The 60,948-nt window shown below is 46.3% G+C and overlaps 4 protein-coding genes and 1 long non-coding RNA gene across 7 annotated transcripts; 3 read left to right on the top strand and 2 right to left on the bottom strand.

Moving 5' to 3' along the window:
- Positions 1-212: 212 nt before the first annotated feature.
- LOC309527358 (vomeronasal type-2 receptor 26-like) lies at positions 213-4,545 on the bottom strand. Its single transcript, XM_082214140.1, has 4 exons — positions 4,107-4,545; positions 2,560-2,787; positions 1,996-2,122; positions 213-1,214 (listed from the first exon to the last, which is right to left on the bottom strand). The coding sequence occupies exons 1-4, from the start codon at positions 4,533-4,535 to the stop codon at positions 304-306; spliced, it is 1,695 nt and encodes a 564-aa protein (XP_082070266.1). The 5' UTR covers positions 4,536-4,545; the 3' UTR covers positions 213-303.
- A 412-nt stretch (positions 4,546-4,957) lies between these two features.
- Positions 4,958-39,184, top strand: LOC309527312 (vomeronasal type-2 receptor 26-like). 2 transcript variants are annotated; one of them, XM_082214052.1, is made up of 5 exons: positions 4,958-5,111; positions 33,585-34,630; positions 36,542-36,769; positions 37,207-37,333; positions 38,250-39,184. In XM_082214052.1, the coding sequence occupies exons 2-5, from the start codon at positions 33,887-33,889 to the stop codon at positions 39,158-39,160; spliced, it is 2,010 nt and encodes a 669-aa protein (XP_082070178.1). In that variant the 5' UTR covers positions 4,958-5,111; positions 33,585-33,886; the 3' UTR covers positions 39,161-39,184. The 2 variants fall into 2 exon arrangements, with proteins under 2 accessions (XP_082070178.1, XP_082070177.1); XM_082214051.1 differs by lacking the exon at positions 4,958-5,111 and having other exon boundaries at positions 33,481-34,630.
- On the top strand, positions 10,821-25,215 carry LOC309527387 (uncharacterized protein). Of its 2 annotated transcripts, XR_014217203.1 has the most exons (3): positions 10,821-11,033; positions 21,829-24,104; positions 24,337-25,215. XR_014217203.1 is itself a non-coding variant. In XM_082214209.1 (2 exons), the coding sequence occupies exons 1-2, from the start codon at positions 10,901-10,903 to the stop codon at positions 23,145-23,147; spliced, it is 1,452 nt and encodes a 483-aa protein (XP_082070335.1). In that variant the 5' UTR covers positions 10,821-10,900; the 3' UTR covers positions 23,148-25,215. The 2 variants fall into 2 exon arrangements, 1 of the variants encoding a protein (XP_082070335.1); XM_082214209.1 differs by having other exon boundaries at positions 21,829-25,215.
- LOC309527452 lies at positions 23,157-26,592 on the bottom strand. Its single transcript, XR_014217232.1, has 2 exons — positions 24,545-26,592; positions 23,157-24,483 (listed from the first exon to the last, which is right to left on the bottom strand). It is a non-coding gene; the product is annotated as an uncharacterized lncRNA (long non-coding RNA).
- A 3,900-nt stretch (positions 39,185-43,084) lies between the features above and the next one.
- On the top strand, positions 43,085-57,570 carry LOC309527414 (uncharacterized protein). The gene is made up of 4 exons (XM_082214265.1): positions 43,085-43,174; positions 45,811-45,967; positions 54,305-54,516; positions 56,226-57,570. The coding sequence occupies exons 3-4, from the start codon at positions 54,393-54,395 to the stop codon at positions 57,500-57,502; spliced, it is 1,401 nt and encodes a 466-aa protein (XP_082070391.1). The 5' UTR covers positions 43,085-43,174; positions 45,811-45,967; positions 54,305-54,392; the 3' UTR covers positions 57,503-57,570.
- Positions 57,571-60,948: the final 3,378 nt, after the last annotated feature.

Genomic DNA, 60,948 nt, shown 5'->3' with positions numbered 1-60,948 from the left:
ATGAGGAAGTGAGAGAGCCGGGGGCTGGAGATTCACTTGGAAAAAAGAGAGGGGTGACAGTGGACATCCTTGTTCCGTTCCAAGAATAATTACAAAATTTTGGTAATGTGAATTCCCTGTGATCTATGTGATCTATAACTTCCAAAGTATTAACAAATTTTAAGCCAAATCCAAATTTCATAACTACTTCCATTAAGTTGGTTGGTTCTACATGATCAAATGAGGGTAACGATTTTTTAAATTGAAACATTATTTTTCAAGAACATCACTTCTCTACCTTCTTGAAAAATAGTATTTTAAGAATCAGAGGCTATCTTTAGTTTTTGCTGTCAGGTGCTCCTTTGTGTTCAGATCAGGTCTCAGCAACATAATGTAGCATTTGGGAATGAAAATGCAGCCCAGGAGCCCAGCACTGGAGGCCAAGATGGAGAAAACCTGAACGGCTACCATGAATTTCCCTTTGGTGCTCAGGTAGGTGGGAACAAAGGACACCCAAACACTGCAGAAGACCAGCATGCTGAAGGTGATCAGCTTGGCTTCATTGAAGGCCCCAGGCAACTTCCTGGCTAGGAAAGCCACCGTGAAGCAGATGGCAGCCAGGAAGCCCATGTAGCCAAGGGCACCATAGAACATGGCCACAGACCCTTCGTTGCATTGCAGGATGATCTCCCCAGGCTGGGAGTGCATGTCAGAGTCTGGGAATGGTGGCGAGATCCCCAGCCAGATCATGCAGATGACAACTTGGACACAGGAACAGGAAATGACAATGGAGTTGGCCAGACTCTTCCCCAGCCATCTCCTCACCTTGTTCCCTGGCTTGGTGGCCAGGAAGGCCAGAACCACAGTGATGGTTTTTGCCAACACAGAAGAAACAGCAACAGAGAAGATGATGCTGAAGGCTGTTTGTTGGAGAAGGCAAGTCCCTTTCCTTGGCCTCCCAATGAACAGGAAGGAGGACAAAAAGGAAAGCAGGAGGGAGACAAGGAGGATGTAGGAGAGGTCCCGGTTGTTGGCTTTGACTATGGGAGTTTCGTTGTATTTAATAAAGATTCCTAAAACAAAGCTTGTGGCTAAGGACCACAGTAGGGCAAGGGAAAGTAGGACAACCCCCAGAGATTCTTCATAGGCTAGGAAGGTGATATGCTTGAACACACATTGATCTCTGTTCATGTTTGGATGCTGATTTTCTGGGCATTTTTTGCAGTGGTCTGCATCTGCAAAAGAGAGAGAGAGAGAGAGAAAGTAATATCTAATAGACTGGATTCGGCCAAGCCCTGAGCAATATCCAGCCTCTTGGGACAGATTCAGTTGTTGACCAAGTCAGTCTGGGACAGCCACAGATCACTACAGGTATTTAATTAGGTTTTTCTAAACATTAGCTCTACCCCGAAGAAATTTGGGAGATTCCAGGGCTAGAGATCCCCAGCTTGGCCTCTGGCAGGTTGGGCTTCTTGTAGGCCCCTATACCAGGGCCAAAAGGAGGATCAGGGGTCTGTGCAGAAGTCTAATATCTACTCTAGGTCCATAACAATCTCCCTCCTTAAGGACCCCGGGAAAGTTAAGTCTAGTCAAAGACAACTATGGGGTGCAGCATTCATCTTGCTTCAGGCCAAGGGAGCTGGTGTTTGTCCACAGCTTTCTAGGTCATGTGCCCAGCATGACTAAACCACTTCTGGTGCAAAAGGAAACCATGACGGATGCCAGAGCTCAGAGAGAAACGGGACCTCAGCCCGTCGCGTAGTGGTTTAGACCTCCCTCCTTCACATTTGATCATATTTGTATATATATGATGTTGTTGATGATGATGATACATTTTAGAACAATATCGTAAACTAATCATAAAAAGAGATTGATGATGATGATGATTTGAACCACCCAGTTCTCTCCCATACATGAAGCATACCAGCCTTGTCCTGCCCAGAAATGGTTTTGAGAGATTCCTGACTGAACCCTTCTCTCTTCCCCAAGGCCAGCCTTTCCCTTGGAGTCACCCACCTTCCTGAGTGGAGACGGTCCCTTCTGCACAGGGAAGACATTCATAACAGCAAAGAGGCTTCCCTTCCTGAATCACCTTGACGGATCCAGGGCGACAGCTTTCCACACACCTGGAAGTAGGAAGGGTCTAGGCACAAAAACGAAGAACGTCAATGAGAATTGTTCTTTGAGGGATAGTATCTGCTGTAGCATCTAGACTATAGCTTGAAACTAAGCATTTCCCATCACTGTCCATTACATGAATTATTCATGATTAAATTCAGGAAAAAACATAGGACCTCCATTAAATAAAGTTCTGTATATGGGCCATGAGCTATTCACTACTAATAAAATTCATGTAACAACCGAAAAGCAAGGAACCCCCCTTTCCCCAGACACACAGTTTAACAGGAAGCCTCCTTTGGCACCCAGCTGAGCAGAGGAGCTGTAGGAACTATCTGGAACAACAGCCCAGTGCTGGAGTTGACAGGCAAGTGAGGGCAGCAGCACACTGAACAGGGAGCACTTATTAGAGCTCATAGAAAAGACAGCAAAATGACAGGCATCATTCCCACTCCCCGTCACCTGATTGAGCCACTTGGGCCACACAATGGCCTCCTGGTCGATGGAGCACTTCAGGTCTGGGGATCCCTGTCTGTCGATACTTCCAAACTTCACTCTGAGGACGGATTTATTGGGGAACACCACCCAGTTCACAATGTCCAAGTCGGCTGCCAGCTCCCCGTTCTCATCCAAATACACTCTGTCCATGGAAGAATTGTAGAACTGGGTGTTTCCTAGGAAAGGGTGGAGCTGGAACAGAAGCAAAGATGAGAGCATTTCGAATAAAGGGAAGCATAGGCCCCTGTTTTGCTGGCCCAGAAATGGAAGTCAGCGAGGTCCCAGCTAAGAGAGCAAGAAGAAGATACATTGAAAGAAGTTTGGAAAGCATTTATTGAATATATGGAAAATAACAGTATACAGCTGAAAACGGTGGCAGCATTAAGATAAATTCAACCACCTAAATAATGTTTGATGGATGTAAATAATGTTTGAATGGTTATAGCAAAATATACAGGGGTGTATAAGATGTAAAATGAACCATGGAAAGAGAAGAAGGGAAGTCATCAGATATTTTAGAGTTTCTAAAATGTTTATTTGGAATTGTTCGATTGAAAATTTAATAAAAATTATATAATAATATTAATAATATGGAAGCATACTGACAATCCACTTCCCCTTTGCTTAGAGCTGGTTGCAAACTCAAATAGTAATGGAGGGATCTTGTCACTTTTGGTTCATACTGTTTTCTCTCTCACACACACCCCAATCTTAAATTCCGTTCTTCACATTTCTGAAGCATTTTTTAAATAATACTAATAGAAACTCATCAGAATTCTTCAGCATTTCTGTGTGATTTTCTCCTAGTAAGCATGTTTTTGAAGGATCCTGCCCCCTTGGATTGTTTCAGAAAGAGTGTATTGCGTTCGTTTTTCCTTTCAAGGCAACCTGAATGAAATCTCCAATATGGGCTTCAGCAGGGAAAGGCAGGAGCTTGGTGGAGGGAGCAGAGAGCCAGAACAGAGTCAAGCGGGTGTGAAAGGAATAGAGATTAGAGACAGCCTGATCAATGTCTTCTCCCCTGCCCAAAATAATTCCAACTTGAGGGGAAAGGAGAATTGGGCACATGATGGGAGCAGTTGCTCGGGGAGCTGTGCAAGGAGGCAAGAATAAGAATAGCAAACAGAAATGAAAAATGTATATGTATTAAGGAAAGTTTTTTTTATATATAAATATTTTTATTGATTTTTAGCATACAAAATTATAAAACCTACCACACAGTTTATCACAAATACATTCTTCTTGGACTTCCATCAGCACCTCTGATAATCCTCCGTCTGAATCACTTCTTATGCCTTTCTTAACTTAATATTGTCTTTACATCTCTTAAGTATAGAGAAGTATTAAGGAAGGTTTAACATGGAAAATGGGTAATGTGTTTTGCAAACTTTGGGTTTTTTCCATTGTAGTTTTTTTCTAAAGGGCTCTGGGCTCTTGCTGAGATTAAGATTAACTAACTGGTTGCTGGTTGTCATGCTCAGTTGAGATGTCTGTGAAGGGAAAGAAAATACCTGCCATGGCTGTAGCCTTTGAAGTCCCATTCTCTCAGTTCCCCTCTGCTTAGATCTAGATGAATATGCAGCATTTAAGGCACGAGCCACGGCTTGCAGAGTGTTGTAGATCCTGTAGCTGTCTAGAGAGAGGATTCTTTCCAGATCATCTTGGGGAAGCCTCTCCAGTTTCCCTCTCTCTCTGCATCTTGTCCGGCCTTTCACTGAGAATGCATGCTTTAAATAAAAACAATTAAAAGCATCCTCCCAAAACTTCTTAATACCAAAGAAAAAGGGTAGAAAATCACCATATTTTGCCCCTTTACTTGTCTCAGTGAAGAAGGAAAATATACCATGGATGTGTTGGAAAGATATGTCATTATACATCAGCTCCAGGGCGACATCCCACAAAACTGTTGTGATGAAGATTTTCCCATCAATGGATTTCATCCCTATGTCAAAAAACTGTTGTATAATGAGTAGTCCATCTAAGAAATAAGCAATTTCCCCGTAGTAAACAAATACATGCACTTGCCTCCACTTGTGGAATGGAAGACGAGGAATGTATACTGCATTTGTATTCAGTCCTTGGATGCTTAGTGAGATGACAACACAGACACCGCTCTTGATGAGCACGGGTGTCAAGCTCTTCAGGAACCTCTCTCCATTGTCGGTGTCTGGTGCAAGGAGGCCAATCAACGTCCATCGGAAGTGCTGGAGCAGCTTGACAATCCCTCGGTACAGGGCTTCTTCTTTGGGGACCATCCGGTAGAAAAAAGGGAAATGCCTCTTATCATTCAGAACATGAGAGACAAAAGCATAAGTGACCTGGGAAGAGAACGGAAGATTTGGATCTTGTTTGATTTCAGTTCAAAGCCTAAATATTTCTAAGCCCAACATGAGATTGGGAAGGTCTTAGGAAGGAGGAAGGTCTATTGCAAGGACCCTTTGGTGGGAACAGTGATTTCCTTGAAGGTTGTGGCAGCCGTAAAGAAGGCAAATTTGATGCTAGGGATCAACAGGAGGGTAGTTGAAAATAAAACAGCCGATATCATAATGCTATTATACCTCTCTCCATTCCTACCTGTGGGATTTTATAGATGCCCAACATGTTTGAAATCTGGATGGAGTTTTGAGAGTCGGACCCTTCGAGAACAGCCAGTAAGTTAGTCTGTTTACCACAGCTGTAGTTTGGAAAGTTCAGCTGCCCAACGGACAGCATGTCTAGCAAAGCATCATAGGTCACCCTTCCATCAAAAAAGTTCTCATGGATGCTGTAGCCCAGGGTGATGTTGGGTAACAGCTTTTGATTCTGGTTGATCGCTTGAATAGCATACAAGAAGGAAAGGAGCTGCCAGTACTTTGTGGGTCCTTTCCTGTGGGGAGAAATTATATACATGCCAGCACTGTCCAAGTAATATTTCTGTTCTACTGCTAATATTCAGCTCTACTTCTCTTTCAAATCAGAACCAGTGAAGGCAGTGAAGGTCCTGTGTGAGTGTCTGGAGGCGGATGGAGGTTGGATGGCGGCTAACAGATTGAGGCTGAATCCTGACAAGACAGAAGTACTGTTTTGGGGGGACAGGAGGCAGGCAGGTGTGGAGGACTCCCTGGTCCTGAATGGGGTACCTGTGTCCCTGAAGGACCAGATGTGCAGCCTGGGAGTCATTTTGGACTCACAGCTGTCCATGGAGGCGCAGGTCAATTCTGTGTCCAGGGCAGCTGCTTACCAGCTCCCTCTGGTACGCAGGCTGAGACCCTACCTGCCCGCAGACTGTCTCGCCAGAGTGGTGCATGCTTTAGTTATCTCTCGCTTGCATTACTGCAATGCGCTCTATGTGGGGCTACCTTTAAAGGTGACCCGGAATCTACAAGTAATCCAGAATGAGGCAGCCAGACTGGTGATTGGGAGCAGCCGCCGAGACCAAATAACACCAGTCTTGAAAGATCTACATTGGCTCCCAGTACGTTTCCAAGCACAATTCATAGTGTTGGTGCTGACGTTTAAAGCCCTAAACGGCCTTGGTCCAGTATACCTGAAAGAGCGTCTCCACCCCCATCGTTCTGCCCGGACACTGAGGTCCACCGCCGAGGGCCTTCTGGCAGTTCCCTCACTTCAAGATGCCAAGTTACAGGGAACAAGGCAGAGGGCCTTCTCGGTAGTGGCACCCGCCCTTTGGAACACCCTCCCACCAGATGTAAAAGAGAAGAACAACTTCCAGACTTTTAGAAACAGGCAGCCCTGTTTAGGGAAGCTTTTAATGATTAACAGACCACTGTATTTTAATATTTTGTTGGAAGCTGCCCAGAGTGGCTGGGAAAAGCCAGCCAGATGGGTGGGTATAAAATTATTATTATTATTATTATTATTATTATTATTATTATTATTATTATTATTATGGATCTTCAACAGTGATTAAAAGATCCAGAAAGCACTATCATAATTCCGCTTTGAGAAAGTAGATATTTCCCCCTTGTATATTAAACCTAAGGCAAAAAGACACCCTTCTCCTACCATCATTTTCCAGAAAAATCCTGCAGAATCAGCCCAGAGGCTCATCTGTTGTTCCAGCATCCTCAAGGCGGCCAACCAGATGCACATGCAAAACTGAGAAGCACAAGAAGTCTTCCCCTACTTGAGATTCTCAGTTACTGGTACCCAGAGGCATAGTGCCTGTGACAGTGAATGGAGAACATAGCCATTGTGACTGGTAGCCGCTGAGAGCCTCATCACCCCCAAATTTATCTGCCATTGGGATCTTCTTATGTTCTTAAAGGCAGGTACCAGACAATGAGAAAGGCCCCAGAAAGTAACTGGAGATGAGTTGGATATAATGGAAATGGTAGCAAGTGGAACACCAGGAACTCCATCCCCACAAAAGGTCTTACCAATAAAAGCTGGTGGAAGGACATTGGCTAAAGATATGAGGAAGAAACATAGTGTTTGTGGCAGAGAGGACCCCACTGATGAGGTGGTCTCCTGGCCTGAAATAATTAGGTGAATCTATCTCATCCCTTTCCAAAGACAAGAGGCATTTTGTCTTCAGTTTCCCACAGTCCCCATAAGGCAGTAGAAGCAGTAGAATGAGGACCATCTTTTTCCTCCCAATAACAAGCACCTCCTTTATGTCTACTCCATTACAAAGAATTAGAAGTCTTTTGTTGTGGTGCTTGCAAGATGCAGTAACTTTCTTCTTACTAACAGAGCCCTGAAGAAGGGTCATATCTGAAGTGGAGAGAAGTCAAGCCAACCTCATTCTGGTGCAGTTATCATCTGTCCTAAATCTCAGCCCACAAAAGTTTTGGGTGGCTCAGGAGGCATATATCTGCCAGACCTTTCTGCGTCAGATCCATAACATCACGTTTAGTGGACTCAAATGTGATCTTTGGAAGCAAAAAAAACCACACACACTATCATTTTGATAATTATATGGAGAAGTAGGACCACCTCTGCAAGTTCCTAGACACTTTATGCAGCTCCACCTACAGCTGCTGGGCTGAAGAAAAACATGTTTATGAAAACTCCAAGATCTGCCTCCAAACTGTGAGATGCAAATGCCAAAGACTGGTGAAAAATACCAAGATTAAGAGTTAGAAGTTACCTGAACTATCATACGTTATCTCTGGCAGAATCCTGTTGGTTTTCTGGTTCTTTAAACAAATTTTCCCCCACTGATGCCAGCTCAGGATAGGGCAACTCTGATGAATTTGAGGGGTGGAAAAGGAAACCGAAATTGCAAGTAAAGACAGAGGCGATTCAGCAGACGTTGTTTTGTTGGTTTATTATTATTATATGTTTTGTGGTTTTATCCTGTATTTTTGTGCTGTGAACTGCCCTGAGATCCTTGGGTGAAGGACAAATGTAATAAACACCCACCCACCCAACCCCCACCCCCTGGGTTTCCCAAAAAACTTTCTGTCAGAGAAGTTCCCTTACTGACAAGGGTAGATCAAACAGGCACAGAGGTGAAGGGAAGAGCTGGCCTCCTCCTCAGAGAGGAGGGAGAAGTATGGTTACCAGATTTTTTTCAATGAATCCGGGGACACTTTTTTTTTAAAAAAAAAAAGCTGAGTAGCAACAGGGAGTCAGTAGTGGGGATGTTGAGGCAAAATACCCTGGGCCCAAGCACACATGCATATTGTACAAAGGTGCAAAGCCCTCCTTTCGCACCCTGCAAAACATAAATGCGCAGAGTTTTTTTTAAAAAAAAAACTGGGCAAAATTGCTGAATGTTAAACGATGTTGATTCAGAAATTAAGAGGTTGTTAGCTGTAATGAATATGCAAGCAAGAAAAGAAAGGTCAAAATTTAAATAGAAATTAGGGGAAGGATTTGCTGAAGAGAATTGATTAGAGATTGGAATGCAGAAAGGGGAGGTATGAGGAGGTCGGGAAAGTAAGTTCTATGAATATAAGGAAATGAAGCTATACTTGTGATTGTATGTTTTTTGCATGTATTTTTTGTCTTTTTCTTTGTTTTTTGTTGGGTTTTTTATGTCATAAAATTTGTTGAAAATTCTAATAAATATCTTTTAAAAAAATACACACAAGGCTTGGTCAGCAAGACTCTGGGAAGAAATGCCAATAATAATCTGCCACACCCTGGCCCAGGTCCCTTTTATTAAGAAAAGAACTCTTAACACAGCTAGTGTAAGACTTCCGGGTTAGCGCCATCGGTGAAATGGAGGAGTTCCTCCGATTGGAGGAACTGCCTCCGTGGAAACTGGGTCTACCCGCCACGGCGAAGGTGGGGACCCGCTAGAAATCCCAGGTGGAAGAAGCCTGGGAACGTGGGGTTTGGCAGAGCACCAGGAGCGCCTCCCCTACTCATGGGGAACCCCATTTTGGGGCTCCGGAGTGAAGTAGGGTGATCGGCGCGGTGCTGCGAACTGATTGGCTACTTTCACGGAGGGAAGCCGCATAGCCATTGCCGGAGAGCGCTGACTTTTTCCTGTCAACAATTGGACTCTAAACAAGTACCCGTGAGTAGAAACAGAAAATTGGATTAAGAAATATCTTAATTTGGCACCGAAGCGGGAAAGTTCAAAACAGGAAGTCCGCCTTCCGCTTTCTGTAAATAGACTGAAGCAAAAATCTTGTAAGCTAATAGCCTGGAAAGACGCTTTATAAAGGTCGAAAATTCCTTCATTTATAACCTTGGAAGCAGGAAAAAAGGGGGGGAAATTAAACTGTTCAAGCCTGCTGGAGAGGGAGTAAAGGAAAATAAGTTTCCACCGTCTCAAACCTGGGAACGGGGTGTCAGAGGCAGAAATTATCGGAGACGTCCATTGACTGTCAATGGAACATTTTGACAGATAGCAAGAAAAAAGAGAAACAAATTGATTCCAATGTTGCCTGTTGCATTCTAAAGAAACAAAATATTTGAAAATTGAAAGTAACTTTCTTTTGTTGGACATGATTTAAAAGGATGGACACAAATAGAAATTGTATCCTCTAGAGGGAGCTTGTCAAATTGTTGCTGCAGTTCACTTGGGGATTTCACAGCTACGAGATTAACATCGTGGGACCAGACTGTGACCTTGAATAAAAATGTGTTTGGAAGAAGTCCTGGTGCTTACTTTTTATACCCTGCCCATCTGGCTGGGTTTCCCCATCCACTCTTTGTGGCTTCCAACAATATTAAAATACAATAATCTATTAAACATTAAAAGCTTCTCTAAACAGGGCTGCCTTCAGATGTCTTCTAAAAGTCTGGTAGTTGTTTTTCTCTTTGATATCTGGTGGGAGAGCATTCCACAGGGCCGGAGCCACTACCGAGAAGGCCATCTGCCTGGTTCCCTGTAACTTGGCTTCTCGCAGGGAGGGAACTGCCAGAAGGCCCTCGACACTCGATCTCAGTGTCTGGGCAGAACGATGGGGGTGGAGACGCTCCTTCAGGTATACTGGGCCGAGGCCGTTTAGGGCATTAAAGGTCAGCACCAACACTTTGAATTGTGTTCGGAAACGTACTGGGAGCCAGTGTAGGTCTTTCAAGACCGGTGTTATGTGGTCTCGGTGGTCTAACTTCCAAATCTAACTTCCAAAGCCTTTCCCAGTCTGTCATTAATTTATTATATCCCACACCCTTCGCCCATTTTTTCATAACGCATTTGACCTGGGCCTCTTTAGTGTCCCATTCCAAAAGCAGATCGTTCATTTTTGACAGCAGTTTTCTACTACTTTCTACTATTTCTCTCTGAAATCTTGACACTTGATAACTAAATCCTTTCTTTTTATGATTTCTAAAGTTTCATTTAGTTGTAAATATTGTAACCAGTCTGTTACATTTTCTCTTACATCTTCAAAGTCCTTTAATTTTAATTGGTTGTCAGTTTCTGTTAACAGCTTTTTATATGTCGCTCAATTTATCCTCATATTTACTTTTTTCAAAGATATTGCTTCTAATAGGGAAAGCCACCATGCTATTTTCTTTTCAAATAAATAGTTTAATGGGATCTATTCTCAGGAGAGCCAGTGTGGTGTAGTGGTTAAGAGCGGTAGACTCGTCATGTGGTGAACCGGGTTCGCGTCTCCGCTCCTCCACATGCAGCTGCTAGGTGACCTTGGGCCAGTCACACTTCTTTGAAGTCTCTCAGCCCCACTCACCTCACAGAGTGTTTGTTGTGGGGGAGGAAGGGAAAGGAGAATGTTAGCCGCTTTGAGACTCCTTTATGTAGTGATAAAGTGGGATATCAAATCCAAATGCTTCATCTTCTTCTCTTCTTCTTCCCTGCAGGGCCTTTGAGGCTCCCTTTGCTTCTTCCTCTCTCCCAGGACCCTGCAGCTTGTTTTGGCTCCTTGACTCTTCAGGAAGGATGAAAGAGATGGATCCTGCAAAGCTAGCAGGGATGGAAGGGGGAAGATGGACGGTTGACCTGGTCAGGTTGTCTCCTGCATCCCTCCTCACAACCTCTGAGCGTTCCTCTCTAGGGCTCTCAGAGAGATCTGGTGAGTTCCAGGGGAGGGGAGATGGGGACATGGAGGGATGGAGCCAGAGAGGTATTGGGGCTTGCTCAGCCTGGGGGTGGGGGGAGGCAGACAGGCAGGCGGAGATTGAGAAGGTGAGCACCTTTCTGGGCTCCACCACCTGCCTGCCTGCGCCTTTGTCATCTGCAGGGAATTTGAGCTAGGAATACATCACAGCTCCCCGGCCACCACAATGTATTGGCAGCTCAAAATGTCTAATACCAGTGCCGTGATCTGAATGCCCTACCAATGTCAAAAAACTTACTGCTCCATCACACAGCAGTAGAAGCCACGACTCTTTAAAGTAACGTGATGCTGCTTTGCAGTTTGAATGCAGATGGGGCCTATGCTGTGTGTCGCCCTTTTCTTTTTGGAATAATTTTTTATTTCCTTTTAAAAACAAGGAACATATGAATAATAAATGATACAAACATGTAGACCGGGTCTTCTCATGTCATTTGTATATCTCAAAACTAGCAGAATAAATTTGCAGGAATGTCTATAACATATGGTTCATCATTAATGCTCAGTGTATGAGTTCTAGGTTCATGAATTGGTTTAAACTGGAAAACAAAAACAGGAAACAGGAGAGAACAGAGAGCATTTAGCACCACATAGCTGGTTGTCTATTCAGGAGCTCTGCCAATCACCCATTCCCACCACCCTTCTGAGTAATACCCCTCCCCACCTTCTCACTATATAGAAGGATCTGGCAACTTCTGTTTCAGTGTATCTGAAGAAGTGTGCATGCACACGAAAGCTCATACCAAGAACTAACTTAGTTGGTCTTTAAGGTGCTACTGGAAGGATATTTTTTATTTTGACTATGGCAGACCAACACGGCTACCTATCTGTAACTTTCTCTAAATTGTGAAGAATTTCTCTGGCAGTAAGACATCTGCCTCAATACATTGTGTCACTTCAAATCTGTATAACACTATTCTCATTCTTCTCTTCCACTGTGTCGAATTTCCTCTATGCATCCTAAAAATTTCTTTCTATTTTTCAATCTGCCTTTAAAAATTGTTTCTGAGAGGATAATTAAGAGTACACTGGCAAAGAGGTCAAAATGTTAATGTCAGTTTCTGAGGTAAAACATGTCACTTTACAACTCTGCACCTGTCTTTCTGGATTATTCGTGGTTTTCTGGATTTTGTGGGACCCAAACCCATTTTCTGTGGTATTTATATGTGTGGAGGTTGCCCTGGGTTGTTTGACCCTTGAGAAACATAGCTTTTTTCTCCTAGAAAAGACTCCACAAGATTCTCTGTTTAGAGTTTATACAGAACACATTACATTACTTGATATACTAAAACACGTTTACATGTGCTTATATCTAATAGATCTATATATCTATTCTTTACTGATTTAGATTATTTCTACATTTTTTTATTTATTTGTTTATAATTTTTTTATTGATTTTACAAAAAAAATTTAAACAATACAAACAAATAAAAAGACAAACAAACATGTATAGTTTCATAACCTTTTTTTTCATATCCCTTACTTCTCAGACTTCCCCATACCTCCCCTTTGTGCATCCCAATGTCCAAAATTATTTCAGCAACTTCTATCTAGATTTTATCAAACATACGTCTTACTAATTTTTCCTTCAACTCAGTCTTATGTCGCTGTAATCTCTTTTTCCTTCTCAAAACCTCGACATTTTAACATTCATCTATTTTATAATAGTTCTTAAGATAGATTTTAAATTTCTTCCAGTCTTCTTCCGCCGTCTCTTTCCCCTGGTCACGGATTCTGCCAGTCAACTCAGCTAATGTCATATAGTCCATCACTTTCATCTGCCATTCTTCCAGAGTGGGTAGATCTTGAGTCTTCCAATACTTTGCGATGAGTATTCTTGCTGCTGTCGTAGCATACATAAAGAAAGTTCTATCTTTCTTTAACACCAATTGGCCGACAATGCCCAAGAGAAAGGCCTCTGGTTTCTTAGTGAAGGTACATTTAAGTACCTTTTTCATTTCATTATATATCATCTCCCAAAAGGCCTTAATCTTCGGGCATGTCCACCAAAGGTGGTAAAAAGTACCTTCAGTCTCTTTACATTTCCAACACTTATTATCAGGCAAATGATAAATTTTTGCTAGCTTGACTGGGGTCGTGTACCACCTATAAATCATTTTTATAATATTTTCCTTTAAGGCATTACATGCCGTGAATTTTATCCCGGTGTTCCACAACCATTCCCAGTCAGCAAACATAGGAGTGGAGTTTGGAACTAACAGGGTTAAAACTCACTGGTGTCCTGTATCTGGTTCTGGGAGGAGCTGGGAGGAGCTACATGCAGAGAAGTGCGTCACAGGATGTTGTTCTGACGCTCTTCAGATCTGTCTCTGCAACGGACAGAGAAGCAGCCCAACTTAGAGGCTGCTGGGCGAGTGCTTTGGAAAAGTACAAAAATGCCAGAATGTTCTGATGGTGTCTGATGGAAATTTATTGCTCTGTAAATAAAGCTACTAGAGATTAGAACGGACTGTCTCTGGACCTGATTTATCCCTATTCTCACACGGAAGCAGGACCGCTGCCGCTACTCTGCTATCTTGCCAGGTCATTTTTTCCCAGCAGAGTTCTCACAGGGAAGAGTGACTGGACGGCAATTTATCTTCACTCTAAGAGGTTATGGATGATCCGCGTCTCCTGATAAGTGTGAGAAGGGAGGAAGGCTGCCAGCTTTGAGTTGCTGTGATCTCCTGCCAGGAAGGGCAGTGAGGAATGCTGGTGATCGGAGCCAAGAGCCAAGAGAGACGGCCGCTTCGGAGGAGGTCCAGCTTGATGGCAAATGTGTGAGTACGCTTGAAAGCCCCTGGGGGAGGAGATGGCTGCTGCTCAGGCACAGCAGGGCCATGAAAGCTTCAACATCCCCTTCGAAAGGCTGCATGGGGCCAATTGGGAGGCCTGGAGTAAGAGCATGCACTACTGGCTGGCAGAGAGGAAGCTGTGGGACTGCACCCAGGCCGATCCAGTCCATGCCCAGTCCAGTGAGAGGTCTGCAGAAGCTTCTGAAGCAGACGTGGCTGCTCTGGAGAGAGAGCAAAGGGTGCTAGCCATTTTAAGGGTCAGCGTTGATACTTGGCTGTTGCCAAAGCTCCAAGGGATGAAGCCCTGGGTCGCGTGGCAGGCACTGAAGATGGCATGTCAAGCCTCAGTGGGAGCCACACCAGAGGGGGCTGAGAGTTGCCCAGAGAAAGCCCAAAGTTCAGAGGGGGCTGGAGCTGTTTTGGGAAGCTGTGTCCATGCTTCACCACATCTGTGTGATGGACTGTGTGCTGGAGAGAGGCTGAGAGCTGGGAAGAGGAACGCAGTTGCAGGCTGTTCCTTAGGCAGCAGAGCACCCAAGAGTGGGGGTGCAAGCCGATCCAAGAGCTCTGCGAAAGCCAAAGTCTCCAAGAGTTGTTTGTGCTTTGTGGCGTCGTCCAACAGCGCTGGGAAGCATCTGCTAGAAGCCCAGGCTGCCAAGGACACCAGCTGGCGTGGAATGTCAACAAAGCAGGTTCCCAGGGCCGGTGCTCAGCAGAGGCGTGAGAAAGCTGCAGGCCAGGAGGAAGACAAGGTGCCTTATCACCTCACAGCTGCATTCGTCTCCCTGGGAAGCAGTGAAAGCCCCAGTCGGGGGAAGGCTGTGGCCATGGCAACCAGGAAGGACACTGACAGTGGGGGTGCAACCAACGCCATGGCATCTTTGGAAAACAGCCAGAGAGACACCTTTTCTCTGATCATCGATTCAGGAGCTTCGCATTGCCTCGTTAACTCCAGAGAGCTCCTGAGGAACTGCAAGACAGTTAAAACTGCACGCTCTGTTATTTTAGCAGATGGGTCAAAAAGACCACTGACTGAATCTGGGTCTTTGTTTTGCTCTTTTCTAGGTTGTGAAGTGCCAGCTTATTATGTCCCAGAACTCGCCCATTCTCTTTTGAGTGTGTCAGCATTATTGGCTATTGGAATTGATGTCTTATTCTCTAACAATTTGTGCTCTTTTTACAGGGATGGGAAGAAGATCTACAGTGTTGAGAGGAAAGACAGGCTCTTTCTGGTGGAGCTGCCCATTGAAAATGGGGCTGGTGGGAAAATGGGGCTGGTGGAAAATGTGGCTAGTGGGGAGTCCATTGATGATGCCCAAGTGCAGTGTGCTAATGTCCCACCACACAATGATTGTATCCATCTGTGGCACAGGAAATTTGGGCACGCAGCGTGGTCGTATGTGCGTAAAGCTGCAGAGAACACAATTGGGTGTAGGTTCAAGGCATGTGACAAATTCCTGGATTGTCAAGCCTGTAAGCAATCAAAGGTCACAACATGCACATACCCCAGGTCAGAGAGAAGGACCAGCAAACCCTTTGAACTGGTCCATGCAGATTTGTCAGGGCCCATGCCAACACCTTCTTTAGCTGGGTCCAAATGGATTCTGATTCTGATTGATGATTTTTCGAGACACACCTGGCTGTTTACGCTTAGATGCAAATCAGAAGCAGCTGCACTGATCAGAGATTGGATCACAGCGGTAGAGCTGCGTTTCTCTACCAGGGTGATTTCCTTTCAATCTGATCGCGGGGGGGAATTCACAGGTTCTGCGCTGCAATCGTTTTTCAGGCAGAAAGGTATCAGTCATCGTTTGACTGCCCCCTACTCTCCGCAACAGAACGGGTTGGCGGAGAGGAAGTTTCGCTCTTTACAGGAATCAGCGCATGCTATGTTGGCAGACTCGGGATTGCCACAGCGCTTTTGGGCTGAAAGTTATAAGACAGCATGCTTTGTGCAGAACAGGGTGTTCAATTCAAGTGTAGGAGACACACCGTACTTTCTGCTTCATGGAAAGAAACCGAAGGTGGACTTTCTGCACGTTTTTGGTTCGCAGGCTTGGGTTCTGGTTCCAAAGGCCATGCGCAGAAAGGGTGAGCCAAGGTCTAGGAAGATGATCTTTGTAGGCTATGAGCCGGGTTCAAAGGCGTGGCGTTTCGCATACCCTGCTGGCGACCAGTCTAAGCTGCTTATTAGCGGCAGTGCTGAGTTTTGCGAGCAGAGTGGGTGGAAACGTCTTCACGGAAACCCAGATGTTCTGTCAGACTCAGGTGATGAGGAGGAGGAGGACGAGGCTGAACCTGTTGCTGAGGCGCACGGTCAACAGCCACAGAGTCCAGAGCAGGGATCTCCAAGGCAGAGGCCTCAAACCTCTCCAAAAGGGAGTCCCAAGACCCCTCCACAGGTCTCTGTAAAGTCTGAGCCGAGGAGTGAACCATCCTCGCCAGCAGAACCAGCTGTACGCCCAAAACGGCGCAGCAGGTCAGAGGGGGAGGTTTCTGACACAGGAGATGGTAGGGCTGATCCAGGTGAATCAGGCACAGGTCCAGAATTCACGCTGAGGAGGTCAGCTAGGTCAACCAAGGGTAAGCCTCCTGAAAGGTATGAAGCCACTAGTGTTTGGGTTGGTGTGGCTAGGTGTGAGCCTGAATCCTTTGAGGATGTTCAGAAGTTGCCTCAGGAAGAAGCTAGCAAATGGCGTGAGGCGATGCAGAAGGAGATGAACTCAATGAAGTCTCTTGGTGTGTTCTCACTAACTCAGCTGCCGGCTAACCAGCGAGCTGTTAGTTGTAGGTGGATTTACCGCTTGAAACCCACAGAAACGGGAGAACCACAGTACAAAGCGAGATTAGTGGCACGTGGATTCACACAGAAAAAGGGTGTCCACTTCACAGAGGTTTATTCGCCGACCTCAAGAGCGGAGACTTTGAGAATGTTTTTGGCGATAGCAGCACAGAGAGGTTGGAAGGTGAACCATTTTGATGTAGATGTTGCCTACCTGAATTCAGATCTCCAGGAGGAGTTGTACATGCTTCCTCCTCCAGGGTTTGAAGTCAGTGAGCAAGGAGTCGTGTGGCGGTTGCACAAATCCATCTATGGATTACGCCAATCTGCCAGGAATTGGAATATGTGCCTACATGAAGCCTTAGAGGAGCTAGGTTTTAAGAGGTCTGTTGCAGACAGTTGCCTGTACCTGAAGAGGTCAGGAGAGACACAGGAAGTGATTCTTGTCTTTGTTGATGATATCTTAATGATGGCACAGACTAGTGAGCAGGTGAAGAAGTTTGCTAGGGAGCTTGGAAAGCGGTTCAAGCTGAAGCAGCTTGGGGATGTCAAATCCTACTTAGGTGTTCAAATAGCGAAGACTGAGGATGGTAGTTTTTTGCTTTGCCAGAAGGGTAAGATTGAACAGTTGCTTGAGAAGTTCAGGATGTCTGATTGTGCAGGTGCCAGGTCACCCATGGAAGCTGGATACGTAAAGGAATTTCAGCAAGTAGAACGCGCTGCGTTCGAAAATACTGAAGTGTTTCAGTCAGCCCTAGGGAGTTTGTTGTACTTGTCTCAGTGGAGCAGACCAGACATTGCGTTTGCTGTCAATCTGCTCAGCAGAGAGGCATCAAGCCCCAGTGTGCAAGCCTGGAATGGCATCAAGAGAGTTCTGAGGTATTTGCAGGAAACCAAAGACTTTTGTCTTAGGTTGCCAGCTCAAGGAGAAGTGAAGCTGACTTGCTTTGTGGATTCGGATTGGGCTAACTCTGAAGACCGCAAATCAGTGTCAGGCCTAGTGGTGAAGTTTGGAGACTCTGTAGTTGGGTGGAGGTCCCGGAAGCAAAGTCTCATAGCGCTTTCATCTACTGAAGCCGAGTTCAGTGCACTATCAGATGCTTGCAGAGAGCTGGAGTTCTATGTGTGTTTGGTCAAGGAAATCTGTGGAGAGAATTGTCTACCCGTTGTGGTGCATGAAGACAATCAACCTTGCCTCAAATTGGCTGAGACGGGGCAATTCAAGGCGAGGACCAAACATTTGGACATACGTTTCCGGAATGTATGTCAGAGCGTTCATGAGGGGCTAGTTGCTCTGAAATACTGTCCCTCAACAAAGAACCTCGCTGATGGTTTCACAAAACCATTAACCTTCCAGAAGCACGAGGAGTTCTGTGAGGGTCTGTGTATGGGGAAAGCATTGTTGACTGTTGTCTCCAGATGCAGGACAAGAGGGGGTGTGGAGTTTGGAACTAACAGGGTTAAAACTCACTGGTGTCCTGTATCTGGTTCTGGGAGGAGCTGGGAGGAGCTACATGCAGAGAAGTGCGTCACAGGATGTTGTTCTGACGCTCTTCAGATCTGTCTCTGCAACGGACAGAGAAGCAGCCCAACTTAGAGGCTGCTGGGCGAGTGCTTTGGAAAAGTACAAAAATGCCAGAATGTTCTGATGGTGTCTGATGGAAATTTATTGCTCTGTAAATAAAGCTACTAGAGATTAGAACGGACTGTCTCTGGACCTGATTTATCCCTATTCTCACACGGAAGCAGGACCGCTGCCGCTACTCTGCTATCTTGCCAGGTCATTTTTTCCCAGCAGAGTTCTCACAGGGAAGAGTGACTGGACGGCAAATTATCTTCACTCTAAGATGTTATGACCAATGTCCTGAGCCCACTTAATCACAGCTGATTTAACTGTTTCATCTTGTGTATTCCATTTCAGCAGCAAATTATACATTCTTGACAAGTTCTTAGTATTGGGTTCTAACAGTTCAGTTTCTAATTTTGATTTCTCCACCTGGAAGCCAATTTTCCTGTCTTGTTTATACACCTCCATTATTTGATAATAATGGAGCCAGTCTCGTACTTTAGGTTTCAATTTCTCATGACTCTGTAACTTCAACTTATCTCCATCTTGTTCCAAAATTTCCCAATATTTCGGCCATTTGGCCTCCATATTGAGTTTTTTCAGCACTTTAGCCTCCAGAGGTGACAACCATCTAGGGGTTTTGTTTTCCAACAGATCTTTATATCTTATCCAAACATTGTATAAAGCTTTTCTGACAATGTGATTTTTAAAGGCCCTATGCACCTTAATTTTGTCATACCATAGCTATGCATGCCAACCAAATACATTATTAAAACCTTCCAAGTCCAAAATGTCTGTATTCTCGAGGAGCAACCACTCTTTCAGCCAGCAGAACGCTGCTGCTTCGTAGTAGAGCTTTAAGTCCGGCAGGGCAAATCCCCCTCTTTCTTTTGCATCCGTCAAAATTTTAAATTTTATTCTGGGTTTTTTGCCCTGCCAGACGAATTTCGAAATATCCTTCTGCCACCTCTTGAAACAATCCATCTTGTCAAGGATTTGCAATGTTTGAAACAAAAATAACATTCTAGGCAATACATTCATCTTAATAACTGCAATTCGACCTAACATTGACAATTTCAAATTTGACCATATTTCTATATCTTTTTTGATTTCTGACCAGCACTTTTCATAGTTGTCTTTATACAAGTTCAAATTCTTAGATGTCAAATGAACCCCTAAGTATTTCACCTTCTTCACCACTGTCAAACCTGTTTCATTCTGGAACTTCTCCCTCTCCATAACTGTTAAATTTTTTCCCAAAACCTTAGTCTTTTGTTTATTCAATTTAAATCCGGCTACTTGACCAAATTCTTGAATTAACTCCAACACTCTTTTTGTACTAGTGTCTGGCTCTTGTAAAGTAAGTACTAAGTCATCTGCAAAAGCCCTTAACTTGTAATGTTTGGCTCCGACCTGTACACCTTTAACCTGCTGGTCATCTCTAATCATATTAAGCAACACCTCCAGAACAGAAATAAAAAGTAATGGGGAAATTGGGCACCCCTGTCGTGTCCCTTTTTCTATCTTAAAGTCTTCAGTTATCACGTTATTTACAATCAACTTAGCTTTTTGCTCAGAGTATATCGCACCTATACCATTCTCAAATCCCTGACCTACCCCCATCCCATGAAGATTCTTTTTCATAAAACTCCAAGAAATGTTGTCAAAGGCTTTCTCCGCGTCTACAAAAATCAAAACTGCACCTCCAGTAGTTCCAAAATGTCTATTATGTTCCTCACATTATCTGATAAATGCCTTTTTGGGAGAAAGCCTGCTTGGTCCTTATGAATCTTTTCCATCAAAACTCTTTTCAGTCTTTTTGCCAAAATGTCTGCAAAAATTTTATAATCCACATTAAGTAATGATATTGGGCGGTAGTTCTTAAGTTGAGTCTTTTCAGTCTCTGTCTTTGGTATGAGTGTAATATACGCCTCTTTCCACGACTATTTCTACATTTATCCCATTTGTTATTCTAGATAATAAGCTACACTCAAAAAACCAAAATAATTCAATATCAAATAATACTGCTACATGAGGCATGAAGAGTGAATTACAAGTGCATATATATATATATATATATATATATATATATATATATATATATATGACTTTACAGACTTTTTCTGAGGCACATAGCAGCATAAAACAGGCAGCAGGTGCTCTCACAGAAAACCTCTCTCTCACTCGACAGTTGAGAACAGACCTAACAAAAAACGGCCTTCTGGAGTGACAGTCACTTTTTCATAGCAACTTGGAGGCAACATTCACACACACAGTTGCTAGGGAAGTTGAGGTAATTTCTGTCAGGTTTGGGTTTCTGTTTTAGCCTCTGCCCATTTTTTAAAGAGAAGACCAATGTTAGAGTTGGAGTGGATTTCATGATTGTGGCAACAAAAATCTGTCCTAGAAAAGAGCCAGACTTTCTGAACCTCTGCTTCTCAAAAATACGTCTGTGAACAGAACAGAACAGAACTTTATTAGCAAAGCCAACAGGCCACAGCTATACAAGAATTAGAAATAAAATAAAATAAACATAAAAAGGGAATAAAAACAAACAAAAGGAGGTCCGTCAGGTGAACACGTCTGTCACTCAGATGGTGGCCCTTAATTTCACAGCTCTCTCGATGAACCTTGCGACCTTCTCAGTTGTCTGACTGTCCGTATCAGATAAGAGAAAGAACAGTATAATGTCTTGTGGACGGCTGGGGTTGGGGAGGATGAGTGGAGTAATGATCTCATTCCTTAGGTCTCTATAAAGGGGGCAGGATAAAAGGACATGGGACACTGTTTCCATGTTGCCATCTCTGCATGGGCAGAGTCGTTTTTCGAATGGAGTCTTTTGATAACGACCTTCGAGTACGGCAGAGGGAAGGACATCCCATCTAGCCAATGTAAAGGCGCGTCTATATGTTGGGATGGTTAATTTAGACAAATATGAAGCTGGAAAATCAAAGTGAGCGGGGGGAAAGTAAGTATACCATGGACATATTTTCTTTAGGATGGTCAGGTTGTTTTGCCGTTCAATATCTTTCAGGCGCTGGCCTATTAGGCTCTTTGCTCTACTGAGGCCCATTGGTAGTAAGGATTGCGAATGCAGACCGCATGTAAGGAGTTTTTGATGCACAGTTTTGAACCACATGCTTTTATAAGGGTCTTGCATTACTAGAGGCAGTAGGCCGGGTGGATTTAAGTTAAGGCGAAGCCAGTAGTTGAATGTTCTTTGCCAGCTCTGAGTTTCTACAGATGGAAGGCAGGCCTCGAGTCGTAAAACTGCGTTTGGGACACAGGAGGGGACACCGAATATCTGCCTTAGAAATTTGGACTGAGCAATTTCAAGACTTGAGCAGTGGTTCCCCGTCCATATTTGTGCCCCATACAGTAACTGCGCCAGAGGTTTTGCCCGAAAGACCTCAAGGGCAGCTGGGATATATCTGCCCCCCTTCATGTAAAAGAAGCGTCTGTGAATGCTGGTTGACAAAGGCCATGACCTCTGTAGAAAGACCTCACATCTTCTGTTCTTCCTCTTTCACAAATGTTCATTAGCATTGTTCCATGATTGGGGGCTCCGTTTCTTCCTGAGGATCTAATTAGTTACTGTCTTTGTTGTAGGTGGTGATGAATTGGAAATGAAGAATGGGGGAGACCATGACAAAATCCGCACAGTGGAGAAGCCATATCAAAATTGGGAGTATGGAGAGAGCTCCAGTCAGAGTTCCCGTTCCCATCAAAGAACTCACAGTGGGAAGAAAGGCTATCAGTGCTCAGAATGTGGGAAGAGCTTCAGTGGGAAGGGCAGTCTCACTTCGCATCAAAGACTTCATACAGGAGAGAAACCTTACCAGTGCTTGGAATGTGGAAAGAGCTTCAGTCACAGCACCCATCTCACTTCCCACAAAAGAATTCATACTGGAGAGAAACCCTATCAGTGCTTGGAATGTGGAAAGAGCTTCAGTCAAAGCTCAAATCTTACTTCCCATCACAGAATTCATACCGGGGAGAAACCCTATCAGTGCTTGGAATGTGGAAAGAGCTTCAGTCACTGCACCAGTCTCACTTCCCACCAAAGAATTCATACAGGAGAGAAACCCTATCAGTGCTTTGAATGTGGAAAGAGCTTCAGTCAGAGCACCCTTCTCATGTCCCATCAAATAATTCATACAGGGGAGAAACCCTATCAGTGCTTGGAATGTGGGAAGAGCTTCAGTCAGAGTGGGGTTCTCACTTCCCACAAAAGAATTCATACTGGAGAGAAACCCTATCAGTGTGTGGAATGTGGGAAGAGCTTCAGTCGGAAGGACATTCTCGCTTCCCATCAAAGAATTCATACAGGGGAGAAACCCTATCACTGCTTGGACTGTGGAAAGCACTTCAGTCACAGACATCATCTCGCTTCCCATCAAAGAATTCATACAGGGGTGAAACCCTACCAGTGCTTGGAATGTGAATATAGCTTCAGTCAGAGAACCCATCTCATTTCCCATCAAATAATTTGTACAGGTGTGAAACCCTATCAGTGCTTAGAATGTGGAAAGAACTTCAGTCAGAGCAGCAGTCTCTCTTCCCATCAAATAATTCATACAGGGGTGAAACCCTATCAGTGCTTGGAATGTGGAAAGAGCTTCAATCACAGGCAGAGTCTCACCTCCCATCAAATAATTCATACAGGGAAGAAACCCTATCAGTGCTTGGAATGTGGAAAGAACTTCAGTCACAGCCACAATCTCACTTCCCATCAAAGAATCCATACAGGGGAGAAACCCTATCAGTGCTTTGAATGTGGAAAGAGTTTTCGTCTGAGTGGGGATCTCACTTCCCATCAAAGAATTCATACAGGGGAGAAACCCTACCAGTGCTTGGAATGTGGGAAGAGCTTCAGTCACAGAAGCAGTCTCGCTTCCCATCAAAGAACTCATACAGTGGTACCTTAGGTTAAGAACTTAATTAGTTCTGGAGGTCGATTCTTAACCTGAAACTTTTTTTTTCTTTTAAAAATTTTATTAGTTTTTACAATATCAACGACAAACAAAAACATAAAACAAACAAAACATAACAAACATAAATCATAACCTTATTGAAAATAACAGTTATTTACTTTGGAAAACGACTTCCTCGTTTCCCCTTAGTTGAATTTCATTGCATATCCCTATAACGGTTTTCCAAATCCCAACTTTAATACCCTTTAAATTAAACATTAACATCTTTAAATCTTCTCCTTCTTGTATTAAACATATTATTTTATCAGTTAACATAAATACACTCCTAAGCCCATTAAGTATCTGGACGCTATTTTCAGTTATTTTAGCTTAACAAATTTAGATAAATAAATCTTTCTTGGTCAATTCCAACCTGAAACTCTTCTTAACCTGAAGCACCACTTTAGCTAATGGTGCCTCCCACTGCTGCCACACTGCTCCCTCGCAATTTCTGTTCTCACCCTGAAGCAAAGTTCTTAACCGGAGGTACTATTTCTGGGTTAGTGGAGTCTGTAACCTGAAGCGTCTGTAACCTGAGGTACCACTGTACAGGGCATGAAGCGTATTAGAAATTTGTAAACAGCTTCTCTTCCAAGAGGCGTCTAGCTTCCCTTGAAGAAATTCATGTGATTGAGCAGGTGGTTGCTGAAGAACTCCAGGCATGCCTGGAGGATGGGGACCATTTGGATCCATTCCAATCGGGAATCAGGCCTCATATTGGGACTGAAACTGCCTTGGTTGTGCTGGTCCATGATCTCCGGCACTCTAGGGACAAAGGTGAAAGGTGCTTCCTGTTTCTGCTGGAGCTCTCAGTGGCCTTTGATACCATCGACCACGTCATCCTTCTGCACCGTCTAGCGGAGCTGGGAGCTGAGGGTTATACAGTGGTTCCACTCCTTCCTCCTGTGCCGTGTTCAGAAAGTGGGGGGGGATCAGTGTTCAGACCCCTGGGCTCTCACTTGTGGGGTGCCTCAGGGTTCCCTCCTCTCCCCCATGCTTTTCAACATCTATATGAAGCCGGAGGGAGAGATCATCAGGGGGTTTGGGCTGGGTGTTCATCATGATACCCTGCTCTAACTCTCTTTTAAATCGGAACCAGTGAAATCAGTGAAGGTCCTGTGTGAGTGTCTGGAGGCGGTTGGAGGATGGATGGCAGGTGACTGATTGAGGTTGAATCCTGACAAGACAGAAGTGCTGTTCTTGGGTGACAGGGGGCGGGCTGGTGTTGAGGACTCGCTTGGGCTACTGCAACACATTCTATGTGGGGCTACCTTTGAAGGTGACCTGGAAACTATAATCCAGAATGCGGCAACTAGACTGGTGACTGGGAGTACCTGCCGAGACCACATAACACCGGTCCTGAAAGACCTACATTGGCTCCCAGTACGTTTCTGGACAGAATTCAAAGTGTTGGTGCTCACCTTTAAAGCCCTTAACAGCCTCGACCCAGTATACCAGAAGGAGTGTCTCCACCCCCATCCTTCTGTCTGCACTCTGAGGTCCAACTCCCAGGGTCTTATGCTGGCTCCCTCACTGCAGGAAGTGAAGATACAGGGCCTTCTCGGTAGTGGCATCCGCCCTGTGGAATGCCCTCCCACCAGATGTCAAAGAAATAAACAACTGTCTGACTTTGAGAAGACATCTCAAGGGAGCCCTGTTTAGAGAAGCTTTTAATATCTGATGAATTATTGTATTTTAATATTTTGCTGGAAGTCACCCAGAATGGTTGGAGAAACCCAGCTAGACGGACGGGGTATAAATAAATTATTCTTATTGTTTTTACAACTTTCCCATGCAATATGGGAATCCACATCCATCTGAAGTTCAGGAGCAGTTGGACAATCCCCAGATTCTGGGCATCTACATTTGGGGCCATCTGGTAGAAAAGGGGGAACTGGGTTTTTTCATGAAGAGTCGGAACAGTGTATCCATAACTTGCCCAGGACGCAAAGGAAGAGGTGAGTGCCTTGCTGTGGTTCCAGGACAAATCTCAGACAGTTGACCAACTACAGTCCCACACACACGCACACAAAGAACAAGACAAAATGCTGACCGTGTAGAATGGGAGGAGGTCTTCCAGGAATGCCTCCAGAATCTCAATATTTTGTGGGACTGAATCACATCCCAGAATATTAGACTAGGGACTCTGCTACATTACTCAAAAAACTATGTTTTGAATGCATTGTAAACAAGTAACATGGTTTTTAAAAGCAGTGGTGGGGTGGCATAGGGCATTTGACACCAGTGTTGAGTGCTCCTGCTTCCAGGTTCCATCCCACCCTCACCTTTGGGAGAGTCCAAAAAGGAAAGAATGAAAAGCCCATGGCAGAGGCACAACTCCGTCTTAACACCAAACCAGCCATACCTGTGGGATTTTGTAGATGCTTGTAGACACAGGTGACATATGTCTAGAAATATCAGCTTCGGCATCTTCAAGAACAGCCAACAGGTTATTCCTCTTCCTGGCTCCCGGTGGAGTACAATGTCAGATTTCAGATGCTGGTTTTGACCTTTAAAGACCTTCATGGCCTAGGACCCTCGTACCTATAGGACCGCCTCTCCCGGTATGGCCCATGGAGGACCGTAAAGTCTATAAATAGCAACACCCTAAAGGTCCCGGGCCCAAAGGAAGTTACATTAGCCTCAACCAGAGCCAGGGCTTTTTAAACACTGGCTCTGGCCTGGTGAGACCAGGGCCCTGCAGGATCCGATTTCTTTCCACAGGGCCTGTAAGACAGAGTTGTTCTGCCTGGCCTTTGGCTTGGAGTCAATTTGATTCCCTCCCTCTCTTTCTTTTTTCCTTTCTTCTCCTGAAATGAGGCTGCATTTTAACGTTTTAATGTTGTATTTTTATTTATTTATTTATTAATAGATATTTATTGAAGATTTTCCATTTTAGTAAATTAAAAAGCCAAAAAGAAAAAGAAAAATTAAAAACATATACAGTTTACAATCCTTATTTGTCAGTAACATATTTCCCTGACTTCCCCAAACCTCCCCTTCTTATGTTCCAATTCAAATTGTTAGCTCAACAAGTTCTTATCCCCAATTTTTTAACCTTTTTATGTTTAATTCATTATAAAAAACCGATTTTACCTTATAAACATCAAAATTTATACATCAGTACTCATTCTTAAATCCTTTTTCTAAAGTCGACCCAAATTCCCTTGCACGAATTCCCCATTTTTCATACAAATAACAAAACAGAATAAAAATAAAAAGACGAATTATAATTATACACCCTTTGGATCCCCAAACCCCACCCCATCCCCTTTCCCGGTTTCAATCCCCAACAAGTGTCCATCAGTCTTAATCTACTATCAGCCTGGGGATCTCACGTCCGAGGCTCTTAATTGTCTCTCAGTTCCTCTCTGCCAGTTTTTTTTGATAGTCCTTAATGTTAAACACAAGGACGCGGGTGGCGCTGTGGGCTAAAGCCTCAGCGCCTAGGGCTTGCCGATCGAAAGGTCGGCGGTTCGAATCCCCGCGGCGGGGTGCGCTCCCGCTGCTCGGTCCCAGCGCCTGCCAACCTAGCAGTTCGAAAGCACCCCCGGGGGCAAGTAGATAAATAGGTACCGCTTACCAGCGGGAAGGTAAACGGCGTTCCGTGTGCGGCTCTGGCTCGCCAGAGCAGCGTTGTCACGCTGGCCACGTGACCCGGAAGTGTCTCCGGACAGCGCTGGCCCCCAGCCAATAGATGTGAGATGGGCGCACAAACCCCAGAGTCTGGCAAGACTGGCCCGTTCGGGCAGGGGTACCTTTACCTTTACCTAATGTTAAACACCAGATCTCAGAGATGCTCTAGCCCGATGAGGACAATGTTTCTTCCAGCCAGACCTCCATGTTTAAAAGTGGAGCCCAAATCTTGTTTCTTACTCCTTTCAAATCCAAATGTCCCCAAAGCTCCCACTTTCACCTTAATCAAATTTGTAATCCTTGGGTCTTCAGATCTCCACATAGAGAGATCTCTCCATTCTTCAATCACCAATTCAGACCAGATTTTCATCATCCAGTTCTTATTTTCCTTTATAACCATCATGTCAGGCCTCTGGCTCTCCTTTGCCATCTGCAACATTATATCTCCTCCTTCCTTTGCCTCAAAAACAACATGTGTCTCTTTCTCCACACTCTCAAAGTTCCCAAATTTCTCCTCTTGTCCAGCTGCTTGGGCTTCCTGGATCAAATCCTTATCAAATTCAATGAACTTATTTACTGTTAAGTCCAGAGTTGCAACGTTGGTGGCTAAAACATCAATTTGGCCTTGTAACTTTCCCAAGAGAAAGAAAACTCTGTCCAATTTAGCTTGAGTTTGGCCTCCTTCAGCCATTCTTGTAATGTCCCAAAACCCCCTCTAGAGGGATTTTGGTTACTTAGTATTCATTCCAGTTCAAATCCAACAATCAAGTTAATTTGTGTCAGTTCTTCCTTGTTTTCAACAAAGTATAGCCCAATTGTAACAAATATAACCAGCAGAGACAATAGAAAACAAAGTTCGCTTTTTCCGTCTTGACAGCTAATTTGACAGGTGTCAAACTCTTCAATATCTCTCCAACAGGCTCTCTCACGGATCACTCCCGGGTCACGGGGGGTGGCACCTCAGCTCCGAAAATTAGCACTTATCCTCCAGTAAAATTGCTTAAACTGCCAAATCGTGCAATTAATATCTTTTAGCCAATAAAAGGGAAAAAATCCTCTCAACTTTAGTTAGCTAGTCCTTGCTTTAGATTATTTACAAGACGGGGAGACGGACTTCCTGTTTGCATCTTCCCCGATCGTGCCTAATTAAAAAAAAAAAAAAATCTTTAGAAATCCAATTTCCGTAGTACTCACAGGTTGCTGCTTTAAAGTCCAATTGTTCACAAGAAGAAGTCAGCGCTCTCCGGCCATGGCATGCGGCTTCACTCCGCAGGAGAAGCAGTAGACTCTCAGCACCGCGCCACTCACCCCGTCCCCCGTTCCGAAGCCTTTAAAAAGGCTCCTTCACGGGTCAGGGGGCGCAAATTGTGCCCGCCGAGTCACCAGGTTCACAGGCTACCTCACCTGTGATTTTTAAGGGTCCCCGCGTCACCGCAGCGGCAAGACCCGAATCCTGCGGAGCCAATTCCCTCCGGAGCTCGGAGGGAGTCCGCCATTAGCCGTTGGCACTAACCCTTAATGTTGTATATTAATCTTGTTTTTAAGTTGTATTCATTCAACTGGTTTTTATTATTGCTTCTTAGCTGCCCTGAGCCCAGCCTGGGCTGGGGAGGGCAGGGTATAAATAAGTATTGTTATTATTATTGTTGTTGTTGTTGTTGTTGTTATTATTATTATTATTATTATTATCATAGCACACCACCTAATCAAGTAAATCAGGATGAATGCTGAATCAGCAGGGTCTCTGGAGAAGCCTTGAATCAGGTGGAGAGCATTTTTTTTTAACTGACTGATTCATTGACTGAATCAGAAGCAGAATGTCATCTCACGTTTCTCTCAACAATGGGGTCCATTCTAGTGGACTCAAAGGAGAACTTTGGACAAATCCTTTGAGTTTTCATGAGAAGTAAAGGAAAGGGGAAGTGGGAAGAGTGATGTTGTGTCAGGCGTGAAGAGTTCTCCTCTCCCTTTGGTAACATCACAGATAAGAATTAACAAGCAGTTGATCTATTTATAGTCCTTTTATTACAGCATCATGTTGCAAGCTGAAATACACAGCTATCTGCAAGGAGGGCAGTTGGCTGCTCTAAATCCTCCTTCCGACTTCCGTAGCATTTTAGGTGCCAATGGGAAGTTCCTCCCTCCCTCTGACTTCTTTGCTCTCTGATATGTTCAGACCTCCGAGTCTGTGGTGAGGGGGGTTCCCCACACTCTCAAGTGACATCTCAACTAGCTGCCCCCTCCTTTTGGGTTCCCTTGTCATTGTCTCATACCTGGGCAACTCCTCCCTCAGTTGTTCAGCTTCTGTCTCTCTCTCTGCTTCTGAGCGCGCTGTGGACTGTCAGACTTGCATTCGACTGAGCTTCTCTTTTGGTTGAGTCTGTGATTAACAACCTGAGCCTTTGATGAGGTTCCAAGCACGTTCCCCCATTGTGCAAAATATCCAGCACGCTGGGAAGGAGCCGAGATAGTATGAGATACATTGCTAAGAGCGTTTTATTTCTAACTATGCAGACAGAAAAGAAATATACATGCTCACTCTGTGAAAGCCAAGAGCAACTGAACAACAATGGAACAGGAAACCAGCAAACATTACATCCGTCTCCTGTCTTCCGTGAGACTTCCAACAGTATGGAATCTCTGGAATGCATTCCCCAGTCCTCATCCTTAGACTATTCCCTGACATGTTGTGATCATTTGGGTTGCCCTTTTTAAATTTTGATGCCGTCAATCACGGTATCCTCCTGAACTGACTTAGTGAGATGGGTGTCAGAGGCACCATATTACAGTGGTTCTGTTCATATCTTCAATGTCATGTCCAGAAAGTAGCGCTCGGTGACTGCTCTTCACCCCCACCCCAGCATTTGTGCTATGGAGTTCTGCAAGGTACTATTCTCTCCCCAGCACTATTTAAGATCTATACGCTATATAAAATCTATATGAAGTCATGGGGTGCGGTCCTGAGGAGTTTTGGAGGAAGGGGCCACCAGTATGCCGATAACACACAGCTCTAGGGACATGGGTGGCAGTGTGATCTACTGAGCTTCTTGGGCTTGCTGGTTGGAAGGTTGGCGGTTTGAATCCATGTGACAGTGGCAAGCTCCCATTGGTCAATCCCAGCTCCTGCCAACCTAGCAGTTTGATGTTGTGGTTTTTTAAAAAAAAAATTGATTAAAATAAATATACAACATACAACAAAAAGCAATACAAGATTCACATGCCAAAATTATGCGGAATCTCCTGACTTCCCCCCATCTCTTCCATGGGTACTAGTGTTTATATTTACATCTGCATATCTAAACTGTCCAAATTTTGTCTTTCCCAATTCTCCATACTTTCCATTAACAAATGTGGTTAAAATCCTGCTAATGTTTTTATACTTTCCATTTACAAATGTGGTTAAAATCCTGCTAATGTTTTTAACCTGCTTACAATTGTCTTGCTTTCTGAGCTTCCCAGTTAATTTTGCCATTTCAGCATAGTCCATCAACTTGGTTTGCCATTCTTCGCTGCTCAGGGTTGTTTCCTCCTTCCACCTCTGGGCTAGTAGCATCCGTGCGGCTGTTGCATCCATGTGGCTGTGATTCCCCCTTCTAAAGGACTAAGTGCATAATTTGGGGGTACTCTTCGATTCACCTTTGTCACTAGAGACCCACATGTCCTCTATGGATGTTTGTGAACAGGAATAGCCTGACCACTGGAGCATTGGAAAACATGGAGCTGGACTACTGCAATGCACTCTCTCTGGGGCTGCCCTTGGGTCTGGTGCAGAATCTCTAGTTGGTGCCAAATGATGTGGCCAGATTGTCCTTGTGAGATTTTGGTCAAGAACATCTGACACCACACCCCCCCATTTGGAGGAACTATCCACTTAAACCTATTTTCTGCTTCCTACAACTTCCATTCCTGATCCGAAAGAGGACCTCTTCTCTTATTCCATGACTACTAAGCTTACCCAGAAGGCACATTGTTGGAAGCTTTTTTGGAAGTCCAAGTGTTGTTTGTCTGTTTCTTTATTAAATTTCTACACCGCCCTTCACCCGATGATTTCAGGGTGGCTCACAGCATAAAAATACAGGATAAGACCAAAAAGTATAGAATAAAAACAAGAACAAAAACAAAACAAAAAAACCTACCAAAAAATCTGCTAAATGGCCTCTGTCTTTACGTGAAATTTGAGTTCCCTTGTTCACCTCTCAAATTCATCAGAATTGGGGGGGGGGATTCTGCCACGGTTCATGTAGAATAGTTCAGATAACTTCTAACTCTTAATCTTGATATTTTCCACCAGTCTTTGGCATTTGCATCTCACAGTTTGCAGGCAGATCTTGGAGTTTTTGCAAACATGTTTTTCTTCAGCCCTGCAGTTGCAGGTGGAGCTGCATAAAGTGTCTAGGAACTTGCAGAGGTGGTACGTCTTCTACATATAATTATCAAAATGATAGTGTGCGTTGTTTTTTTGCTTCCAAAGATCACATTTGAGTCCACTAAGCGTGATGTTATGGATCTGAGGCAGAAAGGTCTGGCAGATATATGCCTCCTGAGCCACCCAAAACTTGGGTGGGCTGAGATTTAGGACAGATGATAACTGCACCAGAATGAGGTTGGCTTGACTTCTCTCCGCTTCAGATGTGATCCCTCTGCAGGGCTCCGTTAGTGAGAAGAAAGTTACTGCATCTTGCAAGCACCACAACAAAAGACTTCTAATTCTTTGTAAGGGAGGTGGTTGTTCCTGGGAGGAAGAAGATGGTCCTCATTCTACTGCTTCTACTGCCTTATGGGGACAGTGGGAAACTAAAGACAAAATGCCTCTTGTCTTTGGAAAGGGATGAGATAGATTCACCTAATTATTTCAGGCCAGGAGACCACCTCATCAGTGGGGTCATCTCTGCCACAAACACTGTGTTTCATCCTCATATCTTTAGCCAATGTCCTTCCACCAGCTTTTATTGGTAAGACCTTTTGTGGGGATGGAGTTCCTGGTGTTCTACTTGCTACCATTTCCATGAGATCCAACTCATCTCCAGTTACTTTCTGGGGCCTTTCTCATGATCTGGTACCTGCCTTTAAGAACATAAGGAGATCCCAATGGCAGATAAATTGGGGGGTGATGAGGCTCTCAGCGGCTACCAGTCACAATGGCTATGTTCTCCATTCACTGTCACAGGCACTATGCCTCTGGGTACCAGTAACTGAGAATCTCAAGTAGGGGAAGAGCTCTTGTGCTTCTCAGTTTTGCATGTGCATCTGGTTGGCCGCCTTGAGGATGCTGGAACAACAGATGAGCCTCGGGGCTGATTCTGCAGGAATTTTCCTGGAAAATGATGGTAGGAGAAGGGTGTCTTTTTGCCTTAGGTTTAATATACAAGGGGGAAATATCTACTTTCTCAAAGCGGAATTATGATAGTGCTTTCTGGATCTTTTAATCACTGTCTTAGAATAATAATAATAATAATAATAATAATAATAATAATAATAATAATATTTTTATACCCCACCCATCTGGCTGGCTTTTCCCAGCCACTCTGGGCAGCTTCCAACAAAATATTAAAATACAGTGGTCTGTTAATCATTAAAAGCTTCCCTAAACAGGGCTGCCTTCAGATGTCTTCTAAAAATCTGGTAGTTGTTCTTCTCTTTGACATCTGGTGGGAGGGTGTTCCACAGGGCAGGTGCCACTACCAAGAAGGCCCTCTGCCTGGTTCCCTGTAACTTCACTTTTCGCAGCGAGGGAACAGCCAGAAGGCCCACAGTGCTGGATCTCAGTGTCTGGGCAGAACGATGGGGGTGGAGACGCTCTTTCAGGTATACTGGACCAAGGCCGTTTAGGGCTTTAAACGTCAGCACCAACACTTTGAATTGAGCTTGGAAACGTACTGGGAGCCAATGTAGGTCTTTCAAGACTGGTGTTATGTGGTCTCGGCGGCCGCTCCCAGTCACCAGTCTAGCTGCCGCATTCTGGATTAGTTGTAGTTTCCGGGTCACCTTCAAAGGTAGCCCCACATAGAGCACATTGCAAATGAGAGATAACTAGAGCATGCACCACTCTGGCAAGACAGTCTGCTGGCAGGTAGGGTCTCAGCCTCCGTACCAGAGGGAGCTGGTAAACAGGTGCCCTGGACACAGAATTGACCTGCGCCTCCATGGACAGCTGTGAGTCCAAAATGACTCCCAGGCTGCGCACCTGGTCCTTCAGGGACACAGTTGCCCCGTTCAGGACCAGGGAGTCCTCCACACCTGCCTGCCTCATGTCCCCGCAAAACAGTACTTCTGTCTTGTCAGGATTCAGCCTCAATCTGTTAGCCACCATCCATCCTCCATCCGCCTCCAGACACTCACACAGGACCTTCACTGGTTCTGATTTGAAAGAGAGGTAGAGCTGAATATTAGCGGTAGAACAGAAATATTACTTGGACAGTGCTGGCATGTATATAATTTCTCCCCCCAGGAAAGGACCCACAAAGTACTGGCAGCTCCTCTCCTTCTTGTATGCCATTCAAGTGATCAACCAGAATCAAAAGCTGTTACCCAACATCACCCTGGGCTACAGCATCCATGAGAACTTTTTTGATGGAAGGGTGACCTATGATGCTTTGCTAGACACGCTGTCCATTGGGCAGCTGGACTTTCCAAACTACAGCTGTGGTAAACAGACTAACTTACTGGCTGTTCTCGAAGGGTCCGACTCTCAAAACTCCATCCAGATTTCAAACGTGTTGGGCATCTATAAAATCCCACAGGTAGGAATGGAGAGAGGTATAATAGCATTATGATACCGGCAGTCTTATTTTCAACTACCCTCCTGTTGATCCCTAGCATCAAATTTGCCTTCTTTATGGCTGCCACAAACTTCAAGGAAATCACTGTTCCCACCAAAGGGTCCTTGCAATAGACCTTCCTCCTTCCTAAGACCTTCCCAATCTCATGTTGGCCTTAGAAATATTTAGGTTTTGATCTGAAATCAAACAAGATCCAAATCTTCCTTCTCTTCCCAGGTCACTTATGCTTTTGTCTCTCATGTTCTGAATGATAAGAGGCATTTCCCTTTTTTCTACCGGATGGTCCCCAAAGAAGAAGCCCTGTACCCAGGGATTGTCAAGCTGCTCCAGCACTTCCGATGGACGTTGATTGGCCTCCTTGCACCAGACACCGACAATGGAGAGAGGTTCCTGAAGAGCTTGACACCCGTGCTCATCAAGAGCGGTGTCTGTGTTGTCATCTCACTAAGCATCCAAGGACTGAATACAAATGCAGTATACATTCCTCATCTTCCATTCCTCAAGTGGAGGCAAGTGCATGTATTTGTTTACTACGGTGAAATGACTTTTTTCTTAGATGGACTACTCATTGTACAATATATTTTTGACAAAGTGATGAAATCCATTGTTGGGAAAATTTTCATCACAACAGTTTTGTGGGATGTCGCCCTGGAGCTGATGTATAATTACATATCTTTCCAACACATCCATGGTATATTTTCCTTCTTCACTGAGACAAGTAAAGGGGCAAAATACGGTGATTTTCCACCCTTTTTCTCTGGTATTAAGAAGTTTTGGGAGGATGCTTTTAATTGTTTTTATTTAAAGCATGCATTCTCAGTGAATGGCCGGACAAGATGCAGAGAGAGAGGGAAACTGGAGAGGCTTCCCCAAGATGATCTGGAAAGAATCCTCTCTCTAGACAGCTACAGGATCTACAACACTCTGCAAGCCGTGGCTCGTGCCTTAAATGCTGCATATTCATCTAGATCTAAGCAGAGGGGAACTGAGAGAATGGGACTTCAAAGGCTACAGCCATGGCAGGTATTTTCTTTCCCTTCATAGACATCACATCTGAGCATGACAATCGACTGTAGTGTTCCAGATATTGAATATTGTGCAGTTTGAAATGATTGGAAGCATAAGAACTGGAAGCATTCATTTCCAGGCGCATAGAAATATTATTCACTCTTTACTCACAGAACTCATTCTAACAGAATGAGAACATCATTCTCTCCAACACAGGCTCGGGATCTCTCTCTCTATCTCTTTTACCTTCAGGAGAGCTTCCTTTACATATTGCCTCTATTGAGTTTTGGAGCCAAAGACAAAAAGGCAACTCCCTTCAAAAAGGAGATATTGCAATCCAATACCTTCATCACATGATCTATGGTTACAACAGTCACATGTTAGCTAGCAAAGAACAGCAACCAGTTAGTTAATCTTAATCTCAGCAAGAGCCCAGAGCCCTTTAGAAAAAAAAACACTATGGAAAAAACCCAAAGTTTGCAAAACACATTACCCATTTTCCATTTTAAACTTTCCTTGATACATGTACTTTTTTCAATTCTGTTTACTATTCTTATTCTTGTCTCATTGCACAGCTCCCCACGCAATTGCTCTCATCATGTGCCCAATTCTCCTTTCCCCGCAAGTTGGAATTATTTTTGGCAGGGGAGATGATATTGATCAGGCTGTCTCTAATCTCTATTCCTTTCACACCCGCTTGACTCTCTTCTGGCTCTCTGCTCCCTCCACCAAGCTCCTGCCTTTCCCTGCTGAAGCCCATATTAGAGATTTCATTCAGGTTGCCTTGAAAGGAAAAACGAACCTAATTCACTCTTTCTGAAAGAATCCAAGGGGGCAGCATCCTTCAAAAACATGCCTACTAGGAGGAAATCACACAGAAATGCTAAAGAATTATGATGAGGTTTTTTTATTATTTAAAAAATCCTTCAGAAATGTGGAGAACTGAATTTAAGATTGGGGTTTGTGTGAGAGAGAAAACAGTATGAAGCAAAAGTGACAAGATCCCTCCATGACTATTTGAGTCTGCAACCAGCCCTAAGCAAAGGGGAAGTGGATTGTCAGTATGTATCAAGGGAATTGGGGTTGCTTGTGTGTAAACCTCCAGCTGTTGCAACTGCTTGGGGGTGGTTGCGTCTTTCCCTGGCTGAGCAGCCCTTTTGCGCGGCTGCCTCAGTCGCTGGTAGAATCTGTCAGTGGGTGTTTCCTAAATTTCCTCCAGCATAAGAATTCCTTAACGGACAACCTCCTCCTCGCCTCTCTGCGCGGAAGCCTTCACTGGAAGAGTCTCGGAGCCTCCCCTCCGAAGTGCTCTCTGCCTCTCCCTTCTTCCTGGTGTCACCTGGACTTCTTTCCCCAGAGGACGTTCTCTCTCTTCCCTTACTAGTCCCCTCTCCGGCAGAATCTGGGAGCCTCGCCTCTCCACTCTGCTCCGATGTCAGTTCCCTGACAGTATGCTTCCATTATTATTATTATATAATTTTTATTAAATTTTCAATTGAACAATTCCAAATAAACATTTTACAAACTCTAAAATATCCGATAACTTCCCTTCTTCTCTTTCCATGGTTCATTTTACATCTTATACACCCCTGTATATTTTGCTATAACCATTCAAATCAGTTTTCTACTTTTACATCCATCAAACATTATTTACGTGGTTGAATTTATCTTAATGCTGCCACCGTTTTCAGTTGTATACAGTTATTTTCCCTATACTCAATAAATGCTTTCCACTCTTCTTTCAGTGTATCTTCTTCTTGCTCTCTTATTCTGTATGTTAAACCTGGAAGTTCTGCATATTCTGTCCACTTAAGTTGCCAATCCTCTTTAGCTGGGACCTCGCTGACTTTCCATTTCTGGGCTAGCAAAACAGGGGCCTATTGCTTCCCTTTATTCTAAATGCTCTCATCTTTGCTTCTGTTCCAGCTCCACCCTTTCCTAGGAAACACCCAGTTCTACAATTCTTCCATGGACAGAGTGTATTTGGATGAGAACGGGGAGCTGGCAGCCGACTTGGACATTGTGAACTGGGTGGTGTTCCCCAATAAATCCGTCCTCAGAGTGAAGTTTGGGAGTATCGACAGACAGGGATCCCCAGACCTGAAGTGCTCCATCGACCAGGAGGCCATTGTGTGGCCCAAGTGGCTCAATCAGGTGACGGGGAGTGGGAATGATGTCTGTCATTTTGCTGTCTTTTCTATGAGCTCTAATAAGTGCTCCCTGTTCTTTGGGCTGCTGCCCTCACTTGCCTGTCAACTCCAGCACTGGGCTGTTGTTCCAGATAGTTCCTACAGCTCCTCTGCTCAGCTGGGTGCCAAAGGAGGCTTCCTGCTAAAGTGTGTGTATGGGGAAAGGGGGGTTCCTTGCTTTTCAGTTGTTACATGAATTTTATCGGTAGTGAATAGCTCATGGCCCATATACAGAACTTTATTTAATGGAGGTCCTTTGTTTTTTTCTGAATTTAATCATGAATAATTCATGTAATGGACAGTGATGGGAAATGCTTAATTTCAAGCTATAGTCTAGATGCTACAGCAGATACTATCCCTCAAAGAACAATTCTCATTGACACTCTTTGTCTTTGTGCCTAGACCATTCCTACTTCCAGGTGTGTGGAAAGCTGTCGCCCTGGATCCGTCAAGGTGATTCAGGAAGGGAAGCCTCTTTGCTGTTATGAATGTCTTCCCTGTGCAGAAGGGACCATCTCCACTCAGGAAGGTGGGTGACTCCAAGGGAAAGGCTGGCCTTGGGGAAGAGAGAAGGGTTCAGTCAGGAATCTCTCAAAACCATTTTTGGGCAGGATCAGGCTGGTATGCTTCATGTGTGGGAATGAACTGGGTGGTTCAAATTCTCATCATCATCAATCTCTTTTTATGATTATAGTTTACGATATTGTTCTAAAATGTATCATAATCATCAACATCATATATATATAAATATGATCAAATGTGAAGGAGGGAGGTCTAAACCACAAAGCCTCTTGGTCTTGCTGATCGGAAGGGCAGCAGTTCGAAACCACACGACGGGCTGAGGTCCCGTTTCTCTCTGAGCTTCTTCCATCCTAGCAGTTCAATAGCACACCAGTGCAAGTAGATGGATAGGTGTCACTGCAGTGGGAAGGTAAATGGTGTTTCCGTGCGCTCTGGCATTCGTCATAGTGAAGCTTTGCACCAGAAGCGGTTTAGTCATGCTGGCCACATGACCCAGAAAGCTGTCTGTGGACAAACACCAGGTCCCTTGGCCTGAAGCAAGATGAATGCTGCACCCCATAGTTGTCTTTGACTAGACTTAACTGTCCCGGGGTCCTTAAGGAGAGAGATTGTTATGGACCTAGGGTAGATATTAGACTTCTGCACAGACCCCCGATCCTCCTTTTGGCCCTGGTATAGGGGGCTCCAAGCAGCCCAACCTGCCAGAGGCCAAGCAGGAGATCTCCAGCCCTGGAATCTGTTCCAAATTTCTTGGGGTTAGAGCTAATGTTTAGAAAAACCTAATTAAATACCTGTTGTGATCTGTGGCTGTCCCAGACTGACTCCCCAGAGGCTAGGTACTGCTCAGGGCTTGGCTGAATCCAGAGTAGTAGACATTTCTCTCTCTCTCTCTCTCTCTCTCTCTCTCTCTCTCTCTTTTGCAGATGCAGACCATTGCAAAAAATGCCCAGAAAATCAGCATCCAAACATGAACCGAGATCAATGTGTGTTCAAGCATATCACTTTCCTAGCCTATGAAGAATCTCTGGGGGTTGTCCTACTTTCCCTTGCCCTACTGGGGTCCTTAGCCACAAGCTTTGACTTAGGAATCTTTATTAAATACAATGAAACTCCCATAGTCAAAGCCAACAACCGGGACCTCTCCTACATCCTCCTGGTCTCCCTCCTGCTTTCCTTTTTGTCCTCCTTCCTGTTCATTGGGAGGCCAAGGAAAGGGACCTGCCTTCTCCAACAAACAGCCTTCAGCATCATCTTCTCTGTTGCTGTTTCTTCTGTGTTGGCAAAAACCATCACTGTGGTTCTGGCCTTCCTGGCCACCAAGCCAGGGAACTCAGTGAGGAGATGGCTGGGGAAGAGTCTGGCCAACTCCATTGTCATTTCCTGTTCCTGTGTCCAAGTTGTCATCTGCATGATCTGGCTGGGGATCTCTCCACCATTCCCAGACTCTGACATGCACTCCCAGCCTGGGGAGATCATCCTGCAATGCAATGAAGGGTCTGTGGCTATGTTTTATTGTGCCCTTGGCTACATAGGTTTCCTGGCAGCCATCTGCTTCACGGTGGCTTTCCTGGCCAGGAATCTGCCTGGGGCCTTCAATGAAGCCAAGCTGATCACCTTCAGCATGCTGGTCTTCTGCAGTGTTTGGGTGTCCTTTGTGCCCACCTACCTGAGCACAAAGGGGAAATACATGCTAGCCGTTCAGGTTTTCTCCATATTGGCCTACAGTGCTGGGCTCCTGGGCTGCATCTTCATCCCCAAATGCTACATTGTTTTGTTGAGACCTGATCTGAACACAAAGGAGCACCTGACAGCAAAAGCTAAAGATAGCATCTGATTCTAAAAATATTATTTTTCAAGAAGGTAGGGAAGGGAGATTCTTGAAAAATAATATTTCAATTAAAAAAATCATTACCCTCATTTTATCATGTAGAACCAACCAACTTAATGGAAATAGTTATGAAATTTGGCTGAAAATTTGTTAATACTTTGGAAGATATAGTTCACATAAATCACAGGGAATTCACATTACCAAATTTTTGTAATTATTCTTGGAACGGAACAAGGATGTCCACTGTCACTCCTGTTATTTTTCCAAGTGAATCTCCAGCCCTGGGCTCTCTCACTTCCTCATTCATCATCACCTCCTCTACGGGTGATGCTAAGTACCCTCTGTCTTTGAGTTCTTTGCTCTCCTACTTTTAAGGCTCGCTGGGTTCTGGGACATGGTGGGTCTAGAATGGTCTCTAATGACGTGTCAGCCAGATGTTGCTCTGACTCTCCCATGATTTCCCAACTTTCCCCCTCATCTTCCTCTGAGCTGTGACTTCCCTCAAACCCCTCTTGTAAATCTATACTGTGTTCCTCTTCCTCCTCCCTGGGAGGGTCAGGATGGAGAGGTGGTCTCCCCTCCATGGCCATTGGTCATCTTGGTTAGCCTCCACCCCATGCCTGTCAACTCATCATTATCTTCCTTAATTTATGGTGCCCAGAACTGGACACAGTATTCCAGGTGTGGTCTGACCAAGGCAGAATAGAGTGGGACTATTACTTCCCTTGATCTGGACACTATACTTCTGTTGAAGCAGACCAGGATTTCAACATTATTTTTATTAGTTAAAATTTGTTATCTTTCCCCCCTAATTGTATAAAAATCAATGCTGTATTTTAAAATGTTGTGAGCCATGCAGGGACCTTACAGTGAGGGCTGGTAATCAATATTATTATTTAATATGTTAAAATGTTGCTGCATCACACTGTTGACTCATGTTAAGTTTCTGGTGTAATAAGCCACTTGTCCTATATTTAGCCTCTGCTTATTCTCTACAGCCTCAGCAAGGTGTTGTTAACATTTTGCTCCTTCAGACCATATACACAGGGACCTAGGGAACTTTGTGTTCAGGACCCTTGTGTGTCTGGGACCCATAGATGGCTGTGGGGACATGCAACAGACCACGCTTATAGAGAGCATGAAACCCACAAAAATGTTTAGCTCCATTGGGCCCTTAACTTTAGAAAAGGGGGAAGTTTCAGGGAACATGTGGAAGATTGGGGAAAATAAAAACCCATTTCTCCTGATCAGAATTGATGAGTTGATGACCACTGTAAGCAGATGAAAACATTAGCAGGATTGCAATTGCTATGGAGTGATGTAAAATATGGACTATTGAACAGTATGCAGTTGAAAACCACTGGAGGGGAAGGTGAGAAGTCCAAAGATTTGGAGAGATCTTTAAATATAGATATGTATGGTTGTATTGTTATAATCTTATACTTGTAAAATCAAATAAAAACTATTAAAAGAAAAGAATTGATGAGTTGGTTGTGTTGAGTGCTCACAGCCCATCCCAAGCAAAACATTCAGGTTCATTGGGCCCTTAAACCAAAATGGGAGCTGAAGGGGCCACATAGGTCAGGGGGTTCAAGCAACCCACCCTGAAAACAATATTTGGTTCATCCCTCTCTTAAACCAAAATAGGCTTTCAGGGGCCACCTGGAAGGTTGGGGCGCTCTAACACATCCCTTGGGATTGCAGGGGGGTGAGATGGTTGTGTACAACCTGCCACCCTCAAAAATATGTTTGTGGTGACATTTAAAACTAGCCCGTTTGGGGTGTCCTAAAAGCGCGAGGGAAAGAAGGAAGAGCACAGCCACTTTTCATTTGTGATGTAGGCTTTTTGCTCTATCCCTCTCACCGTCTGCAGCTGTTTAGGGAATTGACAAGACAGGGGATATTTTAGGCACCAAAGTTTTCAGACTCAGTGCGAGAAATTATGAATCTCTGGAGAAATCCCTGGGAAAAATAAGAATATTTATGAGGCGGGGAAGCATCGCCCTGGCAACCTTCTGGAGTCTCTCTGTGGCTTGAGGAGCAGATGCAGAGCTGGAGAAAACATGTTTGCAAGAACACAGAGAAGCAGCTGCCCTGTTTTGACATGGGCTAGCATAGGGTGGAAAGGTCAGCTTGGATTTTAAATATATTCTTTTATATTGCAGTCATCCACACCCAACATAACTTTATTTCTGCAATACAACACAACTTAAGTGCAGTCATACCTTATGTTATGTCCGCTTCATGTTACATTCTTTCAGGTTACGTCCTGTGGCGACATAGAAGTACCAGAGAGGGTTACTTCTGGGTTTCGCCGCTTGTTCATGCGCAGACACGATGCTGCGGGTTGCGCTCTTTTCATGTTGCGAATGGGCCTCCGGAACGGATCCTGTTTGCAACCAGAGGTACCACTGTACAGGCAACTCTCCATTTGCACGGGGGTTGCGTTCTGGGTCATTGCACAGCAGCAGTCGTGCAAAAGCCCATGTCGCCCCCCCTCTTCTGGGGCCAAAAACGATGTGTGGGTTGCACACGCACGTCAATCTATCGCTCGCACAATGGTTCCCACCTGTATAAGAAAAAATACTTCCTAAGGTAAGTTAATACCTGCTTATCTCCCATACAGCCGTAACAAAAAATGCATCTCTAACAGCAACAGCTTGGAAGGAAAAGGGGTGCGGTAATCAATGACGAAGTATTTAAAGTACATCTTTTAAAAAACAGTGTGCAAGTAATCATCTTTTCTCTCTACACGGATGTCCCTATGATGAGATCTCTACCTGAACAATCTTCCACATTTTCTACGCTAACATCCTTCTGAAGGTTTCTTCCTCTCTTGTAGGATTTCTGTTTATCACTGAAGCTTTTTTCCATCCTTCCTGGGCTTAGTTTGTTCAGGGAATCGTAGAGTTGGAAAGGCCAGGAGAGCAATCTAGTCCAAACCCCTGCAATGGGAGAATCTTAACTCATTCATGACAGGTGGCTGTCCAACACTCCAAGGAAGGAGAGTCCACAATCTTCTGAGGTGAGGGAGTCCGTTCCACTGTCAAACAGCTCTTACTTGTCGGAAAGTTCTTCCTGACATTTACTCAGAATCTCCTTCCTTGGAACTTGAATCCATTGAATCTGATCCTACCCTCCAGAGCAGGAGAAAACAAGCTTGCTCCATCTTCCATGGGACAGACTTTTAGATATTTAAGTTGCTCTATCACATCTCCTCCCAGTTTCCTCTTTTCCAGGCTACACATACCCAACTCCTTCAACCGTTCCTGAGACTTGTTTCCAGACCCTTGACCACTATTAACTGCTGGAGTCATGTTGTGTGGGGGAGAGACACCGCATCCTGACACTTTCATCAAGGTTCATCCTGAGTAAGCTTAGTAGCCCTGGAATAAGAGAAGAGGTCCTCTTGTGGATCAGGAATGGAAGTTGCAGGAAGCAGAAAATAGTATTAAGTGGATAGTTCCTTCAAATGGGGGGCTGTGGTGCCAGATGTTCTTGACCAAAAGCTCGCAAGGACAATCTGGCCACATTGTTTTGCACCCACAAGATTCTGGACCAGACCCAAGGGCAGCCCCAGAAAGAGTGCATTGCAGTAGCCCAGCTCCACGTTTTCCAGTGCTCCAGGGGTCAAGCTATTCCTGATCACAAACAGCCCTAGAGGACACGTGGGTCTCTGGTGACAAAGGCGTATCCAAGAGTACCCCCAAACTATGCATTTGCTACACAGGCTTAGGATCCAAGGCCATTTCTGTTCTCATCCTGAAGCAAAGTTCTTAACACGAGGTAATATTTCAGGGTTAGCGGCTCTTCCTGGGCTCCTGCCTGCGTTGCTCCGCTTGTGCTGGGCTTGCCAAGGGTTAAAAGGCACAGAGCTGGGTTTCTAGAGAGGACAGGAAGTGGAGGCGTGGGGGGGGGCAAGGTCCTCCCGAGCAAAAGCCCCTCCCTCGCCATTCCCGCCTGCAAGCGGAGGGGGGGCTGCTTCCGTCTCCCTCTCTCTCTTGCAAGAGCTGCCTGGGGGTGAGTCTCGCCTCCCTCTCCCTCCGGGTGCAATGGGGAGAAGGGGCTGCGGGGGAGGATGCCTGGGGGGGGGGGCTGGTCAGATCGTGCCTGGGGGGCGCCAAGTCGGGGGGGGCAGACATTCCCCGCCCAGCCAAGTCGGGGGGGGCGCGGGGGGGGCCAGGGCTCTGCCCCGCTCTTCTTGCTTGGCCCCGGGGGGGAGGGGGGAGGGGGGAGGGGGTCTTGGAGGGGGGAGCCTGCAGAGAGAGCCCTGGAGTCTCGATCAAGAGCGGAGGAGGAGGAGGAGGAGGAGGAGGAGGAGGAGGAGGAGGAGGAGGAGGAGGAGGAGGAAGGGTCTTCTTCCTCTTGGCCAGCAGCGCTACTGTGTCTTTTCTCCAAGCAGAAACCGCTACATTTGTAGCAGGGCGATTGGAGCGAGATCTCTTATTATTGGATCGCTTTTCTAACGTAGCTCAGCTGTTTTCGTTCTTTAATCAGTGTGGTCGTTTATACTGATGTCAGCCTCCAGGACGTACTTTGTATACCAAACTATATAGCAGACTATATCGGGTCTAGGGAACTATGCCCCACACATAACCCAGAGATGCATTTTCAATAAAAGCACACATTCTGCTCATGTAAAAACACCAGGCAGGTTTGGAGTACATTGTCAGGAGCAGGGCTAGGCAAACTGAGGCCCGGGGGCCGGATGCAGACCAGTCGCCTTCTAAATCCGGCCCAGGGACGGTCCAGGAATCAGCGTGGTTTTTCCATGAGTAGAATACAGTGGTACTTCGGGTGAAGTACTTAATTCGTTCCGGAGGTCCATTCTTAACCTGAAACTGTTCTTAACCTGAGGTACCACATTAGCTAATAATAATAATGTGGCCTCCCTCTGGTGCCGTGCCGCCAGAGCACAATTTCTGTTCTCATCCTGAAGCAAAGTTCTTAACCTGAGGTACTATTTCTGGGTTAGCGGAGTCTGTAACCTGAAGCGTATGTAACCCGAGGTACCACTGTATGTCCTTTTATTTAAAATGCATCTCTGGGTTATTTGTGGGGCATAGGGATTTGTTCATTTCTTTCTTCAAAATATAGTCCGGCTCACCACATGGTCTGAAGGACGGTGGACGGACCTACGGCTGAAAAAGGTTGCTGACCCCTGGTCTATAGCTCTCCTTCTGGAGCCAGAGAGGATAGTCACTTTCAAGGGCACCATTTAAGGTGTAGAGGTTTAGCCTGAATGCTGTTTGAGCCAAGCAGATGCCTGCAAAGTTTGATTTCTGATCTTTGGAACAACGGGTGAGGAGGAATCCACTGGCTTCACGGTTGGGAGGAGAGCATTTGTGCTGTGCATAAAGGGCATGATCATTAGGGCCCAATCTGGCATTGAGATCCCCTCCTAAAACTACAGATGCCTTTGGTTAAGCAAAATAAGGTCAGTGCTATAAATTTCCCTTTCAATCCACAAGTCTCTGATCTGAGATTTCTGCCTCATTGGGGTCACATCAGCGTAAATTACCAACAGGGCCTGGTGGCTGAATTGGATTAACACTGCCCTGGCTTATGACTTAGAAGCATAGAATAATAGAGTTGGAAGAGACCACAAGGGCCATCGAGTCCAACCCCCTGCCAAGCAGGAAACACCATCAGAGCACTCCTGACATATGGTTGTCAAGCCTCTGCTTAAAGACCTCCAAAGAAGAAGACTCCACCACACTCCTTGGCAGCAAATTCCACTGTCGAACAGCTCTTACTGTCAGGAAGTTCTTCCTAATGTTTAGGTGGAATCTTCTTTCTTGTAGTTTGGATCCATTGCTCCGTGTCCGCTTCTCTGGAGCAGCAGAAAACAACCTTTCTCCCTCCTCTATATGACATCCTTTTATATATTTGAACATGGCTATCCTATCACCCCTTAACCTCCTCTTCTCCAGGCTAAACATGCCCAGCTCCCTTAGCCGTTCCTCATAAGGCATCGTTTCCAGGCCTTTGACCATTTTGGTTGCCCTCCTCTGGACACGTTCCAGTTTGTCAGTGTCCTTCTTGAACTGTGGTGCCCAGAACTGGACACAGTACTCCAGGTGAGGTCTGACCAGAGCAGAATACAGTGGCACTATTACTTCCCTTGATCTAGATGCTATACTCCTATTGATGCAGCCCAGAATTGCATTGGCTTTTTTAGCTGCCGCGTCACACTGTTGGCTCATGTCAAGTTTGTGGTCAACCAAGACTCCTAGATCCTTTTCACATGTACTGCTCTCAAGCCAGGTGTCCCCCATCTTGTATTTGTGCCTCTCGTTTTTTTTGCCCAAGTGCAATACTTTACATTTCTCCCTGTTAAAATTCATCTTGTTTGTTTTGGCCCAGTTCTCTAATCTGTCAAGGTCATTTTGAAGTGTGATCCTGTCCTCTGGGGTGTTAGCCACCCCTCCCAGTTTGGTGTCATCTGCAAATTTGATCAGGATTTCTGCTGGAAGCAGACCACCCGGCCACATTCCAGGATAAAAGCTAGGTCACTTGATTGTCATGCAGTTGCATTATGGGTAATTTTTGCAGGAGCAAGAGCTTTGCATTGGTTTGAGATGGTTGTAACTGCGTCTCCTTCTGTGACGAGGGAGAAGGTGCTGTGCCACCATGTTCCTGCTCCTCTGTTCTAGCGAGGAGACTGGGAGAATCCGTGCAGCGTGGTCAGCAATATGTGAATTCCAGGCAAGCAGGGCTGCCATCTCTTCAGCAGGGGAGACTTCCTTTAACGTGTCCGAGGAGAGGAGAGGGGAACTGTTTCTCCTGCGAATCCGGTTCCCTCAGGGCCAGGTGGGACTTCTGAGATGGGGAAGCACATGGGCCTCTGCTTCCATGTTTGGCTTCTTCAAGTACTTGTCAGAGGTTTCTTTTGCTTGCAGGGCAGATGCTTTGGGGAATCAGCTACTTGGGGTTGTAAAGATTCCTGGTATACTACTGGTATACAAGGAATATTCAGAAGAGTCACTCTCTGCATCACTTCCACTATTATTAGTAAAGTACTAGGGCGATCCTGTTGGGATTACAAGATTCCCGATGGCTTCGCTCACAAGGTTCATAGGAACGTGCAAGCCCACTCACCACAACAAGGTGTTGATCCAGCGAGTGAGAAGTACATTTTTGCTAATTGAACCGGGGACAAATACCATCAAAACACCAGAAAATTTAAAACCAATAATAATAATAATAATAATAATAATAATAATAATAATAATTTATTATTTATACCCCGCCCATCTGGCTGGGTTTCCCCATCCACTCTGGGTGGCTTCCAACAGAATATTAAAATGCAATAATCTATTAAACATTAAAAGCTTCCCTAAACAGGGCTGCCTTCAGGTGTCTTCTAAAAGTCTGGTAGTTGTTTCTCTCTTTGACATCTGGTGGGAGAGCATTTGTCAGGGTTGCTTCCAGATCCTAGCTCACAGAGGATCACGCCAGCCAGCGATCATTAAATAAAAGTCTTTATTGAGTTACAGTCTCCATTCTCAAGCTGCTGCGCGCAACTCTACGTCTTATGCTTAGATCGGCGAAGCTCCGTCTGAGTCTCCGCCCCTTGTGCACCAACTTAATATCCTAGCCCTGCTCCACCTTTTCCGCCTGACAGTTCTCCTCTGGGTCCCTCTGCCCCCCGGGGTCTCTTCCTTCCGGGATTCTTCTGACGCTGACCCCCCGGACCCTTCTGTCTCCTTGCGCCGGGCTTTAGGACCTGGCTCCCTTTCCGGGCTGCCTACTGCGCCACTTTCCTGTGCATTTGAACTTGGCGCGCGCGCCCAACCTTCCACCTTCCGTCTAACCGTCTCCTCGCTCCCCGATGGAGGTGTGGCCACTCCTGACTCGTGCCCTCCCTCCTGTTGTGAGCTGCCAGCGCTTGATCCCTGGCGCCCTTCCTCATCCCTGCTCTCTGGCGGTGACGCTGGTCCCGATTTCCAACTGCTCCCCTCTGAGTCCCCTCTGGCTCTATCTTCCTGGGGTGTCCCCCTAGTCTCCCCCCTTGCCCTGGCCACTGGTGCTCCTTTTTGTGAATCTTCTGATTCACTGGAAAGACTCGGAGATCTCGGGTCGTCGTCATCACTCATCTTTTCTTCTGCCTCCTCCCCCTCGCTCTCTGTTTCCTCCCTTTCCCTCGCCTCTGCTCCTGAACCCCTGACATCCATCCCCCCCTCGAAGCCCCCTCTTCCCCCCTCCCCGCCTTCCGGTGCTGGAGCTGGGTGCTGCCGTGTTGAGGGAACGAATGTCGGGTACAGTTCGCTTCCCGTGGCGGGTCGCCATCTGAAGTCTTCCGGTTCTTCCTCCCTGCTCTCGTCGACGACGGTCACCTCTGCTTCCATCTCTGTGCCGCCGTGCTCGAAACCCAGGTCGTCCCCGAAAACGTCCATGTCCGTCTCTCCCTCGCTTCCTTCTGGAGGCGTTGCTCGTCCTGGACCCTCCAGCCACTTCCTGCGCCACTGCTCCTCTGGTCGATCATCCCACCAATACGAGGGTTCTGAAGCAGATCCCGAGGGCGACCCCTCCGGGGAACTGGCGTCTCGTGTTGGTTCCTCATCCGAGTCGAACCCCCGGAACGTGCTGGCTGAAAGCGTGGGCGTGAAAAGCCAGTCGTCGAAAAAGTCCGCTGGCATTGGCCTATGCGGGAAAAGGGCATGAAACTCTTCCTTGAGCAGCGGTTCGTCTAAAGCGTAGCCCGGCACCCAGCTGTTGGCACTGGCCGGGGTGCCCTCCTTGGCGAGAAGGTATTCTACCCCCTCTTCCCCCCATCTGGAGTCCAAAATCTCCGTGACTTCGTTGATGCGCACCTCCTGTGCCACTCCCCGTTGCCCGGTTCCCTCTCGGAGCGGACTCGGCGCCGTTCCTGGTTCCTGAAATCTGTGAGGTGCCTTGTAGGGAGTGAGCACCGATCTGTGGAACACCGGATGCATCCTGGAACCCTCCGGAAGCGCCAGCCTGAAAGCCACCGGGTTGACCTGCTCTTCGACTTGGTAGGGCCCCAGTTGCTTATGCCCTAGTTTCTTCTTGGCCAACGACCTGGCCGGCACTGCGTGGGCTGCTAACCAGACCCAGTCTCCCACATGGATCTCTTCGCCAACCCTTCTGTGTTTGTCTGCCTGCACCTTGTATGCGTGTTTGGCCAGCTCCAGGTGCCGCCGCAGCTGATCGTGGACCTCCTGCAACTCCGACGCGAACGCATCTGCTGTCTGCGGCTCCCCCTCCACCATTCTTTCCAGTCCCGGGAAGGTTCTGGGGTGCCTCCCGTTGTTGGCGAAGAACGGCGTGACCCCCGTGGACACGTGCTTCGTGTTGTTGTAGGCGAACTCGGCGAGCGGCAGGTAATCCACCCACGTCGCAGGCTGTTGATTCGCATAGCATCTCAGGTACTGCTGCATGATGGCATTGACCCGCTCCGCTTGCCCGTTGGTCTGCGGGTGTCTCGCTGACGCCAGGTTGATCTTGACGTTTAGGAAGCCCATCAGCTTCTGCCAGAAATTCGAGATGAACTGCCGTCCGCGGTCGGACAGAATAGACCGTGGCAGACCGTGAACTTTGAACACGTGGTCTATGAACAGTTTGGCGGTTTGTTCCGCCGTGGCCACCTTCGCACACGGGATGAAATGTGCCATCTTGGAGAACAAGTCCACCACCACCAGCACGGCCGTCTTGCTCCTCGAGCTGGGCAGATCCGTGACGAAGTCCAGGGCGACTCTCTCCCATGGTTCGACCGGAGTTTGCAGCGGTTCCAACAGTCCGGCCGGCGGTCTGTGCACTGGTTTGGCCCTCTGGCAGGTGTCGCACCTCGCCACGTAGTCCGCGACCTCCCCTCTCATTCCGGGCCACCAGAAATCCCTGGCGACTAATTCCACCGTCTTCTCCTTGCCAAAGTGCCCGGCAGTGGGCGCGTCGTGCAGCTGATGCAGTACCTTGGCGCGAAGTTCATCTCCCGGCACGTAGATGGCCCCTTTACGGATGAGCAATCCATTTCTCAGCTGGAACCCATCGGTCGCCGCCTTGCCCCTTTGCATCTCTGCCATCTTAGCTTGCGCGAAGGAGTCATTCTGCAACGCTCGTCGCACCGCCTCCAGGTCCACTGTCGCCGCAGCGCACGCCCACACTGTTGGTGCGAAGATGTGCATGGCGGCCGCTGGCGTGGCGTCCTCCAGATACTGTGGCTTACGGGAGAGCGCGTCCGCCATGATGTTGGTGTCCCCAGGGACATACTCTATTTGGAAGTCAAAGTTCGCAAAGAACTCAGCCCAACGTATCTGCCTCTGGTTCAGGAACTGTGCCGTGCGCCAGTGTTCCAAATTCTTGTGGTCCGTGCATACTTGCACCGTGTGCTTGGCGCCGATCAGGAAGTGCCTCCACGCTTTGAATGCTGCATGAATGGCCAGCAACTCCCTGTCCCAGATGGTGTAGTTCTGTTCGGACTTGCTGAGCTTCCTGGAGTAAAACGCTCCCGGCCTCCAAACCCCCTGCGGGTCCTTCTGCAGCAGGACGGCTCCGACGGCCCTGTCTGAGGCGTCTGTTTCAACCCTCATCGGCCTGCTGGGGTTGACATGAAGCAGCTGTTCTTCCGATGCGAAGAGACGCTTGAGTGCCTGAAAGGACTGCTCCGCCTGCGCTGTCCAGATGAACTTCTTTTTCTTGGAGCTGAGCGTGTCCGTGATGGCCGCTGTCTGCATAGCAAAGCCTTTGATAAACTTGCGATAGAAGTTCGCGAAGCCGACAAACCGTTGGACCTCCTTCCGGTTGCGTGGGCTTTTCCAATCCAACACCGCTCGAACCTTGGTGCTGTCCATGGCGAGCCCCTTGTCAGACAACTTGTAGCCCAGGAAATCCACCTCCGTCACGTCGAATTGGCACTTCTCAAGCTTGGCGTACAGCCTATGTTGCTGCAGCCTGCTCAGCACTTCCCTGACGTGTCTGTCATGCTCCTGCTGCGATTCCGAAAAGATCAGGATGTCATCCAAGAAACAGACGCACGTCTTGTAGAGGAGCCCCGCCAACACGTGATGCATGAAAGCTTGAAAAACGTGGGAGCCATTTTGTAATCCAAAAGGCATAACTCTATATTCGTAGGTGCCCAGGGGCGTGAACATGGCTGTCTTCCACTCATCTCCTTCCCGCATGCGAATGAGGTTGTACGCCCCTCGCAGGTCCAACTTGGTGAAGACGCTGCCCTCGCGCACTTTTGCGAGGAGGTCATCGATTCGGGGCATGGGGAAGTCCGATGGCTTGGTCACACTGTTCAAAATGCGGTAGTCCACCACGAGTCTTTTTTGGGGCGTGTCTCGCTTCTTAACAAAGAATACCGCACTGCCCCCCGCTGCCCTGGACTCTCGGATGAAACCGCGCTCCAAATTATGATCTATGAACTCTTTGAGTTCCTGCAGTTCGTCCTCAGACATGGAATACAGCTTCCCTTTGGGCAGCGCCGCCCCCGGCAGCAGGTCAATCTTGCAGTCATATGGTCTGTGGGGGGGGGTAGCCTGTCTGCCTCCTTCTCGCAGAAAACCTCCAAAAATTCTGCGTACTTGTGGGGAATCGCTTGCAGCGTGCCTAGCAGCAGCTGTGACTCCTCTTGCTCCCCTTCCTGCCGGGGCATGATGCAGTGTTCAGCACAAAAGGAAGAGCCGAAGGTCAGCTGCCTCTGGTACCAAGCCAGCGCCGGGCTGTGCTTGTCCAGCCAACTCATGCCCAATACAATAGGCGTGTCCGACAGTTGAGTGACGTTGAAGCTGATGATTTCTCTGTGATTTCCAAGCCGCAGCACCATAGGTGGCGTCTGCTTCACCACTTGCCCCCCTAGCAGCTCCCTGCCATCCACCGTGACAACCTGCAGGGGCAGCGTGGCAGGCAGCAACTGTATAGCGTGCCGGTCGACAAAGTCCTGCCCTATGAAGTCTGCATTGCTTCCCGAGTCGACGGTGATTGGCACGTCCATGGTGATTCCATTGGGTAGCTGGAGCGATGCGGTGAGCCTCACTACTGGCTTGGGCGGGAGGGGGTCCATGGGCGGTAAACTCTCTGGGGACTGCTTCACTGACACGTCTGGCTGGGCCCCAGTGCCTCTTCCTCCAGCCAGACATCGTCGTTTCCCTGCTGTGGTTCTCCGTGCTGCGTTGCTGCAGTCACCATTGCCGAAGCTGCAGTGTGCTTGTGGAGCCTCCGGGGACACTCTTTCGCCATATGCCCTGGATCCTCGCAGATATAACACTTCCTGTTCCCTCTAGGAGGCTTCGCTTTCACTGCTGCCGGTGCTAGGGCTCTGGCTGCTGACTGAGCCCTTGCACTCCCAACCTCCATCGGTTCCACCCCTCCCCCTGTTGGAGGCGTGGATTGCGCACGCGCTGCTTCTCTGGGAAGGAAGGAGGAGCCCCTGGCTGGTTCGCGCCCGCTGCGCCCTTCTTCCCTGCTCCACGGACGTTCTTCCAGCCGCACTCCCACCGCCAGCGCCCTCTGAACGACCTCCTGCGTGGTCCGGGGTCTCTCCCCCCTCGCAATCTCATCTTTAACCGAGCTGTGCAAGCCCTCCCAAAAAAGGTCTCTGACAGGAGCCGAATCTCTGTCCCATTCCAGGACACTGACCAAAGCGAAAAAGCGGGCATGGTACTGCCTCACGCTGGCTCTCCCTTGTCTTAGTCCATGCACCTCCTTCCGGGCAAGATCCACGTCAATGCTGGATAAAAAACACCCATCCATCGCTTTAATAAAGGCGTCCGCATTTTGGAGCGCAGGATCCTTATCTCTCCACAAATTGCGCAGCCATGCTTTTGCGTCTCCATGCAAATGGGACATGATGAACCCCACTTTCTCTTGTTCATCTCTAAAGTCTTTGTGCAGTAGTTGCAGTGCACACATTACGTCTGCTCTAAAGTTGGGGTACTGTTGCAAATTCCCATCGAAGTGAGAGACCAGACCGCCTGTGCGTCTCCCCAACCCAATCCCCTCTGATTTGGGTGTCTGTTGCCCTTGCTTCGTAAGCACGTCCAACCTGACCTGGAGATCCCTGTAGGCGGCAGCTGCGTCCTCCTCTCTCTTCCTGGATGCCAGCGCCTCGGCATTCAGTCGTGACACTGCTTCTCTCACTTCCGCTATTTGCTGTTCGGCCGTCATAGCGTCTGCCGTTCGTGAGCTCTCTAGTAGGCACCCGCTTTCTCTCCTCTCCGCGAGGCCGTGGATGCCCACAATTTGATGAGACGGAGCTTACTGTCAGGGTTGCTTCCAGATCCTAGCTCACAGAGGATCACGCCAGCCAGCGATCATTAAATAAAAGTCTTTATTGAGTTACAGTCTCCATTCTCAAGCTGCTGCGCGCAACTCTACGTCTTATGCTTAGATCGGCGAAGCTCCGTCTGAGTCTCCGCCCCTTGTGCACCAACTTAATATCCTAGCCCTGCTCCACCTTTTCCGCCTGACAGTTCTCCTCTGGGTCCCTCTGCCCCCCGGGGTCTCTTCCTTCCGGGATTCTTCTGACGCTGACCCCCGGACCCTTCTGTCTCCTTGCGCCGGGCTTTAGGACCTGGCTCCCTTTCCGGGCTGCCTACTGCGCCACTTTCTTGTGCATTTGAACTTGGCGCGCGCGCCCAACCTTCCACCTTCCGTCTAACCGTCTCCTCGCTCCCCGATGGAGGTGTGGCCACTCCTGACTCGTGCCCTCCCTCCTGTTGTGAGCTGCCAGCGCTTGATCCCTGGCGCCCTTCCTCATCCCTGCTCTCTGGCGGTGACGCTGGTCCCGATTTCCAACTGCTCCCCTCTGAGTCCCCTCTGGCTCTATCTTCCTGGGGTGTCCCCCTAGTCTCCCCCCTTGCCCTGGCCACTGGTGCTCCTTTTTGTGAATCTTCTGATTCACTGGAAAGACTCGGAGATCTCGGGTCGTCGTCATCACTCATCTTTTCTTCTGCCTCCTCCCCCTCGCTCTCTGTTTCCTCCCTTTCCCTCGCCTCTGCTCCTGAACCCCTGACAGCATTCCACAGGGCAGGAGCCACTACTGAGAAGGCCCTATGCCTGGTTCCCTGTAACTTGGCTTCTCACAGGGAGGGAACTGCCAGAAGGCCCTCGACACTGGACCTCAGTGTCTGGGCAGAACGATGGGGGTGGAGACGCTCCTTCAGGTATGCTGGGCCGAGGCCGTTTAGGGCTTTAAAAGTCAGCATCGACACTTTGAATTGTGCTTGGAAACGTACTGCGAGCCAGTGTAGGTCTTTCAAGACAGGTGTTATGTGGTCTCGGTGGCCTAACTTCCAAATCTAACTTCCAAAGCCAGTCCGTCATTCATATATTATGTCCCACATCCTTCGCCCATTTTATCATAACGCATTTGACCTGGTCCTCTTTGGTGTCCCATTCCAAAAGCAGATCGTTCATTTTTGACAGCTGTTTTATACTACCTTCTACTATTTCTCTCTGAAATCTTGACATTTGATAACTAAATGGTTTCTTTTCATGATTTTTAAAAGTTTCATTTAGTTGTAAATAGTGTAACCAGTCTATTACATTTTCTCTTACTTCTTCAAAGTCCTTTAATTTTAATTGGTTGTCAGTTTCAGTTAACAGCTCTTTATGACTATGAAAACTTTTATGAACTTTTGCCTTATGATACCAAAGATAAGCATGCCTGGTGTTGCAGTATTCAGGTTTGGGGACAAGATGGTGACTTGTTTTTGCCCCAAGTTCTTTCCATAAGCCCCACTGAGTTCAATGGGATCTATTCTCAGGTCTCTACTTTGCAGACCATGCCAGTCTTACGAAGAGGGGAGAGGAGTAAACAGAGGAAATTGGAACCACTGGAAATGTTTATAAATGGGGTTTCTTTTGGGAAGGGGCTGCCCCATTTGTGCTTTTCCAGGGGCAGGAGAATCCAGTGAGAGCCAGTGTGGCGCAGGGGTTAAAAGCGGTAGACTCGTAATCTGGTGAACCGGGTTCGCATCTCCGCTCCACCACATGCAGCTGCTAGGTGACCTTGGGCTAGTCACACATCTCTGAAGTATCTCAGCCCCACTCACCTCACAGAGTGTTTGTTGTGGAGGAGGAAGGGAAAGGAGAATGTTAGCCGCTTTGAGACTCCTTCGGGTAGTGATAAAGCGGGATATCAAATCCAAACGCTTCATCTTCTTCTCTTCTTCTTCCCTGCAGGGCCTTTGAGGCTCCCTTTGCTTCTTCCTATTACCCAGGACCTTGCAGCTTGTTTTGGCTCCTTGACTCTTCAGGAAGAATTAAAGAGATGGATCCTGCAAAGCTAGCGGGGATGGAAGGGGGAAGATGGACGGTTGACCTGGTCAGGTTGTCTCCTGCATCCCTCCTCACAGCCTCTGAGCGTTCCTCTCTAGGGCTCTCAGAGAGATCTGGTGAGTTCCAGGGGTGGGGAGATGGGGACATGGAAGGATGGAGCCAGAGAAGTATTGGGGCTTGCTCACCCTGGGGGTGGGGGGAGGCAGACAGGCAGGCGGAGATTGAGAAGGTGAGCACCTTTCTGGGCTCCACCACCTGCCTGCCTGCACCTTTGTCATCTGCAGGGAATTTGAGCTAGGAATACATCACAGCTCCCCGGCCACCATGATGTATTGGCAGCTCAAAATGTCTAATACCAGTGCCGTGACCTGAATGCCCTACCAATGTCAAAAAACTTACTGCTCCATCACACAGCAGTAGAAGCAACGAACTCTGCATGAAGAAGTCAAGGAGGAGAATCGTGGGATCCTGGACGCTCTTGGTAAAGCTCCCCGTTGGATCATAAGATCAGTTTTGAAATTCCATACATACATTCCTCCCCCCCAGGAGATCCTACAATATAGCTCCCTTTCTGTTCTTCAGACATAGAATATTCTGCCAGCTTTAACTTTCCAATGATAGTTACAATTCTGTCACATGACTCTGGCAATCTTTCTTTTCTTCATGTCTTAGACCAAAAAGTTTCTCATAAAATTGCGATGAAATCTTCTAAATTTATAAACTTTCCCTAAATTGTGTAGAATTTCTCTGGCAGTAAGACATCTGCCTCAATACATTGTATCATTTCAAATCTGTATAACACTGTTCTCATTCTCCTATTCCACTGTGTAAAACTTCCTATGTGCAGCCTAAAAATTTCTTTCTACTTTTCAATCTGCCTTTAAAGAATGTTTCTGAGAGGATACTAAGAGTACACTAGCAAAGAGGTCAAAATGCTAATGTCAGTTTCTGAGGTAAAACATGTCACTTTACAACTCTGCACCTGTCTTTCTGGATTATTCATGGTTTTCTGGATTTTGTGGGCCCCAAACCCATTTTCTGTGGTATTTATATGTGTGGAGGTTGCCCTGGGTTGCTTGACCCTTGAAAAACATAGCTTTTTTTATTCTAGAAAAGACACCACAGGATTCTCTGTTTAGAGTTTATACAGGACACATTACATTACTTGATATACTAAAACACGTTTGCATGTGCTTATATCTAATATATCTATATCTATTATGTATTGATTTTGATTATTTCTACATTTATTCCATTTTTTATTCAAGACAATAAGCTCAGAAATCCAAAATAATTCAACATCAAATAATGCTGCTACATTAGGTATGAAGAGGGAATTACAAGTGCTTCTATCTATATGAGACTTTACAGACTTTTTCTGAGGCACATAGCAGCATAAAACAGGCAGCAGGTGCTCTCACAGAAAACCTCTCTCTCACTCGACAGTTGAGACCAGATCTAACTGAAAAAACGGCCTTCTGGAGTGACAGTCACCCTTTCCATAGCACCTTGGAGGCAACATTCACACACAGAGTTGTTAGGGAAGTTGAGGTAATTTCTGTCCGGTTTGGGTTTCTGTTTTAGCCTCTGCCCGTTTTTTAAAGAGAAGACCAATGTTAGAGTTGGAGTGGATTTCATGATTGTGGCAACAAAAATCCGTCCTAGAAAAGAGGTCGACAAATGCTGGTCGACAAAGGCCACAGCCTCTGTAGAAAGACCTCACATCTTCTGTTCTTCCTCTTTGACAAATTTTCATTAGCATTCTTCAATAATTGGGGGCTCCGTTTCTTCCTGAGGATCTAATTAGTTTCTGTCTTTGTTGTAGGTGGTGATGAATTGGAAATGAAGAATGGGGGAGACCATGACAAAATCCACACAGTGGAGAAGCCAAATCAAAATTGGGAGTATGGAGAGAGCTCCAGTCAGAGTTCCCGTTCCCACCAAAGAACTCAAAGCGGGAAGAAAGGCTATCAGTGCTCAGAATGTGGGAAGAGCTTCAGTCAGAAGGGCAGTCTTACTTCACATCAAAGAATTCATACTGGAGAGAAACCCTATCAGTGCCTGGAATGTGGAAAGAGGTTTCGTCAGAGTGGGGATCTCACTTCCCACAAAAGAATACATACAGGAGAGAAACCTTACCAGTGCTTGGAATGTGGAAAGAGCTTCAGTCAGAGCACCCATCTCACTTCCCACCAAAGAATTCATACAGGAGAGAAACCCTATCAGTGCTCGGAATGTGGAAAGAGCTTCAGTCGGAAGGACAGTCTCACTTCCCACCAAAGAATTCATACAGAGGAGAAACCCTATCAGTGCTTGGAATGTGGAAAGAGCTTCAGTTGGAAGGACAGTCTCACTTCCCACCAAAGAATTCATACAGGGGAAAAACCCTTTCAGTGCTTTGAATGTGGAGAGAGCTTCAGTCACAGTTACAGTCTCACTTCCCACCAAAGAATTCATACAGGAGAGAAACCCTATCAGTGCTTTGAATGTGGAAAGAGCTTCAGTTGGAAAGACAGTCTCACTTCCCACCAAAGAATTCATACAGGGGAGAAACCCTATCAGTGCTTGGAATGTGGAAAGAGCTTCAGTTGGAAAGACAGTCTCACTTCCCACCAAAGAATTCATACAGGGGAGAAACCCTTTCAGTGCTTGGAATGTGGAGAGAACTTCAGTCACAGTTACAGTCTCACTTCCCATCAAAGAATTCATACAGAGGAGAAACCCTATCAGTGCTTGGAATGTGGGAAGAGCTTCAGTCGGAAGAACAGTCTCACTTCACATCAAAGAATTCATACAGGGGAGAAACCCTATCAGTGCTTTGAATGTGGAAAGAGCTTCAGTAAGAGCGCCCATCTCACTTCCCATCACACAATTCATACAGGGGAGAAACCCTATCAGTGCTCGGAATGTGGAAAGAGCTTCAGTCAGAGCACCCATCTCACTTCCCATCAAAGAATCCATACAGGGGAGAAACCCTATCACTGCTTGGAGTGTGGGAAGAGCTTCAGAAAGAGGGCAGGTCTCATCCGCCATCAAAGAATTCATACAGTGGCACCTCAGGTTAAAAACATAATTCGTTCTGGAGGTCCATTCTTAACCTGAAACTGTTCTTAAGCTAAAGCACCACTTCAGCTAATGGGGCTTCCTGCTGCTGCCTCATGATTTCTGTTCTCACTCTGAAGCAAAGTTCTTAACCCGAGATACTATTTCTGGGTTAGTGGAGTCTGTAACCTGAAGTGTGTGTAACTTGAGGAACCACTGTACAGGGCATGAAGTGTATAAGAAATGTGGAAAGATTTTCTCTTCCAAGAGGCGTCTAGCTTCCCATGAAGAAATTCATGTGATTGAGCTGGTGGTTGCTGAACAACTCCAGGCATGCCTGGAGGATGGGGACCATTTGGATCCCTTCCAATCGGGAATCAGGCCTCATACTGGGACTGAAACTGTCTTGGTTGTGCTGGTCCATGATCTCCGGCGCACTAAGGACAAAGGTGAAAGCTGTTTCCTGCTTCTGCCAGAGCTCTCAGTGGCCTTTGATACAATTGACCACGACATCATTCTGGACCGTCTAGAGGAGCTGGGAGCTGAGGGTTATACAGTGGTTCCCCTCCTTCCTCCTGGGCCATGTTCAGAAAGTGGTGGTGGGGGATTAGTGTACAGACCCCTGGGCTCTCACTTGTGGGGTGCCTCAGGGTTCCATCCTCTCCCCCATGCTTTTTAACATGTACATGAAGCTGCTGGGAGAGATCATCAGGGGGTTTGGGCTGGGTGTTCATCAGTATGCGGATGATACCCAGCTCTAACTCTTTTAAATCAGAACCAGTGAAAGCGGTGAAGGTCCTGTGTGAGTGTCTGAAGGCGGTTGGAGGATGGATGGCAGGTGACTGATTGAGGTTGAATCATGACAAGGCAGAAGTGCTGTTCTTGGGTGACGGGGCGGGCTGGTGTTGAGGACTCACTTAGACCACTGCAACACATTCTATGTGGGGCTACCTTTGAAGGTGACCTGGAAAGTACAACAGAATGTGGTTGCTAGACTGGTGACTGGGAGTAGCTGCCGAGACCACATAACACCGGTCCTAAAAGAAGTACATTGGCTCCCAGTACGTTTCTGGCCACAATTCAAAGTGTTGGGCTTCACCTTTAAAGCCCTTAACAGCCTTGGCCCAGTATACCAGAAGGAGTGTCTCCACCCCCATCCTTCTGTCTGCACACTGAGGTCCAACTCCCAGGGTCTTATGCTGTCTCCCTCACTGCAGGAAGTGAAGATACAGGGCCTTCTCGGTAGTGGCATCCGCCCTGTGGAATGCCTTCCTACCAGATGTCAAAGAAATAAACAACTGTCTGACTTTGAGAAGACATCTCAAGGGAGCCCTGTTTAGAGAAGCTTTTAATATCTGATGAATTATTGTATTTTAATATTTTGCTGGAAGTCACCCAGAGTGGTTGGAGAAACCCAGCCAGACGGACGGTGTATAAATAAATTATTGTTATTGTTTTAACGACTTTCCCATGCAATATGGGAATCCACATCCATCTGAAGTTCAGGAGCAGTTGGACAATCCCCAGATTCTGGGCATCTACATTTGGGGCCATCTGGTAGAAAAAGGGGAACTGGGTTTTTTCATGAAGAGTCGGAACAGTGTATCCACAACTTGTCCAGGAAGCAAAGGAAGAGGTGAGTGCTTTGTTGTAGTTCCAGGACAAATCTCAGACAGTTGACCAACTACAGTCCCACACACATGCACACAAAGGACAAGACAAAATGCTGACCGTGTGGAATGGAAGGAGGTCTTCCAGGAATGCCTCCAAACTCTCAGTATTTTGTTGAAAAAGGAACACGGCAAGGGTGCCCTCTCTCCCCCCTATTATTTATTTCGGTCCTGGAGGTGCTTTTGAATATGATCAGGAAGGACCGGCAGGTACAAGGAGTACAGGTCGGAGCGAAACAATACAAGCTGAAAGCTTTCGCAGATGACTTGGTTTTAACGTTACAGGAGCCAGAATCTAGTACAAAAAGAGTTTTAGAACTGATTCAGGAGTTTGGTCGGGTGGCGGGTTTTAAGTTGAATAAACAAAAAACTAAGGTATTGGGGAAAAACTTGACATCTTCAGAAACAGATGGGTTTCAGAGGGAAACAGAGTTAAATGTGGTCAAAAAAGTGAAATACCTGGGGGTTAACTTGTCTTCCAAAAATTTGAATTTATTCAAAGATAACTATGAAAAATGCTGGTCTGAAGTTAAAAAAGATCTAGAAATTTGGTCAAGACTGAAACTTTCCTTGTTGGGCCGAATAGCAGCTATAAAAATGAACGTTTTGCCAAAGATGTTGTTTTTGTTTCAAACCTTACAGATCGTGGACAGAGTGGAATGTTTTGGAAAGTGGCAGAAGGATATCTCAAAGTTTGTTTGGCAGGGCAAAAAGCCCCGAATAAAGTTTAAAATACTAACTGATGCAAAAGAAAGAGGGGGGTTTGCCCTGCCAGACTTAAGGTTATATTATGAAGCTGCAACCTTCTGCTGGATGAAAGATTGGTTGTTACTAGAGAACACTGATGTCCTAGATCTGGAAGGGTTCAACAATTCCCTAGGATGGCACGCATATTTGTGGTACAGCAAGGTAAAAACACACAAAATGTTCAAAAACCATATTGTCAGAAAAGCAATATTTATAGTCTGGACAAAATATAAAGACTTGTTAGAAAGTAAGACCCCGAGGTGGTTATCACCAGTGGAGGCCAAGGCTCGGAAAAAACCCAATATGGAGGCCGGCTGGCTGACATATGGGGAAATAATAGAAAAAATTGGAGACAATTGGAGGTTACAGAGTTATGAAAGACTAAAGGACAAGGTGCAAGATTGGTTTCATTATGCCCAAATTCATGAGGTGTTTAAGATGGATAAAAAAACAGGCTTCCAGGTGGAAAAATCGAAACTAGAGACAGAATTGTTAGAACCAAAGACTAAGTTATTATCAAGAATGTATAACTTGCTGCTTAAATGGAATACTCAGGATGAGACAGTTAAATCAGCCATGATAAAGTGGGCTCAAGACATTGGGTACAACATCATGTTTAAAGACTGGGAAAGGTTATGGACCACTGGTATGAAATTTACGGCATGTAATGCCTTGAAAGAAAACATTATGAAAATGATATATAGGTGGTACATGACCCCAGTCAAGCTGGCAAAAATATATCACTTGACTGACAATAGATGTTGGAAATGTAAGGAGGCTGAAGGGACATTCTTTCACCTATGGTGGACTTGCCCTAAAGTGAAGGCCTTCTGGGAAATGATATATAATGAGCTAAAAAAGGTGTTTAAGTACACCTTCCCTAAGAAACCAGAGGCCTTCCTCTTGGGCATTGTCGGCCAAAAGGTGCTAAAGAAGGATAGAACGTTTTTTATGTACGCAACTACAGCAGCAAGAATTCTCATCGCAAAACACTGGAAGACTCAAGATCTGCCCACATTGGAAGAGTGGCAAACGCAGCTGATGGACTATATGGAATTGGCCGAGATGACTGCCAGGATTCGAGATTTG

The sequence above is a fragment of the Podarcis vaucheri genome (genome assembly GCF_965113315.1).
Source record: "Podarcis vaucheri genome assembly, chromosome: 2".
In the NCBI taxonomy this organism is placed as follows: Eukaryota; Metazoa; Chordata; class Lepidosauria; order Squamata; family Lacertidae; genus Podarcis; species Podarcis vaucheri.
The sequence above is the reverse complement of the archived record's forward strand: the minus strand, read 5'-3'. Positions and strand labels throughout refer to the sequence as shown.

What these genes read in the sequence shown, in the direction of transcription:
- LOC309527358 (XM_082214140.1), bottom strand. Translation starts at nt 4,535, where the DNA reads ATGAAATCCATTGATGGGAAAATCTTCATCACAACAGTTTTGTGGGAT. An exon ending in AAAGGCTACAGCCATGGCAG is followed by an intron (nt 2,788 to 4,106) that starts GTATTTTCTTTC and finishes CTTCTGTTCCAG; the next exon opens with CTCCACCCTTTCCTAGGAAA. An exon ending in GACCGTCTCCACTCAGGAAG is followed by an intron (nt 1,215 to 1,995) that starts GTGGGTGACTCC and finishes TCTCTTTTGCAG; the next exon opens with ATGCAGACCACTGCAAAAAA.
- LOC309527387 (XM_082214209.1), top strand. Translation starts at nt 10,901, where the DNA reads ATGAAAGAGATGGATCCTGCAAAGCTAGCAGGGATGGAAGGGGGAAGA. An exon ending in AGGGCTCTCAGAGAGATCTG is followed by an intron (nt 11,034 to 21,828) that starts GTGAGTTCCAGG and finishes TCTTTGTTGTAG; the next exon opens with GTGGTGATGAATTGGAAATG.
- LOC309527312 (XM_082214052.1), top strand. Translation starts at nt 33,887, where the DNA reads ATGGTCCCCAAAGAAGAAGCCCTGTACCCAGGGATTGTCAAGCTGCTC. An exon ending in AAAGGCTACAGCCATGGCAG is followed by an intron (nt 34,631 to 36,541) that starts GTATTTTCTTTC and finishes CTTCTGTTCCAG; the next exon opens with CTCCACCCTTTCCTAGGAAA. An exon ending in GACCATCTCCACTCAGGAAG is followed by an intron (nt 37,334 to 38,249) that starts GTGGGTGACTCC and finishes TCTCTTTTGCAG; the next exon opens with ATGCAGACCATTGCAAAAAA.
- LOC309527414 (XM_082214265.1), top strand. Translation starts at nt 54,393, where the DNA reads ATGGATCCTGCAAAGCTAGCGGGGATGGAAGGGGGAAGATGGACGGTT. An exon ending in AGGGCTCTCAGAGAGATCTG is followed by an intron (nt 54,517 to 56,225) that starts GTGAGTTCCAGG and finishes TCTTTGTTGTAG; the next exon opens with GTGGTGATGAATTGGAAATG.